Raw genomic sequence first — 72,089 nt, forward strand, 5'->3', positions numbered from 1 at the left:
TATTAATGTATAAGTATAGCTTCGATAAAAACATCCATGCCCACAACCCATGGTTTTCTATAGAATCTTGGTTGAAATAGATTTCGAGATGTTTGGGAGCATATAATTTGTTTTGAAGAAAGAACCATCAACTTCATCAATCTTGGAACACATTTGGGACCACTAGGAGGGACAAGTTTGATCACATTTTTTTTTCAAAGAATCTTGCTCCAAGAATTAGGTACTATTCATTCAGGTAGTTTTAGAATGTTCTAAGTTTTCAACTCAAATCAGGGTCTATCAGAGCAACTTGCATGGAGATTCAGGTGAGAAAACCTTTAGAACAATGCAAGACAATGAAAATAATGAGATTTTATGATGCAACTTTGAAGAAGCAGTTAATTTGTAGTTTTTTTTGGTAATTTTGTTGTTTTCTTTTATTACATGATTTAAAGAGGAAGAAAAATTTTTTGTTTTAAAAGATACACTATTGAGTTTTTTTACAGAATATGGTTAGAAATAGATTTGGAGTTGTTTGGAAGCATATAATTAGTATTGGAGAAAAATCCTCAATTTCAACATCTTGGATTACAAGAGGGACCATTGAGGAGGACAAGTTTGATCATGCTTTTTCTTCAAAGATCCCTGCGAGGTATTGTTCATTCACATAGTTTAACAGTGTTTGATGATAAGTAAATTTTTTTTTGAATTTATAGATTTCAATCGTTAGATTTTGCCCTCTCTCCTCTCAACTGCAACCACAACCGAAACTTTTAACCCACCCCACTCCATGACCCCCCCCCTCTCTCTCTCAGTTGAATGAAAAGCTCACAATATTCATGAAAATTGAAAAAAAGCTCGTGACAAAAATCTCACCAAAAAATCACACCCGATGAGCCCAAGATGTAAGTTGTGTGGCTCCCTTGCAAAGTCCGGCCATTGATTGTCTATGTGCTTCCAAGCTACACAATCTGTGGGAATCGTCAATGTGTCATCAGTGGATCGATGTGTAGCATGCCAACTCATCAACTCCGCTATGGATTTGCATTGGAACATGTGTTGTATTCTAGCAATGATGGAAAAGTGTCTCAAGACCTTTATCGGGATGTGCTCACCCTGTAAGTCATCTCTATATCATTGTTCCCCACACTCCGAAAAACTAGCCAAATCTCCATGCTCACGACGAAAGAGAATACAATCATTACGGCAAGCATGGATGGTATCGTAATACATACCCACCGTTGTTAGCATCTTCTTCGCTTCATCTCTTGATGCGGGCATGGTATTTGGTGCAGGCAACATCTTCTGGAGTAGCCTATCACAATTCAAACATACATAGGCTTCAAATAATGAGAAACTATGATGATTCTTAAAATAAACAATATCTAAATAATGAGATAAATTAATGGAGGAGCTAACCTCATTAAGGTTGAGACACTTGTATCCGACCACCCATACTTTGCTTGTAGATTCAAGGTTGAGAGACAAGCCCATAGTTTTGACATCCCATGTTAAAGCACATGGACTGAGCTCTCCTATGGATGTAATCTACTCTAATGACAACACTAATCTAAGGTGGATGAATCCTAAGAGTGATCATGATTTATAACTCAAGTCAACTAGGTTCCAAGATAGATTAGCTTGGACTCATAAAGAGAATCTTGAGATAGTGCAAAGTGCTTGATTGATATTACTTCAAATGAACCGCCCTTTTATAGGTGAGGGTACTTACATCCATATGCTTGCTCACATGTGGGCTAGATGTTGATGTCGATGCCGATGCCTTTAACTCTCTTTATTTTTCAAGAAGAGAGGATACACATTCCTCAAACTTTGGATCTGGCAAATTTTTCAAAGTAGTTGTCAGTGCACTGTACTCTACAGGCATGCTTTTAAGGAGAATTGCAAGTGCATCTTTTTCCCCTACTTTTTCATTTATGCTTTCTAGTTGGGTCATAATGCTTTTGATTTTGTTGACAAATTGTGCCATGGAGTCATTGAAGCCCATGTGCATACCATAGAATTCAATCTTAAGATGGATTTCTTGGTTTTTGGCTTTTGCACCAAACACTGTGTTCAACTCATCCCATGCATCCTTGGCATGATCCTTGGAGTCTATATGATGAATTATGTTTGGACGCAAGTGCAAACCAATGAGTGATAGTGCCACTTCATCTTTTTCCTTCTAGGCATCATTTTGTGCAGTGGGTATTTCTTCTTTTATAGTCTTCCAAAGCTTTTGATGCATCAAGAGATACCTCATTTGTGTAGACCATGTGTGGAATCCTTCCCCAGTGAACTTCTCAACAGTTGGGGTGCGTATTGCCATTGCAAAGGTCTTACCAGTTGAAGATACTTTCAAATCTGGTAGTGTCTAATTGCATACAAAAAATCTGAGTTGACAGGTTGTAGAGCTCAAAAAACCAATTATTTTTCCTTTTTGGAGCGTGTGCAAATTCTTCCTAGATTGCAAGTTACGCCTTGTCGAAGTTTTTGTGAAGAAGAGAAGGCCTTTGCTAATGTGGCACAGGGATTCACATGCACAATTCCATACTGTGCTTAGCAAGGGACTCTGTGCTTAGGTGACACTGTGGTGACCTTTTAACCTAGCTTGGTTAACCCAAGGTTACACAAATTTTTACCGTGGTTCAACTAACCCAAGGCAGTTGAATCTAACCATAGTTAAAGATGGCCACCTTATCTGCCACGTGGCTTTTTTTTTTTAAGGAACCTTGGAGAAGGAAGAAAGAAGAGCTTTAAGCCTTTTGTAATGATGGCGACGGAGGAATTCAGGAGCTGCGAGCTGCGCTGACGGAGTGAGTCACTGTAGAGAAGCCGGGTATGGGCTTGAGAAGCTTGGGAGCTGCGAGAGATGGAGGAGATAAAGAGCTATGAGCTATGGCGCAAAATGTGGGAGCAGCTCGTTGATGAAGCTAGAGTAGGAGCTGGAGCCGGCGGTCGGAGTTGGAGCTGTGCTCTATTCAGTGGAGTTGCATGCAGCCCGCTCGTCGCAGAGGTCCTTTGTAGGCGTGGACATTCGTGTGCAGCTGCTTAGGAGCTGTGTTGCTATTGGAGAAGCTGTCGATTGCCATGGTGCTACAGAGTCGGCTGGCTGCTTGGAGCGTTGATGAGTCCATTTATCGTGTAGGAGGTCTGCAGTGGAGCTTTGGCAATAAGCTTTGTGGAGGCCGTTGAAGGGCTAGCTCATAGAGTAGCTTGTTGTAGAGTAGCTTGCTGCCTTGTAGAGTAGATGGATTGGAGTGAATGGCTACACAAGAGCAGGTGCCTACAGTGGTTGAAGGCTAGGGAGCTGTGAACTACTGTTTGCTGAGTTGATGGAGCGTCATAGTGTGTTGTGTCATAGGACCTTACTGATAGCTAGTTGTAGATGTAGAGCTCTCCTTATTACTTGCTTGCAGGTTTCTCTTATCTCTTAGAAGTACCTATCTCTCTCTCTAAGAAGAAGAAGAACAACAACAACAACTCCTCACAGATCTATGTCACAAACTAGATCTCTGAAAGGAACTCTCTCTCTCTCTCTCTCTCTCTCAAGAATGACAAAAATATCTCAAAGCAATGAACGGAAGTTTTCTCAATGAATTCTCACGATTCGAAGTCTCTCCATATCTCTCTATTTCTCTCAATAGGAGAACTCACAATCAAAAAATCTACATATGATCTATGAGAGCTAGGACCTAAGCTCTGATACCATGTTAAAGCACATGGGCTGAGCTCTCCTATGGACCTAATCTACTCTAATGACAACACTAATCTAAGGTGGATGAATCCTAAGAGTGATCATGATCTATAACTCAAGTCAATTAGGTTCCAAGATAGATTAGCTTGGACTCATAAAGAGAATCTTGAGATAGTGCAAAGTGCTTGATTAATATTACTTCAAATGAACCTCCCTTTTATAGGTGAGGGTACTTACATCCATATGCTTGCTCACATGTGGGATATCTTCTCCATGCCATGTGGCAGCTTGTCCTTTACTCATAACTTTGCTCTACATGTGCTCATGGCACCACAACTCTCAACATCCCAGCACCCTCATACAACTGTGTTGATTGCAACTCTCACATATTGGCCTTAGACTCGGACATCACATGTACATGCCCTAAAAATTGAATCCATCATGTCCACGATACCCTCGTCATCATCTGGCACATCCGGGAGACTATCCTCTTGCTCAAAGTGTGAAGGTATATGTGCACCCTCCTCATCCTATCTCAAGGTTTTGTGTAAATCTCATGGAGGGGGTGGAGCACCATCGACTCTGATAACATGTCAAAGTGCGGATTGTACTAGCCTAATCTATCACTCAATGAGCATAAAGATCACGGAGGATCAAACCAACTACAAAAAACCATGGGGAGAGAGACAGAAAGTATAAAACACTAACAATGGACATTAGCAACTAAACCAAGCATTGGTAAGGAGAAATGATAACACAAAAAAAGCACACAAAAAAACACATGAAAGCACATGGAAGCACATAAAAGCACAAAAAAGCACAAAAAAAGCACAATAAAGCACATGAAACTTCATAAAGCACATACAAAGCACACATGCAAGCACATAAAAGCACACCTGAAAGTACATAAAAGCACACCTCAAAGCACATAAAAGCACAAAAGAACACACATAAAAGCACAACAAAACACATGCAAGCACATGAAAGAAAACCTGAAAGCACATAGAAGCACCAAAAAGCACACCTCAAAGCGCATAAAAGCGCAATAAAGCACGTGAAACTGCATAAAGCACATGTAAAGCCCAAAAAAACACATGCAAGCACATAAAAGCACACCTCAAAGCACATACAAAGCACAAAAGAGCACAACAAAACACATGCAAGCACACCTATGACCCTTAAATTATCCATAAAAACACATGCAAGCACAAAAAAACACATGCAAGCACATAAAAGCACATGCAAGCACAAAAAAAACACACAAAAAAGCACATGAAAGCACATAAAAGCACACCTCATTGCACATAAAAGCACACAAAAGCACAATAAAGCACATGAAATTGCATAAAGCACATACAATGCACAAAAAACACATGCAAGCACATAAAAGCACACCTAAAAGTACATAAAAGCACCAAAAAGCACATAAAAGAACACCTCAAAGCACATAAAAGCACAAAAAAGCACACATAAAAGCATAAAAAAACACATGCAAGCACATAAAAGCACACCTAAAAGCACATAAAAGCACCAAAAAGCACATAAAAGAATCTGTAGACAAAATCAATGTTGCCTTCGTCAATATGTCCCTTGAGGGGTCCCCTTTAGGGACAAGGGACATATTGACAAACATGTTTAGGTGGCCCTTGTCCTTAAAGGGGACCCCTCAAGGGCCACCTAAACATATGTCAATAGAGGTCGTACAAGACTCAAAGCACAACACAGCAATACATGAAAGCACATGCAAGCAAACAAAAGCAAAGAAAAACACACTGAAGAGCAAAATAAGCACAAGAGAAATACCTTTTTGTCTGCAACTATCTTCCGGATACCTTCTACATCTGGTTGGGAGTACAATGCTTCTACTTTTGACAGCAACTCATCGCAGGCAGCATTTCCTAAGCACTTTAGTTCAAGTAGGCGTGCTTGGATCTCCGATATGTTAGAGGCCTTGGAGGACAGCCCCTCAGCTTTGTGGAGTTCCGAAGATGATAGCTCAAAAGCTGTGTCTCATGGAGCAATTCCCTCCTACTTTCCATTTTTACCCGAGCCACTTCAACATTGGCAATCAGGTGAGCCAGTTCTTCCCTACCAATACCAGCATGCAGAAATCTAGGCCTACCAGTGGTGGCCATGCTGGAGATTTGATTCAGTGATGAAGGTGCAGGGTTGGATGTTGTCGATCTTGTCTCGCGGTCCTCCCATGCTAGACCCCTCCTCAGTCATATTTCCTTTTCCTCCCATCGAGTAATCTTCACCCCCAAATCATTGTGCTTCTCTGCGAGTTGCATAGCCTGCTCATCAAATTGGGCCCAATCGACTAATACAGGGCTATGATCATTTCAATGCAATGCGAATGCCTTTGCAAAAGATTGCCCGACCTCCTTGTTTTTTGAGGCATCTTGATAGACATGCCAGTGCAACTACATGAATTCCTATAAAAACTGCGGCTTCACTTCGCTGCACTTCACCTTCTTCGAAGGTGTTGGCTGTGGGCATTTAAAAAAGTTTCGCCACACCTCCTCACTCACATCAAAGTTCATACCTGATTGAATGGTTTGAGTGTCCAAGCCCTTAGAACTCAATCCATTGTGATAGCTGAACTCGTCTATTGTCCTACAGAAAGTAGGTTGCAAAGGTGGTTGGTAATCAGAAAGAGAGAGTGTCTTTCTGGACTTCGTTGCCTTTGGCATGTTTGCTGACTGAGAAGCAATCTACAACTTCGCTCTTACTATGCCACGGGGTGTGCATTTAGAAATACAATCCTCAGGAAGTAGAGAAGCCTTCCACCCTCCCTCCAACTGTCTGTCAAGGCTCTTTGATTGTATTTTGCCATTTCGGAATAGAGAAAACGAAGCAATGATGGAGAGAAACTCGAAACAGGAAGAAGCAACACACGTGGTATCATTAACTGTAACGATTCTCCTACAAACGTTGTGAGAGTGGTCACTTCATGCAGCATGATTATCCAAACTTTTTATTTAAAAATTGTTTAAAAATTCCATTGCTCCTTATGTGCTTTTTTCGATGGTATGAAAAGCACAAAAAGCATGTCACCTTCCCATGCTAAGACCCAAAGAAGAGAGGATGAAAGAGTAGAATGAAAAGAGAGGAGAAAAGAGAAGGAAAAAGAAGAGAAGGAAGAGATTGAAAGGGAGGGAAAAAAGAAAAGAAGAGAGAAAGCATATGCTTATGCTTATGCATGAGCATATGAGCATATGCTCATGCATAAGCATAAGCATATACTTTAGCATATGCTCATGAAAAAAGCGAGAAAAGAGGATGAAAGAGAGGGAAAAAGAAGAGAAGGAAGAGGGGAATAGAGAAGAAAAAAGAGAATGAAAGAGCATAGGCATATAAGCATAAGCTCATGCATAAGCATAAGCATATGAGCATATGCTTATGAGCTCATGCATAAGCATGAGCATATGAGCATATGCTCATGCATAAGCATAAGAATATGAGCATACGCAAAAGAGAGGAAAAGAGAGGGGAGGAAGAAGAGAAAATAAGAGAGGGAGGGAAAGAGGGAGGAAAAGAGGGAAAGAGGGGAAGAATAGGAAATAAGAGAAGAGAGGGTTCCTACACCCATCACTATAGCTAGCACTTAAGGCACTAGCTGCAGGCCAATGCAAATCATGAAAATAAAAATAGGAAAAGAGAGGAAGCACTTTCTTACTTGGAAAAGTCCCACTCGGTGTTTCGTGGACTGGCCCTACAAAAGAGAGGAAACATACCATTTTTCAGATAACTAATTAGTGAGAGGAGTTTGGAGAAGCAACTTTCCAAAGGGATTGGATTGAGGGGACAAGCATAAGCCTACAAACAAGGAGAAAGCATGAAAGGAAGGGAAAGAGGAGGGAGAGAGATACCAAAAGAAGAAGACGTGAGTCTTCTTTCTTTTACCAAATGTCATTTTTTGTCCTTCAACTCTGAAAATCAAGCATGAAGATTAGCACATGGGCTTAGCAATGCAAGGAAATACATGCTTCAACACTCACAAAATGAAATCTCACAAAAAATGAACCTACATTGCTTAAAGAGACACACCTTCTTGAAAAACCTCTTTTCACACGGGTAGAGAGGGAGAAGGTTGGAGAGGGAGCACAAGTGTTGGGAGACAGGTTGCATAGGCGTGGAGTGTGGGGAAGAGGTTGGACGAAAGTGAGGTCATCGAATATTGTAAAGAATAAGGGAGAGAGATAGGAGACTCAAGTTCAGCTTTCTTCACAACACACAAAAGAGAGAGGACACAAGGTTGGAGGGTGAAGCCTTTCTTCACTTTTGCACACAACAACAATACAATAGAAGAGGGAAATACCCTATATGTCAAAACCTAGAATACGTGGTTCATATGTGAACCCAAACCAAAAACATACGTGGTAGTCTAACTACACCACGAGTACAACTAACATAGGCGGTGACATAAATGATAGTCATCCAGGAGATATATCGGGGGTAGAGCTTGATATCTCAACACTCCCCCTCAAGCTCAAATCCATCTCACATACACCAAGCAAGCTCCTAAATCTGCGAAGCTTCTCGGTACCCAATGCCTTCGTAAAAATATCAGCCACCTGCTCCTCAGTGCTGACATAGACAAGATCAATCTCACTAGCTAGAACCTTCTCTCTCACAAAGTGATAATGCACCTCAATGTGCTTCGTTCTAGCATGATAAACTGGGTTATTAGCAAGCATGATGCTGCTAATGTTGTCACAATGAATGACAACTGCTGCATGAATTGACTGTCCCATATCTGCAAGTAGCTTCCGTAACCAAGCTACCTCACATGCAGCCATTGCTGCACCCCTGTACTCAGCCTCTGTGCTCGACAAGGCAACTGTTGGCTGCTTCTTGCTGCTCCAACTGATGGCACCACTCCCAAGGGAAAACATAAAACCACTAGTAGATCTCCTGTCTGAGACACTTCTACCAGCCCAATCAGCATCTGTGTATCCATGTACCTGTAATGTACACCCAGCTTCATAAAACAGGCCATAATGCAATGTGGACTTCACATACCGCAGTATGCGCCTAGCCGCATCCAAATGTGGCTTCCTCGGTGCCTGCATAAACTAACTTACCAGCCCCACAGCATAGCTCAAATCTGGTCTGGTTATAGTCATGTAAATCAAGCTACCTACTATGCGCCTGTACATAGTAATATCTTCAAGAAGCTCACCTGTCTCTGCATTGAGCTTCACATTCTGTTCCAATGGAACAGAAATAGGCTTACAGCCTGTCATCCCATATTTGGACAGCATGTCCAAACCGTATTGCCTTTGCAACAGCCATATCCCACTCGGGGATCTAATAACCTCAATGCCCAAGAAGTAACGCAGCTCTCCCAAATCCTTCATCTCAAATTTCTGCTTCAACAGTAGCTTCACTTCATTAATGTCTGCATCACTATCACCTGTAATAATCAAGTCATCAACATAGATGACTATAAGCACAATCCCTCTGTTTGTCCTTTTCACATAAAGTGAAAAATCTGAATTGGAAATCTGAAATCCAATAGTGACAAGATATTGCCCTATCTTGTCTGACCATGCCCTCGGCGCCTGTTTTAAGCCATACAAGGCTTTGCGCAACTTGCATACAAAATCGGGGTGTAAATTATCCTCATAACCTTCTGGCTGCATCATATAAACCTCTTCCTGCAAATCACCATGCAAGAAGGCATTTTTCACATCCATCTGATGCAAAGACCATCCCTTTGCAGCAGCCATAGCAATTACTGCTCTCACGGTTGCCATCCTTGCAACTGGGCTGAAAGTTTCCTCATAGTCAATTCCATATGTCTGTACAAAACCTTTGGCAACCAATCTTGCCTTGTACCTGCTAACAGACCCATCAGCATTGTGCTTTACTTTGTAAACCCACTTGCAGCCAATAGCCTTCTTATCATGAGGCAAAGGCATCAAATCCCAAGTGTGGTTTGCATCCAAGGTAGCCATCTCTTCATCCATAGCTGCTTCCCAATTTTTATGCCCTGCTGCATCCTCAAAACATGTGGGCTCTGGCTCCTCTAGAACCTTGACCATATAAGCATAGTGATGTGCTGTATACCCATCATATCTCAGCCTGTCAACTGGATACTTAGTACGAGTGGACCTCCGTACAACTGGATCAGTTGCAGGAGTCTTTAAATCATGCCTGCTTTTCCTTGCACTAGGTGCAACAACAGAAGGAATCCCAAGTTCCTCATCAAGGCTCATTTCAGAGCTGCTTGACTCTCCATCAACATGAGAGCTACCAGCAGACACATCAAACACTGGAGCATGGTCTACTTTTTCTTTTCCTTTATGTGATACCTGCACAACACTATCAGGACTGCCATGTGACGATTCACTAGATCTCAATCTCCCTGTCCATGCATTAGATCCACTAGTAGAGGACTCTCTGGGTCCACTCAAGGCTTGAGATTGCTGCTCTGGATTTATTGCAGCATTCCCATTTCCTGCATCTGCATCTCCTACCATAACAGTTGGTGCATACCAGCTGCTCATTTCATCAAAAACAACATCTTTGCTCACTTGCATTTTGCGGGTGGAAGGGTTATAACAGCGATACCCTTTCTGGTGCAGAGCATATCCAATAAAGATGCATTTTTCTGCCTTTGGATCCAGCTTTGTTCTCTTCTCATCAGGAACATGAACATAAGCTATGCAACCAAATACCTTCAAGTGAGAAATATCTGGTTTTTGGCCTGTATACATTTCTTCAGGCGTCATGCCATGGACAGCTGCAGTGGGGGTTCTGTTCATAATATAAACAGCAGTTGCTACTGCTTCAGCCCAAAAATAATCAGGCATGTTTTTCTCATTTAGGATCGCCCGTCCTACTTCTGCAATATGCCTGTTCTTCCTTTCTGCAACCCCATTCTGCTGAGGGGTAGACCTGCATGAGTACTTCCTTTGAATTCCCTGTTCTTTCAGATATTCACAAAATTCTTCTGAAAAGTACTCTCCCCCTCCATCAGATCTTAGCACTTTAATATGCACACCTTTCTCTTTTTCAACCATGGCCTTAAAAGCCTTGAAATGGCTGAACACTTCACTTTTGTGCTTCATAAAATAAATCCACACCTTCCTAGTGTAGTCATCAATAAACGTCACATAATAATGGCATCCACCAATAGAAGCAGTTTTGGTTGTCCAAACATCTGAATGGATCACTTCCAAATGTCTTCTGCTCACCTTAGCATTTTTGGGAAATGCATGTCTGGCCTGCTTACCCATTTGGCATGCTTCACATACCTTTTGCATTCCCTCAACTCTGAATTTAGGCAAACCTGCAACAATGTTTTTCGTTTGCATAGATTTCAGCCTTTGTATATTCACGTGCCCAATGTGCTTGTGCCATATCTCAATATCTGCAATGACACCTCTCCCATGCGCAAACATAGCAGCTTTCACCTCAGGCATATCAACATCCAAGGTGAACATTCTGCCATTTTTGTTGCCTTTCGCAACCAAGCGGCACTTATTTTTCAAGTCCTCAACAAAGCATCCATCAGGATTAAATCTAACCTGCAGACCTTGCTCAACCATCTGGCCAACTGAAACCAGGTTCTTAGTGATTTTTGGAACATGAAGTACATCTGCCAAGTACTTTGTTTTGCCATCTTGCATAGCCAATGGCACTTTACCAACCTGCGTAATTGGGTGCGCAGTATCATCACCTGTTTCAACATAACCTGGCTTATCCAAATTTCTAACATCATGAAACCACTCACCATGACTGGTCATGTGGTTAGAGGCACCTGAATCAACATACCAAACATCATTGCAAGCTGCAACATTCCCTGACATGGAGTTAACCATATGCTGCATCACAAAAAGGTGCTCATTTCTGTCGTCACCATGCCCACTTGATGATGCATAGTTGCTTTGCTGCAACTTCCCACTTTTGATGTCATTCTGCTTTTTATAGCATGTATTCTCCTTGTGTCCAGGCTTTCCACAATAATAGCATTCTGTGCTGCTATTTACTTGCTGGTTCCTTTGCCATGAACCACGGCCTCTTTGGCTCCCCCTGCCTCTAGAACTACCACGTCCTCCTCCATAGGACTGGTTTTCCTGTTGTTGCTGTTGGTTCTGATTTCCTGCACGGCCACCAAAACGGCCTCTTCCTCTACCCCTGCCTCTACCTGTATTCGAGTAGAAAGCAGTCTCTTGAGAAGTTGAGGTGGCTGAACCACCGTTCCTTTGCTCTTCACTCAGCAAGAGAGCAATAAGTTCCTGAAAATCAGGAAATGTTTCACGGACTCCAATGGATGTCCGAAACTGTGCATAATCTTTCCCAAGACCATTCAAGGTCACGGACACTAAGTCCTCATCATCAACAGGTGCTCCAATGGAGGCAAGAGAATCTGCAAGGCCTTTCACCTTCAAGGAATACTCATTTATATTCAGATTTTTCCTTTGCACATTGTGCAACTCCTGCTTTAGCTGCATCTTTCGTGCTTTGGTATTTGTGCTATACAGCTTCACCAATGTATCCCATGCCTCCTTAGGCATCTCTACGTCCTGTATATGCACAATCATAGAATCTGAAATGCTAACAGACAGCCAATACAGGCATTTTCTGGCTTTTTCATGCCATTCTTTAAAGGCCTTCAATTCAGCAGGAGTGGGGGCAGTACCCAAAACTGGTTCTGCAGTTTCACCACTGATGTACTCCCAAACTCCCTTTCCCATAAGGAAGTTTGTCATTCTGAACTTCCATGCTTGGAAGTTGTTCTTGTCAAGCTTCTCACTGACAATGGTAGACAGATTCTCAGACATTTTACAAATCACGAATTGCAACAGCAACCTGTAAACACAGCAAATGCCTCACAAGGGCAAATAGCAAAACTTCTGCAAACAGCCTCACAGGGGCAGATCCGCAACACTGACGAAAGTGGTATTTCACCACACAGTCACTTCCTAGTGACGATTTTGCATCAACAGGCAACAGGCATGAATCTGCAACTCCCAATATCTCTGCACACAGGCATACGATGCAATTTCTGTGGCACCTTTCCACCGACTAGCCGCGCGGTGGTCGCACAGCAAAAACAGGGCCTTTTTCTGAGTACCTGCGAAGAACTTCCGCCTTCAAAACGGGCCCCGAAACGGCCTCAAATTAGAAAAATATACTGCGCTCTCACCACACCGCGAAGGGCCTCTCAATCTGAAACAGTGCACTCCTGCACTTCTGGCTGTGCTACCTGCAGAGATTTGCTCCCAAACTCGAAATAGGAAAGCTACACTGGTCCTCTTACCAGGACACCACAAACTTGGCTTGCTTTCTTGAGCTCCTTACCACGAACAAGGCTCTGATACCATGTAAAGAATAAGGGAGAGAGATAGGAGACTCAAGTTCAGCTTTCTTCACAACACACAAAAGAGAGAGGACACAAGGTTGGAGGGTGAAGCCTTTCTTCACTTTTGCACACAACAACAATACAATAGAAGAGGGAAATACCCTATATGTCAAAACCTAGAATACGTGGTTCATATGTGAACCCAAACCAAAAACATACGTGGTAGTCTAACTACACCACGAGTACAACTAACATAGGCGGTGACATAAATGATAGTCATCCAGGAGATATATCGGGGGTAGAGCTTGATATCTCAACAAATATAAGGTTGGAGAAGAGATTTTTACTTTTCCCTTAATAGAGTTGTGAAAGATGGCATCGCGTGGGGTTTTGGGTTTTAGCCCCTAGCGTCTTTTATATTCTAAAAGCATCATTATATAGCGACAGAACATGACATAATGTCGCTGAAGCTCATCATTCCGAGCTATGGAGAAATAGATGTGTTGAGTTTTGTATTGAGGTTCTTTCTTGAGCATTCGACGAGAAAGAGACTTTGTGTTTCTTCTGTCTTTGTCTTTTGGGGTATTCTTCTCTTTACGAATCCATTCCATTACGAGAGGGATTTGGAGAGTTTTTTGTAAACCACAAGACGGAGAGAGTTTCCACCGAGACCCCTCACAAGTACTTGAAGCTTCCTAGGTCATGAGTAGGATTTGGGTTCTTTGTTGTAGCTCTCTGTAGTTGTAGTAGTCTTTAAACAAACACCTCCAAATTGTGTGTGTGTGTCTCCCTCCCTCCCTCCCTCTGTGTGTGTGTGTGTGTGTGTGTTTATTTTATTTATATTTTGTGTGTGTGTGTGTGTGTGTTTGTGTCCCAATCCTTGCCACGTGGCTGGTCAGGGATTAGGAGCCTTAAGGAATATAAGAGATAAGAGATGAAAAAGGTCACGAACCTGTGGCACAATTCTTTATCAAACTGCACCAGATCCTACTTCGTGCAGATTCCACCATGTCGGACGATATGAAATTGTTCTCTCTATGGCCCAGACTATACCTCCCAATGAACCAGAGACCAAGGGCCGAACGCATTTTATGAGGCTGTACAGATTGCCGAGCACATGGAATCTTGCGTTGCACATGAAAACTTCAAGGTAAATCAACCCTCGTCTTCTCTTGAAAGGTGCAAGACAAGCATTAACTCACTAGTCCCCATGGAAATCGACATACAAAATGTACAAAACTGCAATAGAAACAATCCAAGAAAACGTCTGCCAAACCGGGATGAGCAAGGTTGACCAAGGTGTTTCAATTGCATCAAATTTGGCCATAGGGCAAAATACTACTCATAAAATCCAACTACCAACGGTACAAAATGTTCAAGTTCACACAGCTGCAACACTGGGCGGAGCTCCTTGAAAACAACTAAGCGGTTGGCTTTGTGAGGTAAACCAACGCATGTGCAAGCCTCAATAGAACACAATCGATGCGCGCGCGCGTGTGTGTGTGTGTGTGTGTTTGTCCTATCGAGCAATCTATCCTACTATACTACCGGACTAGTTTCCAATGTCAAAGTAAACCAAATGCACACATATGCCATTGCCCTTCTCAAACACCTAGTGAGAGTAGTCTGTTAATATCCAACGTCTTAATACCGCATAAGTGAGAATAATACATATCATACCATTCCTTCTGACAACTTGTGTCAAAATGGGAGTCAATTTTCATAGTCACATTCATGTCAGTACATTGCAAAAAGTACACAACAACACTGATGACTAGTCTCCAATAGAAAGTCCAATTTTATTTATCAGTACTTGGAGATAATCCGCTGTAGAGTATGTTGGAATATGAAGGCAAAGTGAGTCTAAAATGAGTGTTGTCTAGGAATACACCAACATCCTGGAGCTCGGCTATGCCTGATAATGAGACCTATCAAAGCCAATACATATGGCTCCCACAGTAAATCCCCCCTTGGCTTCATAACGGGACACGTTAGAAAGCCACACAACAAAATAGGAAAACGAATACATCTTTTTAGGAGGACTATCCAAGGAAGAGGACCATTAGACTCAATGAAAACCAAACACTCAATACATATCATTTTAGGGGGACTACCCAGGGCAAAGGACCCCAAAATACATCAAGCTGTAGGAATAATAAAAATAGATCTCTTTGAGTAAGAGATGTCCTCCAAGCAGTTGGCGGCACATATGAGTGCCCATTCCTATGTGTCGATGAAGATGTCGATAAAGCACTATGTAGGAATGCCCCAATAAAGATGTCAGTGAAGTCCATCTCCCCTTTTTACTTCATATATATATCTATTCACAAAAAGAGAGAGAATGTGCATTTTGTTTCTAAGGAAATGAGTCCTACAATTTATATGAGAGGGGGGCAACCTTTCAATAGTGTGGCATGGATAGCTAGCTAGGAATGGTATAAAAACTCCCCATTCGACCCTCAATAGAGTTATCTTAGGGCCATATTGTCAAGGGCCATGGTTTGCGAATTTAACCCAATATTTGGACACATGGGCAAAAGCACTTTGTCGATTTGGGCCATTTGCATCCTCCTTGGAAGTAAGAGCTCTCAGATGCATCTGTTTGTTTCAACTCTTGCTAGGCTTAATTAAAGAGTCTCCAAACAACTCTAGTATAGCTCAGTAGGTCTTTTTTTTCAGTTTTCTATCTACGTGCCCTGAGATGTGCAAAAGATGGGTATCCTTAGCCCAGATTTGCATTCAAAACATTCATGAAGATATTCCTTTTCAAAAGAAAACCCTATTTCTCCTTGGACACCAGAGTTGGGAGTAGCTCCTTCACTCTCAAAGCTAAAGTGTTGGCTAGTATTTTGTATGATACATTTAAAATAGAAATAGGTCTCTAACCTGCTACCACTAATTTATTCACTTTCTTTGGGATGAGAGAGATCAGACCAATGTTTACTACTCCCCACACAACAGAATGTTCTAACCATATCAACATAAACACTCTCGACGCAATCCTAGTCATTAACCCTTGGGTTACAGAGACTTGCCTAGTTCCAATAGTTTAATAGCCTTCCTTAATTACTCCTTTGATAGAGTAGCCTTGTTGAATTGTTAGTGTGTGATGCCAAGTATGTATGACTACCTACCAATGTCATAATCAACGACAAGATGAGGGTGAGCGAAATGTTGCCCTTTACACCAAATGTACATACTCCTTTGTCATCTCTGACAACCTCCTAGAAGTCACTTAATCCTACTCGCTTTCTCAAGCTGGGTACACACCACCTCATGCCCACCCATGCGAGAGAAAAGGATGGGCACTTTCGATGAAAAGAAACTACAAATTCGCAAGAGCAAGACGTGATCTTATAATACAGACTTAGGTTTATGCCCCCGTTTACGAATATTGATGCACGCGGTGACTGCGTCAACTTACGCCCCTTGTCTCGCCTGGGCACACTAAGGAGCTGTTTCCACATGCTCCGGTGTGGTGGTGGCCACCGGCGTCGTAAGTGAGACGGACACCTGGGTACGCACTCAGTGTGCGTGGAAACAGCTCCTAAGGTAGTGCTTGGCCACAATCGTTGTTTTTGCAGTGATGGCCATCGCTTGGAGGGGCACTTGTAAGCTTCTTCCCACTCTCGCAGCTCCTCCTCGCTTTGGGCGTTCAATGCCACTCTCCTGTCGGTGTTGTTCTTCTTCCAACAGCGCTCCCCGGAAGATAATCGAGCCTCCCAACGTTGCCCAGCTTGCCGAAAAAGCTCGCATCACCCTTACCCCTAAGGAGGCAAGCCATCGCTCTCCTTACCATTTAAGCCCCTCTTTAACATCAAGTACATGCTCATGGAAAGACATGTTGAAAACTTTTCCTTTGAGCCAGAATAAAATACACGAAAGCAGAGGCGTTTACCATGCCTTGACATAAATTGCCAGCTTTGCTGGCCTCTCAATTGAAGGGTGCACAAATTTTTGCTGGAGAACGCAAACGTCATGTCTTCCTTTTCACGGCGTGGCCTTTGAAAGGGATTGTTCTTTCATAGGGACCCTTTATCTTCGACAACCCGTTACAAAACTGCCAGAGAACGTATACGTCTTTTATCTTACTCATACGCAGAAATACGGCTTTTGTAACAGCTTTTTCCTACTAAATTTCTTCGTATCCGTGAGTAGATTCAATCTAGTCAAATTGTGATGGTTTCATCAAACTGAGTATCTTTAGAGCGTCGATAGATACTAGCACAATAAAGAAACCTCTAGTCTCGGAGTCATAGTTAATTTCCCATCCTAAATCCACCCTAAACTTGAAGGGCATGTACTTGAAGGGCATGTGACACTTCCTTTTTGTTGATTTTATTGTTCCATTGTTGCTGAAATTTCCTCTTTCATCGATTTGACCTGAGTAGTAATCAATTCCTGTACCTTGGTCACAACCTGTGGTGCAGGCATTGCTATATTGCATTGCTGTAGAACCTCTTGAAGTATTCCCTCATTGCCCTTGCTTTTCATTTCTGAAATTGCCTTCTCTAGAGATGCAATGCGGAGCTTTGCATCTCCGAGTTCTTGCTGTAGGAAATAAGCTCATGTGGATCAATTGGAGTCGTGGCAAAAAGCTTAGTCTTGGGGAACTCCATCTGGTGGTCTATGCTAAGGGATCCCCCTCGCTAAGGCTAACCCCTAGGCTGGGCCAAGGGTTCAGCCCAACCTAGGGTGGGTTTTGCCTTTGCTAGTAGACATGTTAGGGTTCGGCCTAGTAGAAGGGCTAGGGTTCGGCGATGGTGGCGACTAAGGTTAGGTGGTTGCTAGGGTTTGTCGATGGGAAACTCCTCCTCGACCTGTTGGACGACGAACTGCCTAGAGCAACTGGTCGACGGTGATGAGCAGCTGGTGGCTAGGCTTGTGGTGAGGGTCGAGTGACGAATGACGGGCGACGGCTGGTGGCTTGGCCTGAGGGCTGAACGATGACGACGACTGGCTTGAGGGGCTTGACAAGCGATGGGGCTTGAGGGGTGACACGAGAGAGAGAGAAAGAAAGAAAGAAAGAAATTTTAGTAAAGGTCCACGGAAGGCCATACATGGCCTATGGGACACAAAATCATCCGAAAGGAAAATACATCATCAACGATGCGCGAACTAGGTGGCCTCATCGTAAAAATGGCTACAAAAATCCTAGATACAAAATGAAATGAAATAGAGTACCAAAAATGCCTAGATACAAAATGTAAAATATGAAATATGAGGAACATCGTCTTCCCTAAGGGGTCTGTGATCCAAAGAAATGATGGAAGTCATGGCCATCGACCATGCCTCCTGCCATGAGTATGAAGATCTGGGCAAGTGTCAAGTGGGCTGCTGGCGGTGCCAAGTCCCCATGGAGCAATCTCCTCCAAAAATCTGCCATCATCCTCCGTCGTCTAGAAATAAAGCGACGGGTACGGCCTCTGTGTAAGATCATCCTGCGGTGCTGCCGGATCATGTCATATGTACATCCTCGGGGTGGAACCATCGGTGCTCTCTGGCAAGATGGGCTATCTCTGTGCTCATGGTCCTGCGCCTCGTCCTGCTTCTCATGAATAACCAGGTCTCTGGCAGGGATGCGACGGTGCTCTCTGAGGAATCTCTCTGTATCTGGTGATCTCCCTGATGAACAACGCTAAGCAATACTGATCCTCATACTCCATAATCCGAGAGAGAGGTCCAAATCCGTGCCCAAATAAACAGTGAAATCTGCCACGGATCTCATAATATAAAGGGCATCTGCAAACAAAGTGCTCCTCAGTCTCCACCTCCCCCATAGTGCAACAAGGGCATATCCTAGTCTCTCGCCTGGGTTTATGTCCGGTAGCTGTACGACGCATCCTGCCGGCCTCAACGTCTAATCTGTGGGAAGATACCCTGAGCTGGCCCAAGGCAATCCTGAGTGAGTGCGACATATGAACGCCGATATATCCTTGGGATATGATGAAGCCATCCTCTGAAATCCTGAGAAAATGGTCACGATATGTGGCCATCTTCGTAGGAAGCTCCGTGGGATGAACCCAAGTGCGAAACGTGTGTAGCTGCAACAAATCTGCCCTGATAACCTAACTGAGCTCATGTCGAGTGAGAGGGAGGCGAGGGGCATCTATGCTGTATCGAAATGGTGGCAGCCTATCCATATCCAAGCCCAACGAGGTGAGCCATGTGAAGAGTGTGTGGTACCAACAAAAAGTATGACCTCTCTCCGCTAACATCTGCGAGGATGTCAGTGCTAGCCACGGTAATCGTGCTCTGCCTGCTGCTGAGTCTCCGAGCGCCTAATCCTATGCAAGTATGTAATTGACTGAAATGCTGCATCTAGCGCTAGGGGTGTAGCTCCAAACTCTGCGAACATAATCTGATGCGGTACCGTGGGCTTCGCTCTGATCAATCTGGAGAACATAATCTGATGCGGTACCATGAGAGAGAGAGAGAGAGAGAGAGAGAGAGAGAGAGATGTATTACTGCCTTTGGGAGGCCTCCTGGGCTATGAGACAAAGTACAATCATAGAGTAACTCATACAAGCTATTGTGGGATGAAGCAAAGGGCGTTGAAATACGTTATCTGAGAGAGAGAGAGAGAGAGAGAGAGAGAGTCTCCCTTGAAGTGCAGGTGAGAGTGTTGAATCCCACCAAGTCAGCCACCATGTGGGAGCACATCAACAAGCTTAGGCACTTCAGTTGGAGGCTCTCTAGGCAGGAAAGGAGATCTTATGCAAGGATGTGGCCATCACACTATTCTCTCATCTTTCAGCCTAGTATTTTCTGGCTTATTGTCTACTCTCTCTCCCTCCCCTTTGCTCACTCTCCGTCGCTCAGCGCTCAGCCCTTCGTCGCTGATCTCCGTCAGCCCTCCATTCCTGCATTTGGTTGCTTCGTTCGTCAGCCCCTCCGCTCCTTCATTTGTTATCCCTTCGTCAGCCCGTCAGCCCCTTACAGTTCACCAGCTTGTTAGCCTGTTAATAGCCCACCAGCCCGTTAATGGCGTAAGGCCCGTCAGCAGCAGTGCGAGTTTCGTAAAAACTTGTCAGCAGCACCAGCAACCTCTCCTTCGTCACCTAACCCCGTGTCACATAAACCTGTGCACTTGGGTGCAGTGTGACACACTGGCTACATCGACAAAATGCAAAGAGTTCCTATGATAGGATATTCTGTCGTATGCCGTGACCCCATTGTGAGCCCTTGTCCAGGGACAGTCACGCACGGGCTACATAGGTTAGTCTCTCAGCCTTAGGTCAAGTCAGATAGTTAGTCCTTGTTCACTAGTACCCACTGGAGAACAGTACGGTAGTGTTTCCGTCTTAGGGTTCTAGGTAGGTCTAGGTGTCAGCCCAGAAAAGCCCCCTCAGGGCTGAGCCAATGAACTCCCATCAAGTGAGAATGGCCTGGGGAAAGGGCTGCCTTTATAGGCTGCCCTGTGCCCCTCCCTCCCTAGGCTGCCATTTATGGAGCAAAGGGCCAACCAGCCAGCCCAAACCAACCGACTAGAAGTGAGCCAGTTTGGGGCTGGTTGGCTCACCCCACAGCCCCATATATAAAGGGGGGCCTGCAGCCCTCATTCCTCATTCAGTTCCAGCCTCATCTGCTCCTCCAGGTGCAGCTCCCCTCCAACCCTTTGTGCAGCCCCTATGCACTCCAGAACAGACCCTGACAGCAGCAGACTTCAGCAGTCCAGATCAGCCTGCCTGGAAGGTGTACATGCAGCACTACAGTCGGGGGATTCGGAGTAGCAAATGGAGTAAGGTTTGGGTCCTGTTTCATCAGCTCGTTAAGTTCTCTTTTGCAATTTGCACAGCTCACTTCTCAGCTTTATCTCTTAGTCATATCTCAGCTCTCTCTCAGCTTCTATTACTCTCAACTTTCACTCTCTCACTCTTGCAGTAACCCTGCATTCCACTGGACAGAACAAGCCTCTTCCTTGCCTTGCAGACGTGCCCTACATTGTTAGTGTGGACTTATAAGGTCTCAGTTTCGGTTGGAGTTGCCTGTCAAGTCGTTGGGTCTGCAATACGTGTGCACAGTGTACCCTTCAAAAGTGCGTTTCCGTGCTCTCTCGAAGAGTGTTAGTTGTATCTTTCAGTTCTCCAAGTATTGAAGCAAATTCTCCCTTGATTGGGGGAGGGGGCCCTCAGTGGGTACAAGGACCCAATCGGTTGTCGTCTCTATTCTCTCTCTACCCTCATCTCCTTTCTCTCTCTATGGTGCATAAGTATAATTCCTTGCTAAAGGTTTAAAGAAGGTCTCGCTGTGATTACATGATGAGATAATGGTTTCATGTTACACTCCGATTTGGGCTGAAACCCCTAGCCCAGTTGGGGGGTTAGCTCAGCAAGGGGTTGCAAGAGACATGGCCAGTAAAGCTTGGCCCAACCTCTCTTCCCGCACGTCTTTCTCAAAAACCCCATCAACTCCAACAGATCCTTCCAGTAGGGTGAAACCTGCCACAGTTGCAGCTTGAACACCCTCTCCTTATGCACATATATATGAGAGAGGTCTTTTTGGCTGCCCCATTATTGGATATCATGCACATATTGTTTCTTACAAGATCAGGTGAGAGAGCTGAGGACACAACTGGCAGATTGTAGTGGGAGATAGACTATCCTCACTCTCTCTCCTGCTCAATACTAACTGCAACTGCAAGATGATGCACTCAATACAGAAAGTGTTGCTGTGGATATGAGTGAGAGAATCAGAGGGAGAGAATGTAGTGGACCTCCAAAGAGGGAAATAGATACAATTGAATAATGAATGCCCAAAGGGTTGAACAACTGTATGAAGGGGCTGAAACCCTCACTGCAAAAATGGAAGACTAGACTACCTAGAGGAGGTGAATCCTCACTAGATCCTTGAAGAGGCTGAGGCTACCTTGCTGGTCTGCTGCGGGGAGGCCTGGGCTCTGCTGCTCTGAAGGCTTAAAGGCCTGAGGAGTGGATGAAGAATGAGGGCCAAAGGCTGCCCTTTTATAGGCTGATAGGTCAGCCTGGCCGAATTGGTCAACACCGATCGTTGACCAGGTCGGTCAAAAAGGCAATGTTGGCAAAAAGGTCAACGCGTTGACTGTTGACCAATAAGTCAACTTTGTGTTTTTGACCTGCGATGACGTGGCATTGATTATGTGCTGATTGCTGGCTGCGTAGGTCTTCTTGCATGGCTGTACGGATGCTTGTGTGACCATTGACCTGGCTGCCTGCATTGGCATCAACTAGCATGGCCACGGGTGTGTGGATGCTCGTGATATTCCCCTCTGATGAAACTCGAATTAGGGTATGAAAGGGGCTTCCTGTCGTGCTGCTGAGTGCCTGTGTACCCACCCTGAGATCTTCAGAGTGGTTGAAGCTACCTGCATGTTGCTCTCTATCTGCTGCCCTGGAAATGCACGATTCAAGGTCATTGGTTCCATTGGCGTAAGAGGCAACTCTTTTGAGCTGCTGTGGTGTAGATGATGTCCTTGGAACTTCCCGAGTCTGCCAGGATGTGAGAATGGGAGAGAGAGAGCAAATGAGAGCAAGAAGCAGGAGAGAGTGAGAGCTGAAAGCTTAGTTGCAAATAGATGAGAGTAAGAGGGATACAACTGAAGGAGTGAGATAAGGTTTTGTCCTAGTGACAAAACCTTAGTAGTTACTAACCATAGTTAGTGGACTAACTGCGGTTAGGGGGGAAAACCTCTTAAAGAGGGAAAAGTGCCCCTAACTAGCTTATTAAATTACATTGGTCACTGCTGAATTATATCTATAATTCTAACACCCCCTTGCAGTGCCAATGTCATGTACAAGGATGATTTATCACCAAACGGATATAAGTTCAGGGCACTGCGAAATGCCTCAGACTTTTCACGTGGAAGTGCTTTGGTGAAAATATCTGCAACATTTGTCATGTGTGGACACAAAGATCATACTGATCTCTCCTGCATGCAACTTCTCTCTGACGTAGTGATAGTGAACCTCAGTGTGCTTCGTGCGAGCATGAAACACTGGATTCTTTGCCACTGCAATGGCACTCTGACTATCAGTGAGAATTGGAGAAGGACCCTCCAATGACAGATGAAGATCAGCAAATAGACGGCGCAGCCAGACACATTCAACTGTTGCTGTGAAAGCTGCCCTATACTCAGCTTCACATGATGAGGTAGCCAGTGTAGATTGTTTCTTGCTCAGCCAGGAAATGTAAGCTTTACCCAAAAAGAAACAATTGCCACTAGTGGACTGCCTAGTGTCATAATCACTAGCCCAATCTGAATCACTGTAGGCATGCATCTGCAAGTCACCCCCCCTGGGAAATAACAAGCCAAAAGACTTTGTGCCCTGCAAATAACGGAAGATGTGCTTAACTGCCTGCCAATGCATAGTTTTTGGGCTGTGCATATACCTGCTCACCTGAGATACTGCAAACTGAATATCAGGTCTAGTGTTACAGAGATAAATGAGGCATCCAACAGCCTGACTGTAAAACGTGGCATCAACTGATTCTCCTGCATCATGCATTGTGAGTTTCAGCCCCAGCTCCATGGGAGTGGCTATGGGCTTACAATCATGCATGTTAAATCTGTCCAAGAGTTTCTGCACATACTTGGACTGAGACATAATAGTGCCACGTCTCTCTTGAGAGAACTGGATCCCCAAATAAAAGTGAAGCAGGCCCAAATCTGACATGTCAAAGTTGGTCTGCAAATCAACTTTGAAATCTGCAATATTATCTTCATTGGACCCTGTGAACAGTAAGTCATCGACATAAAGAATGATGACTAAAATTTCCCCCCCATCCTTCTTGATGTAGAGGGTGCTCTCAGTAGGACTATTGTGCAGCCCCTTGCTGGTCAAAAAGGCATGAATCTTGGCATACCATGCACGGGGGGCCTATTTCAGCCCACACAAAGATTTATTCAGCTTGCATACCTGAAGTGCATTTCCTGAAATTTCAAAGCCTGGGGGTTGTTTGACATAAACCTCTTCCAACAAGTCTCCATTTAGGAAGGCTGTTTTAATGTCCAACTGATGAACATTCCACTCAAAATGTGCAGCCATTGCATTAACAGATCGGATGGTGGTCATCCGGGATGTAGGAGCAAAGGTCTCCTCATAATCTATGCCCTTTTTCTGAGCATAGCCTTTGGCAACCAGCCTTGCCTTGTATGTGTCAATGGAGCCATCTGGCTTCCGTTTCACCTTGAAAACCCATCATGTACCAATGGCATGTTTACCTGGTGGCAAGTCTACGACATCCCAAGTCTGATTTTTTTGAATATACTGCAATTCATCGTGTATGGCATTCATCCAATGGACATTGTCCTTTGCTTCTTCGAATGTTGCAGGCTCCTCCTCATCGAGAAGAGTACCTGCATATGCTGATTCCACTGAATTAGCACCTTCCATGTGCCTTACTGCACTGCGAGTCCTACCAGGTAATGGAGCATCAATCTTACTCTCCCTGAGAGTCTGTAACAGCCAGTTTGGGACTGTTTTTGCTGCATGTATGTCTGCAATTTCTTGCTGAACCAAATGTTCCACTGCCTGTGGAGGTGGCAAGATATCCTGTGGCTGAACTGGAGCATCGGGAGGTGGGTGTTTGCATCATAAATATCAGCAGGGGAATCCAAGGCAATGGGTAGCAACCCCTCAAAAACATTCTCTGAAGAAGAAGGCATATGAAATTCAGCCTGAGTGTGAGCTGAATTTTCTGCAAATATCACATCTCTACTGACAATGATCTTGTGTGTAGCAAGATTGTAGAGATGGTACCCCTTGCTTTCTGCACTGTACCCAACAAATATGCACTTAATTGCCTTATCTGACAACATATGCCGAAATTCAACTGGCACATGAGCATATGCAAGGCATCCAAAGACACGGAAATGATCCACTGAAGGCTTTCTCCCATTTCAGACTTCATAGGGAGTTTTTGTTTTCAAAGCTTTAGTGGGAGACCGATTTAAGATGTAGTTGGCACACATTAGACCTTCAAGCCAGAATTTGTGAGGCATGTGTTTGCTTTTCAGCATACATCTGTCCATCTCCATAAGAGTTCTATTTTTCCTCTCAGCTTTGCCATTTTGCTGAGGGGTCAGCCTCACTGTGAGCTGATGCACATTACCCTTGCCTTTCAGAAAAGCATCAAAATCTGCAGACAAGTATTCCCCACCTCTATCTGTGCGCAATGTCTGTATCTTGAGTCCAGATTCATTTTCAACCATGGCTGAAAAGTGTTTAAACACCATGAACACTTCTGATTTGCGCTTCAGGCCAAAGACCCAAGTGAAATTGGAGTAATCATCAATAAAAGTAACAAAGTAGAGATGACCACCCAATGATGGAGTCCTCATGGGACCATAGACATTCCTGTGTATAAGCTGTAATTTTCGGACAGTTTTAACTGAACCATCCTTTTTGAAGGGGAATCTGTGCATCTTGCCTAAAATGCACCCTTCACAGGCATGTGGAGGAGGTATCTCAAGAGGTAGCAATGCATCAACCATAGAGTGCTTCTGAAGTGTCATCAAGCTGTTGTAATGCATGTGGCCATATCTGGCATGCCATAACTCTGCATTCTGCATGGCAGCAGTAGGAGTAGAAATTGCAAGAGCATGGGCTGCTCTTTTCTCAAAAAGGTCAAGCTGAAAAAGCCCACGCAGCAGAGTACCAGATAATCTCAAGGCATAATCATTTTCTCTGTCTCGGACAGCACATTTGTCATCCTCAAAGATGACCTGAAATCCAGCCCTGTTAAGAGTGGACACTGAAAGGAGATTCTTGGTGATACCAGGCACATACAAGACATCTGAAAGTCTGAAAATTGAGCCATCAATGGCGGTAAGCTCAACTTCTCCTGTACCACGTACTGAATATGACGAGTTGTTGGCACAAGTGACTTTCTTACCAACGGGAGGTGGATGCAAGGAAGTGAAGAGACACTTCCTAGAAGTGATATGCTTGGAGGCACCGCTGTCAAAATACCAAGTATTCAGTGTTTCATTGACACTGAAAGCTGATGCATCCGTGGAAGGGTCATAACTGCAAGTCAAAAAGGCATATGTATCATCATTACAAGTGGCTATACTATCCCGAGCATTTGGAGCACCCAGCCTAGAATCTGAAATGCAAGATAAAAAGGCATAATCCTATCCAACAAAGTTGGCTACAGCATCCCCACTGTCAGATGCATGAGGAGCTGAATCTGAAACAGCCATACCGGAGCTGTTTTTCTTCTCTTTTGCAAGCCTTTTCCTACATTCTGCAATGTGATGGCGTGGCTTTTTGCAGTAATGACAAAAACCCTTCTTCTTGGGCTTACTTGCATCATTCTTAGCCTTTTGTGAAGGCTGTCCTGACCCACTGGAAGGCTGATTTACTGATGTCTTTGCCTGTCCCTTTCCTTTTGACTTGAACTTTGAGAGCATAGCTTGTTCACCTGCATGTGAAGCCAAATTTTTCGTGGTCTGCTCTTCCTGAAGCATAAGTCCTATCAACTCATGAAAAGTGAGAGGATTTGCAGCCCCCCTCAATGATAAGCTCAGCGAGGTATGAAAGCTGAGATAAGTCTCAGGAAGAGAATTCAAAGTGGTGGTAATCATCTCTGAATCAGGAATAATCTCATCAATGTTCAATAATTGCTATCTGAGATCCTGTAGCTTTGTGAGGTGGACTGACATGGAGTCACCCTCTTCCATATGTGTATTACTTAACTCTCTTTTCAAGAAAGATACCCTTGCATCATTCCGGGCTGCATACATGCTTTCTAAGATATCCCACGCTGCCTTTGAGGTCTTACACGACCGGAGATGCGGAATGATAAATCTTTTCACTGAAAGAGAGATGCATGACAAAGCTAAGGCATCCCATGAATCCCATCTCTTTTGTTCTGGAGTGGTGGCTACAGCTGCACCAACAACCTGTCCTGCAACTGCACCCTGTGCACGACCTCTTCCACCTCCTTGCTGGGGAGGGGTATTAGGTGCCATACCTGCTGGTCGGATCTCATCCTTATTCACATAATCCCATAAATTGCGAGAAATCAGAATATTGCGTACCATAAAACTCCATAGGGAGTAGTTGGTACCATCCAACTTGTCTTCTTGTGAAAGACCACCGAACGGGAAATCATTCGGATTTTGCTGGGCCATATCTGAGAAAGAGATTTTAGCAGATACAAAACTGAATTCCCTTACTGGGAATGAAATGCAAAACTCCCAAAAAACACAGCTAAGCACTGGCTGTAAATGCAACTCAGATTTCTGCACTTGCCCTGTTAGAAATCTGTCCAAGCATCAAAAACTCTCCAGAATCTGCCAAAAGTGCTGCAAAACACTTCAAGAAAGGAGTGTGAACTGAAAACTGTCAAATTGCTCTCCCAACACCAAAGCCCCAATTTGTGGCTTGAAATTGCAACTAGAAAGGGGCAAATTTACTAAAAGCCCCAAATCTGCAATTTTTGAACAAAAGCCCCAAATTTCAGATTAGATCTGCAAAAGCCCCAAATTTTGAGTTGAAATTGAGCCAAATTTCACCCAAATAGCTAATCTCCTGCAAAAGCCACAATTTCTTGGCCAATCTTTGCAATTTGCTTGCAATGTGTGCCAAAAAATGGACAAAAGCCCCAAATCTAACAAAATGCCCAATTCACAGGTTGTGCTCAAATCTGTCCAAAGATTGCTCTGCCAAACAATGGCTTCTTGCAAAGTCTACCTGCCAAACGACCAACTTCAAGAGTGCCTGTAGGAAAGGTCAAATGCAACTGTACGACCTGTACAATGGCGACGATGTATGGAATACGTAACGAGGGCTGTACGGCCGTACGTTGATGCAAGCGCTGATACGGCGATGGAGCTGTACCGGCGCACGTGTGAGCTGAGCACAGCTGTATGGAACGGGTACGCACGTAGAGGCTGTACGGATGGGATGTAACAGCAGGAGCACCAACTGTACGAGCACGAGGAGCTTGGGCTGGAGGCAAGAGCTCAACGAGGCTCTGATACCAAATGGCAAATGAGAGCAAGAAGCAGGAGAGAGTGAGAGCTGAAAGCTTAGTTGCAAATAGATGAGAGTAAGAGAGATACAACTGAAGGAGTGAGATAAGGTTTTGTCCTAGTGACAAAACCCTAGTAGTCACTAACCATAGTTAGTGGACTGACTGCGGTTAGGGGGAAAAACCTCTTAAAGAGGGAAAAGTGCCCCTAACTAGCTTATTAAATTACATTGGTCACTGCTGAATTATATCTATAATTCTAACACAAGATAAGGACCTTCTGACCACCGACCTGTCCATAAAACTGAAACATATTGGGAAATTGACAAGGCTCCCCCTTTTGCTGAGCTTCAAGCTCCTAGATGACTACGGAGGTTGTCCCTGTAGTCTGCAGTGCATCAAGCTCCTCAATGACTATTGAGGTTGTTGAAGCTGTTGTTGAACCACTTGATGCGGCTCCTGCTATTAGAAGCTTCTGGTAATGCGGGCAATCTTTCTTATTATGGCCCGGCACATGACAATGGAAGCATCGGTTTTCCTTGGCATAGAGTGCTCGTGTCGCTGTATCCAAGTACCTGCCATAGCCGTTGTTGTCCTTTGCCATCCAGCTCTTCTTCTGCTGTCCATTGCCACCGTCAGCTGGCGTGGAATCCTGGGACTTCTTATTGTTGACCTGCTTGGATCCTTGACCCTTGTGCATGAGCTCAAAATTCTGAGCAAGCTCATATGCACACTCATAATCCCGTGGCTTGAAACTTCTGACATACCACTGGATGTCTGTACGCAGCCCATGGAGAAATTTGCTCAACTTTTGACTATCCTCCACCTGCAACTGTATAAACACTTGAGTGTATGTATTGGCATAATGATTCACCGTCTTAGTGTCTCCCTGGTGTAGCTCATAGAACTGACTTTGGAGCCTGTCTAGGTACTGCATTGGCAGGAACCGTAATCAAAGATCTTTCGAGAATTCTATCCACTTGTAGAAAGGTGGCTCCTCATCTGCATCATAGTGGTCCTTTTGCCACTTGAGCCACCAGGTGACCGCCTTGCCTGTGAGGTGCATGGATGCTAGGATGCATCGCTCATTGTCCTTCGTAGGCATCACTAAAAAATAGCTTTCAAACTGATTGAGCCACGAAGTCAACACTAAGGGTTCCTGCTTACCATCGTACCGTGTGAAGTTGAGCTTCCTCAGAAAGGAAGGCTTGGTTGGAGGTGGAAGTCTCTCCTTTTCTGCCCCCTCTGGTCGGAGTAGAGAAATGAGAAGTTGCCGATCCCGTTCTTCCTTCTCTTCTCGAGCAGTACGTTCTCGGAGCTCCTTGGCCTCCTAAGCCTCGCAGTCCCGAAGCTCCTTGGCTTCCCAAGCCTCTCGATCGTGTTCGTCTTTTGCTTCCCGAATGAGAGAGAATTAGAGGGAGAGAATGTAGTGGACCTCTGAAGAGGAAAATAGATACACCTGAATAATGAATGCCCAAAGGGCCGAATACAATTGTATGTAGGAACAAAATACAAAAAAAATATATATAGGAAGGAACAAAATACCCAAAAAAAAAAAGGATAACCCTTTGTCTCAGGAAAGAATATGAAGCTCTGATACCAATGTAGCGGGAGATAGACTATCCTCACTCTCTCTCTTGCTCAATACTAACTTCAACTGCAAGATGATGCACTCAATACACAAAGTGATGATGTGGATATGAGAGAGAATCAGAGGGAGGAGAATGTAGTAGACCTCCGAAGAGGAAAATAGAAACAACTGAAGAATGAATGCCCAAAGGGCTGAATACAACTGTATGAAGGGGCTGAAACCCTCACTGCAAAACTGGAAGACTAGACTACCTAGAGGAGGGGAATTCTCACTAGATCCTTGAAGAGGCTGAGGCTATCCTGCTAGTATGCTGCGGGGAGGCTTGGGCTATGCTGCTCTGAAGGCTTGAAGGCTTGAGGAGTGGATGAAGAATGAGGGCCAAAGGCTGCCCCTGCCCTTTTATAGGTTGGTAGGTTAGCCTGGCTGACTTGGTCAACGCCGACCGTTGACCTTGGTCGGATGGTCAACGCCGACCGAGAGATAGACTATCCTCACTCTCTCTTTTGCTCAATACTAACTGCAACTGCAAGATGGTGCACTCAATACACAAAGTGATGCTGTGGATATGAGTGAGAGAATCAGAGGGAGAGAATGTAGTGGACCTCCGAAGAGGAAAATAGATACAACTGAATAATGAATGCCCAAAGGGTTGAATACAACTGTACGAAGGGGTTGAAACCCTCACTGCAAAATTGGAAGACTAGACTACCTAGAGGAGGTGAATCCTCACTAGATCCTTAAAGAGGCTGAGGCTACCGTGTTGGTCTGTTGCGGGGTGGGCTTTGCTGCTCTGAAGGCTTGAAGGCCTGAGGAGTGGATGAAGAATGAGGGCCAAAGGCTGCCCTTTTATAGGCTGATAGGTCAGCCTGGCCGAATTGGTCAACGTCGGCTATTGACCAAGCCAGTCAAAAACGCAAAGTTGACAAAAAAGTCAACGCGCTGACTTTTGACCAAACAGTCAACTCTGTGTTTTTTGACCTACGATAATGTGGCGTTGACTGTCTGTTGAGCTTGTGCTGATTGCTGACTGCATAGTCTTCCTGCATGGCTGTATGGAGGCTTGCGTGACCGTTGACTTGGCTGCCTGCGCTGGCACCAGCTAGCATGGCCACGGGCGTGTGGATGCCCTTGACATAGATGCTTAGAATCCAAGTCCTTGAAGGACCTGGTAAGCAGGAGGTAATTAACGAGGCTAAAAAGTCTTGCAAGGATTCCCTAGCAACCCCCCAGTTAGTCTCCACAGTCAAGGATTTGGTTCAAACTGAAATGCAGACAATGAAGCAAGAGGTAATTGTGGAGTTCGAAGTAAAGGTGAATAAAGCTGATATCCAAGAAGAGATTTACGGAACATGAAATTAGACTGGAGAGTGCATTAAAGCAGCAATGCCTAACATTGATTGGACAGCAGATGAGAACGACAAGCCTGATAACTTTGAGGATGATGGTGAGGCTTCAACAGTCCGAAATAGTCATTGTAAATGCCATGCTGTTATTACATTTAACTCCGAGATTTAAGACTCAAGATCCTACGGCAATCCTACCAAGAAGGATGGAAAGTGGGCAGTGTACCACAGAGGAATAGCACTCATTAAGGAACTCAAAACCAAAAGACTCAGTCTTAAATGATGTATGGCCAGTTATATATAGGTTAGGATAGAATTTAGATACTTTAAATAATTGGAGTTGCTTTATGCACTCCTTGGGAGTTGCTATATGCCCTCCCTAAGCTGTTGTATTGCATGGTTTTTTATTGTCCCATAGACCTTTGGTCTTCCATGGATGTTAATAGGCTTTCTTTTCTTTCTTTTCTTTCTTTCTTTCTTTCTTTCTTCCTTATCACCTATGGAAGGTTGAACACTCACACGTGGGAAGAACTTGTGCCATTAGTGCTTGATCAGGAGTAACGTTTTCAGAGTCCTCCCCAAGGACTTAGGAGGAGATGTGGAGCCCCTCAGAACCAAGGACGAGCAAAGGTAAAGGGAAGTAGAACTCTTCTTCCTCCTCAGAGAAGAAGTTTGATGCAATGAAGGAAGCATTGAAGGCGGAGAGGCCCAACCCTGAAGGAGCTCCCAAATATCCCCCTTTTAAGTCATACTTCGATGAAAAGGGCATGAAGAACCAGTGTACAATGCCATACACACCTCAGCAAAATGGTGTTGCTAAGAGGAAAAATAGATCTCTGATGAAGATGGCTAGATCTGTGATCAAGGGTAAACAACTTCCGGGGAACACACATATTTTGACTAGATGCTTGACCAAAGCCTTGAAAACCATGACATCTTTTGAGGCTTGGCATGACAAGAAACCCAAGGTTGATTACTTAAGGGTGTTTGGCTGGGTATCATATGCACCTTTGCCTCAGCATATGAGAGGCAAACTGGATGATAAGGCAATCAGTCCCCCGAAGGCTTATGCAAACTTTCAAGACAATAAGCCGTAAGATTCTCTCCCCGGTAGGACAACGGCAGTTTCAAAAGGTTGGAAGCAGAAAGCTTGAGGATGCTGAAGACAATGAGCATTGAATGACAGCCAAGAAGGTAGAGTTAGATTCAATCCATAAAGACAACATATCGGATTTAGTGGATCTACCCATTGACAAAAAGACTCTTGGGACTAAGTTGGTGTACAAATTTAAGAGGAAATCTGATGGTATGATTGACAAGTTCAAGACAAAGGCTGTTCTCAGGGGATAGACTATGATGAAACCTTTGCCCCAACTTTGAGCATGACTACTAACAGGAGTGCTGTTTCATTTGTTGCTCATCGTGGCTGCCATTGGCTGGAAACCGCATCAGTTGGACGCTAAAACAACCTTTTTGACTGGGGACTTGCATGAGGAAGTCTATGTGAGTCAACCATTGGTTTCGAGATTCTTGGCCAGGAAAATGAAGTATGGAAGCTGCATAGGGCACTTTATGGGCTCAAACAAGCCACTTTATGGGCTTGGTATGGGAAAATTCATACTTTTTTGACGAGCCAAGGTCTAATCAACAATCCAACGAAACGTAAGGATAGAGGGGATTTTGTTGATAGTCATCCTTTGTGTGGATGACATGCTGCTTACAGACATAAATGAAGAGAGAATTGCAGAATTCAAGAAAGAGCTTGAAACTGATTTGGGAGTGTTGCACCATTATTTGGGAATTCAGTTTATGCAGTCACAAGAGGGCATTACCATTAAGCAGTCCAAGTATATACAAGCACTATTATACAAGTTCAACATGGAGAAACAAGGGCTTAAAGTCTCTAATTATGATGATGCTGAACCATTTGATACCACTCTGTACAGTCCCGTTGTTGGTTGCTTGATTTATCTATGCAACTCACATCCTCATATTAGGTTTGGGGTGTCACAGGTGAGTAGATATATGGACAGCCCGAAGAACACTCTCTCGTATTTAGTGAAACACATTTTTCAAATGTTTGCAAGGCATCCAACATCTCCGATATTTTGTATTTGCTTCCAAGCATTTTTTCTTAATTTTTCAACCACAATTTTATATGTAGCATATTTGTCTTCACTTCCTAGTACAAGAATTTGTGTTTACCATAGTTCACCTTGCTTTTGAGCATCTGGATGGTGAAAATCACCATTGAGCACATTAAGTGGTGCTTTCAAGAAGATATGTCAAGAGTGGAAATTGTTTCGTTCTTGGTTGAGCACGAAACCCACCGTGGCCACCACTTCTTGTGAAGCCAAATACAGAGCGGCCTTCACAACTACAACAAGTGTGTATGGCTCAGGAGATTAATGGCAGATACTCATCGTGATTTGCAAGTCCTATTCTCACTAACAGCTAGAGTGCTATTGCAGGAGCACGGAATCGTGTGTTTCATGCTCACATGCAACACATTGTTATGTCACAGAGCAAGTGAATGAAGGAAAGATCAACTTGATCTATTGTCCTACACACAAAAACGTGGCAGTTTTTTGTACCTAGACACTGCCCAGAGAAAAGTTTGAAGCTTTCTGTAAAGCTTTAGGCTTACTGCCTTTTAGTGATTGATCCATTTCTCTGTACATCTTCACACTACCAATATAGGGGCGATTTTACATTATGAGTAGTGCGGTGTGTACTGTTAGAGAATAGAACAGAGGGTATGCGCAGCAGAAGCTAATCTCAAGGTAGAGTTAGGGGTCCAGGAACTCACGCAGTGGTGTATTTTAATCTCAAAAACTTATTCCTTGATGTGTACTTACGGTAGATGTCCAGATGATAATTAGACAATGCTCACAAGAGAGATGTAGAATCAGCAAGATATATTTCTATCCAATGTGGACACAAGACAAAAAGCTATGTTTAGTGTGCCACTCTCTATCAGCAGAGTGCTGACTAGATGTTGACCCTTGAACACACAAAAGGCTGTTCTCCTACCTCCATGGCACGTCCAAAATACTTGGCATGCGTGCTCTCCTAGAGCTTGAGTTTGGCCTTGTAATCATGCCTCACAATCACACCTTCACACTGATCCTCCTGGACAGCCTCTTGTAAGGCGCAATGGAGTTTTGGGCCTTAGCCTTTTGCCTTTGGATATAGGGGATTTGGGACTTGAAGGGGGCTCTTCCATTGCTGCTCCGAAGTGCAGCCAATGGTAGCACAAGCTCCCTCCATGATCCCATCTTCTTTGCTGCTCTTGTGGACAGCCAATGGTGAAGACCTCTGTGCTCTTTGATCCCTGCAGTCAGCCACCTCCCTTTGCTCCAGCAGACACTACTAGATAAGACCTTTGAAGCAGGCTGCCTTCTCTATAAACTGCACAACAATTGGATGAAGAGTGAGCCCAGAAGGGCTCCCTTTTATAGGCTGGTCTTCCAGCCCCAAACCCATCCACCAAACTGGCCAGTTCCTCAGTCTGTTGGACCCACCCTGTGTAACATGCAACAGTTATTTGATCGTGTAATCACAGCAAGACCTTTAAACCTTTAGCGAGGAATTAAGGTTATGCACCATAGAGAGAAAAAGGAGATGAGGGTAGAGAGAGAATAGAGACAACCGATTGGGTCCTTGTACTCACCGAGGGCCCCCTTTCCCAATCATGGGAGAATTTGCTTTAATACTTGGAGAACTGAAAGATACAAAATAACACTCTTTGAGAGAGCACGGGAACGTGCTTCTGAAGAGTACACTGTGCACACGTATTGCAGACCCAATGACCTGAGAGGCAACTCCAACCAATACCGAGACCTTGATGCTGTCCACACTGACAGTGTAGGGCAATTCTGCAAGGCAAGGAAGAGGCTTATGCTGTCCACCGGTATGCAGGGTTACTGCGTGAGTGAGAGAGTGAAAGCTAGGAGTAATAGAATCTAAGAGAGAGCTGAGATATGACTGAGATATAGAGCTGAGAAGTGAGCTGTGCAAACTGCAAAAGAGAACTTCAAAGAGCTGATGAAACAGTACCCAAACCATACTCCGTTTTCTGGTCCGAATCCCCAACTGTTGTGCTGTGTATACACCTTCCAAAAAGGCTGAACTGAGGGCCAAAAGATGAGGCTAATCAGGGACAGATCTGGAAGGAGCTGCACACAAGGGGCTGGAAGGGAGCTATTGGAGTGCTGAAGGCTGGGGGAGCTGAGTGAGAAATGAGGGATGTAGGCCTCCTATTTATAGGGGGCTGAGCCAACCAGCCAAACTGGCTGATTTTCTAGTCGGCTTGTTTGGGCTGGTTGGTTGGCCCTTGGCCCCATAAAAGGCAGCCTAGGGAGGGGCGCAGGGCAGCCCTTCCCCAGCCCATTCTCCCTCATTGTCTCAGACTTGAGGGGGCCTAGAAGGAGCTGAGTGAGAAATGAGGGATGTAGGCTACCTATTTATAGGGGGCTGAGCCAACCAGCCAAACTGGCCAATTTTCTAGTCGGCTTGTTTGGGCTGGTTGGTTGGCCCTTGGCCCCATAAAAGGCAGCCTAGCGCAGGGCAGCCCTTCCCCAGCCCATTCTCCCTCATTGTCTCAGACCTGAGGGGCCCCAGAAGGGCTCCTACTCTAGGCTGAGACCTAGACCTACCTAGAATCCTAGAGGAAACACTATCCTATTGTTCTCCAGTGGGTACAAGTGAACAAGGACTGATCTTCTGACTTGACCTAAGGCTCAAAGATTGACCTACGTAGCTTGTATCTGATTGTCCTTTGACAAGGGCTCACAAAGGGGTCACAAAATCTTCTATTAGGGAATTATAATGCACCTGTCGGCATAGCAAATGTGTCACCTTGCACCCAAGTGCAGGGGTGCATGTGACAACTTGCCAGTCTGCTGTTTGCAGACCCGCCTGGCCACGGCGGCCTGCAAGTGCCCAGGCTGTTCCTGATCTGTCTGGGGTTTTTTTCCAGCACTTTCCTGGTCCATATCTCCTCTCCAGCCAATCGTCTATGAGCTCCAGCTTCCCTGTCTGTTTGCTGGCTCTGCTCCATCCCTCCAGCATCAGATCCAGCTCCTATAGGGTCCATACAACAGACACTGGTTTTTCCCGTGCAGTTCTATCATGCTACAACTGCTCCAAACCTCCTTGTGTGCTGACAGATACGTCCTGGGTTTGTTCCAGGCCATGAAAGTGTCCGTATCTGACACGTCCCAGCACTCCTGAAACCTCTGATCTGCAAGCAAACACAAGAACACACACACAACGTGAGAAACCGAGCAGGCTGCTCACCACCCAACCATGACATCTACGGGATATGATCCCGAATTAGGAGATGTCCCCTCCGAGCCACGAGCTGAGCTATTGGCACAAACTCCCAACCAGATCCAAACCAGCCTGGTGTCCCATACCACCAGGTGGCGCTGTGAAGCCTGGGATCTGCTACTGGGCCTTGGGCTACGCTATGATGCAGGCGCGCGTCCGCGACTCAATCCAGGATCAAGACCTAGCACCTGGGAACGAAACTTGCTCCCATCGGCTCACTGAGAAGTGAACCCCTCGGCCCCTTTTATAGACTCGGGCCCCAAGCGCCAAAAGTAGCGAAGACCTCTAATTGGTTCGTACCCTTGCCACTCAACCCGAGAATCAAGCCTGCCTAGCTCTAAGCCTCCCCAGGCTACTTGAGCTAGTCTTGTGTACCCAATACACGTCAAATACCAATCCGTGCACATGACATACTTCCCCTCCTCTAAGAACTCACTCCAGAGTTCGGTAAAAAATCCGGAAATGTTCTCTGGAGGTTCTGTAATGTCTCCCATGTTGCATCCTCCTCAACACGATCCTTCCACTTGATCTTGTATTCCGTGATAGTTCTATTTTGAATCTGTCTTTCACGAAATTCAAGAATACACTCAGGTTCGTGTGGAATAAAAGTCAAATCTGTAACTTCTATTATCTCTTGAGGAGAAACAAGTTGATCATCCGCACCCAAGACTTCTTTCAGTCTACTGACATGAAAGACTAGATGTACTTTAACATCAGGAGGCAATTCTAGTCGATATGCAACTGGTCCAATTCTTTTAATGACCTTGAACGGACCACAGTATTTGGGGGATAATTTCGGAACCAAACCAGTACTTAGGCTCTTGGATTCCTTGGGAATTCGCAAATATACCATCCAGAGAACTCTCTAGGTGAACGATGTCTATTAGCATAAAATCTGTCCCGACCTTGGGCACTTCTAATAGACTCCTTGGCAAACTGCAACATTTCCTGCATGTCTTGCAAGAAGTTCTTTGCAGCATCATTTTGAATCCCTTTTAACCCAACCATAACTGGTGACTTAGGTTGAACCCTGTACATAAGCATAAAAGGACTGTAACCAGTACTGGAATGCTTTGCACTGTTGTAAGCAAATTCTATCATAGGTAGATAATCTTCCCATGAAGACTGCCTCTTAGATACATATGCCCGAAGCATATCTTCAACCAATTGGTTGACCTTCTTTGTACTGCCATCGGATTGTGCATGATCTGAGGAACTCATACTTAGAGTAGTTTCTAACTTCTCAAAAACAAGTGTCCAAAAGTTACTTGTAAACTTTGAGTCCCTGTCACTGACTATGTCAGATGGCAAACCATACAGCTTAAACAAGTGGTCCACAAACTCGTGAGCCAGCTGAACAGCTGAAATAGTTGTTCTAGTAGGTAAGAATCTAGCCATTTTTGTCAGACGGTCGACTATGACCCAAATGGAGTCATGACCCTTGCGCGTTCGAGGCAAACCAGTTATGAAATCCATGGAAATACTTTCCCATTTATTACCCGAAATCTGTAATGGCTGTAATAAACCCGCGCTTCTAAGGCGTTCTGTCTTAGTAACCTGACAAACCCGCAACCTACTATATAGTTTTCAATAAATGCTCGCATCTTAGGCCAATAAAAGGTATGCTTCACAAGAGACAGAGTCCGATGTATACCCGGATGTCCAGCACTAGGAGCATCATGACACTCCTAGAGAATCTTGGATCTAAGTTCCAGAACATCTGGCACACAAATCTTTCCATTCCGGAACAGCAAGCCGTTCCTAATCATCCACTGACCTCCCGCCACCTGTACCATAGGTGGCACAATCCCTGAGTCCTGGTCAACCATGGAGCTCCCATCCTGGACTCTCTGCCAATAAGAACTGAAATGACTATCAGTTGCGTAAAGCCCTCTCAAGGATTGAAATAGGTCTGAGGATATTTCCGTAAATGACATAGCATTTACAAATTTGACTCGACTTAAGGCATCCGCCACACTATTCAACGAACCCTTTCGATAACGTATTTCAAAATCAAAATCTTGCATTAATTCTGCCCATCTAGCTTTTCGTCCCCTCAATTCAGACCCATCACACACATACTTAATTGACTGATGATCAGTCAATACAAGAAACTTCGAACCATACAAGTAGTGTCTCCAAACCTTAAGGGCATACACTACAGCATAGAGTTCCTTTTCTAGTGTGGGCCAATGATATTGGGTATCGTCTAGCTTCTTACTCTCGAAAGCTACAGGTCTGCCCTCTTGGAATAGAGCTGCCCCAATCGCAAAATCACTCGCATCGGCCTCTAAAACATAAGGCCGGGTAGGATCGGGTAATGCAAGAACGGGTGCTTCCTTGATAGAAAACTTCAAGGTTTCAAAAACCTTGTTCAATGCATCATTCTAGAGATTGGCTGGGTAGACTTGCGTCCACGACCTTTCAATATGTTTGTCAGGGGTGCCGTGATATGTGAATAATCAAGCACAAACTTCCGTAGAAATACCGTAAATCCTAGGAAAGAATGAAGTTGTTTCACAGTCTGAGGGATAGGCCATTCTAAAACCTTCTGGATACGATCCAGATCAATGCTAATACCTTCAGAGGAAATCTTGTGTCCTAAGTAAATGATCTCCTTCATAAAGAAGTCACATTTACTCATCTTGGCATAGAGCTTATGCTGTCTTAGAATAACTAAGACAATCCGGAGGTGTCCTATGTGATCCTTTAGCGTTCGGCTATATACCAAGATGTCATCTAAGAACACTACAACGAATTTGCCCAGAAAATCTCGGAACAAATCGTTCATCATTTGTTGGAAGGTGGCAGGAGCATTGGTCAAACCAAAAGGTAATACAAGAAACTCGTAGTGGCCATACCTAGTTCGGAATGCGGTTCTATCTATGTGTTTAGCATAGATACGGATTTGGTGATAACCCGACGCAAATCAATCTTAGTGAAATACTTCGCTTCGGCCAAACGGTCTATTAGATCATCGGAACGAGGTAGAGGGTATCGATTCTTAATTGTCACTTTATTCAATCGTTTATAAAGGACAGGTGCTCCCCAAGGTGATTTCCTTGGGCGAATATAGCCCATATTCAGGTAATCCTATAGCTGTGAAGCTAGCTCATCCTCCTCAAGCTGGCTCATCCTATAAGGTGGTACACTAATAGGTTGAGCCCAGGTACTAAGTCTATGTGATGATCTACTGCCCGTTCTGGAGGTAAACCTTCTGGCAGTTGAGCAGGGAATACATCCTTGAAACCGTCTAACAACATTCTCAATTCACGGTGTTCAAACACACTTAAATCATTCTTGTTATTTACAGAGACAACAAATGAAGAAAGCGGAATCAAAACACAGTGATAGACATCATAATGAGAAGTGTTTAATATATTCCGAAGTTGCATCGCAGATACAATAGGTCCCTGAGAAGAGGGAATATCACACTGAATACAAAATTGGGTGTCCTTATCCACAAAAGAAAGGGTATGTTCCTTCCATCCAATCCGAATATCGTGGATTTTAAACCACTCTATTCCGATTAACAAGTCTACATGCTCCAAGTGCATAACATAGCACGTAAGAGCCCCTGTGTATTCTTGAATCCGGATAGGAAGCGCTTCAATCTTGCGATCCCAAAACTGCTTTCTAGCTGGAAGTTGCACCTCATAGGTGTGATTGCTAGGTATTGTGGACAGCCCCATCTTCTGCACAAATTTGTAATTAACAAAGTTATGAGAGCTGCCCGGGTCAAAGAGAATGTGAACTCTTTGGTCCCTAACTTCTCCATAAACTCGGAAAAGATCATGGGAACCAAATAACGAAGTATTAAAAGTACAATTACAAGAAAGTGCGCAGGTAATGACATTTACAGAAATACCTGTCATCGAAACTTGGTTCGCTCCCTTGGCTTTGGTACTCGGACCTGCCTGGAGCTTTGGTCCCAGTGCGTGCTTTTGATTCTTGCGCTTTGGACACTCATTCTTGGTGTGGTCCCGCTCCTCGCAGTAGAAGCAACATCCTTCCTTCTTAAGCTTCAAGGTACGAAGGAAACGGGCTCGACCATTCTTCGCCTGAGTCAAGTGTTTCTTGGAGGCGTTGTCTATAGACTTCATCTCCCCGGTACCAGTGGTAGACTGGAAGAACTTCCGTTTGTTCTTCCCGCTCGTGTCGGAAACTGTGGTTGCCTTTGCACTGGCCATGGTATCATCATAAATACGCGCGTAATTCATGGCCTCTTGCAACGTGGTACATTTGTTGTTCTTGATGTGCAACTTATACGAATCAGGCAAACCATCCACAAAGAAACCTAACAAGGTCATTGGATCCATCTTTGTAGCTCTGGTCTGCAAATCCCGACACCTTTGAAGATAAACCTCAAAAGTCAAGTTCAGCTTGGACATATCGAGGGCTTTAAGCTTGCCTACGATATCATAGTCGTCCTCCTTCAGAAACTCCTTCGTGAAGACCCCTTCAAAATCTATCCATGTTACAGGCTTAGGTTGGAGTTCCTTTCACCATAGCAAAGCCTTGCCTGACATGAAGCCGGCTGCAAGCTGTATTTTCTTGTCATCTGGGTACGGGTGGAACTGGAAGTGTACTTGCCACTTGTGCAACCAAGTGTCAACAACCTCCTTGGTTCGAGACTTCTGATCTCCGGGAAAAGGATCTGGAGTTATGTTCGGACCTAACACTGAAGCCATGGCATCCACATGCGTGAGTGCCTGAACAGTGCTAGTCAGAAGTGTGAGGGTAGTCTGAATCCCTTGGAGTTGCTGCGTCAACCCCGTTTGATTCGCATTAACCTGCTCAAACTTTCCATCAAGAGCAGTGGTGAATTCACTGAAGGCTTTTTGTAATCAGATCGTTGTAGAGACCCTAGTCTTCCTCCGCAGGGTAGTCCAAATCATGATCTCCCATGGCAAACTCAGGATTTATAGAATCAGCCATTTCTGAAATCTGATCTGAAAAGAGTAGCGAACTGAGAGAAGTGACTGGGGGAATCGAAGCTGGAAGGAGAGTGGAGTAGAGAAAAAAACCGTCCCAAGAGGGGTGACGAAAGAAGAGAAGCTGGCCGAGAAGAAGGGGTACAAAGCTGGCGATCAGCTTGTGTAGGTGAACCCAGAGACTCCCTTTGCTGGTCCTGCTGCTGGCTGTACCGTACGGTAATCTGCTGCGAACCGTACCTAGGTGACGAAAATCTGGTAGAGGTGTGGAGAGGTCTTCTTGCGCACTCTTGCCTAAGCTGTGGCTGAGCTTGGGATTTCGTCAGGCTATAAAGGAGACGGTGTAGCTATTCTAGGAAGCTATGCTTTCTAGAAAAGCCCACCCTCCCAAACTTGGAGGGTTGATGCTATTTTTAGCATGCACACCCTCCCAAACGTGGAGGGTCGATGCTTTTTTCGCCCCACCCTCCCAACTTGGAGGGTGGTGCTTTTTTGCACATCAGCCTCCCCAAGCAGCCTGGCCACACCCTGCACTCTTGAAACCTATGATCTGCAAGCAAACACAAGAACACACACACAACGTGAGAAACTGAGCAGGCTGCTCACCACCCAACCATGACATCTACGGGATATGATCCCGAATCCGGAGATGTCCCCTCCGAGCCACGAGCTGAGCTACTGGCACGAACTCCCAACCAGATCCAAACCAGCCTGGTGTCCCATACCACCAGGTGGCGCTGTGAAGCCTGGGATCTGCTACTGGGCCTTGGGCTACGCTATGATGCAGGCGCGCGTCCGTGACTCAATCCAGGATCATACCTAGCACCTGGGAACGAAACTTGCTCCCATCGGCTCACTGAGAACTGAACCCCTGGGCCCCTTTTATAGACTCGAGCCCCAAGCGCCAAAAATAGTGAAGACCTCTAACTGGTTCGTACCCTTGCCACTCAACCCGAGAATCAAGCCTGCCTAGCTCTAAGCCTCCCCAGGCTACCTGAGCTAGTCTTGTGTACCCAGTACACGTCAGATACCAATCCGTGCACATGACAGTATTGTTGTTGAACCACCTTCAGACCTTGCCATGTGACATCGTAGCTGCTTCTGGTAGGATTCCAAGCTCTGCCATGACCTGACCAGTGGCAAAGAGATTCAGAATCGACCCTAGATGGCTGCCATGTGGACGAGTCACCATGTAGCACCTTGGCCATCATGTGGTTGATAGACTGCTGTCTGCCTACAGTGTGGAGATGTGGCTGGTTTGCCACTTGTCAGCTGTTTGCATGTTGACTGCTCGTGGCCCACTTCTGGCTCGTTTGTTGCTTGGCATTGTGCTTGGCCTGCTAGGGTCTACATAATTGCATTCTTCAAAATTCACACACTTTCTCAATCCTTTCATTATGAGCCTTGCATTCATCTTAAATTTAAATGATTATCAAGCAATATATAAGCGTTTTGCAATCATAGTAAGTTTTGGTGGGAAATAGTTTCCTAATACCTAAATCCCTCAGCACAGGGTGACTCATTGAGAACTCATGTATCTACTCTCACCGCTATTTGCTTTGTTGCCCTTAAATGAGAATGCATACTAAAACATTTTTTGTTGGAACTAGCAATAGGGATTTGATGCTATGGGCATTTATATTGGATTTGTTTAGCAACTACAAAATCTGCTAGAAGTTAATTCTGAAACATTTTCAAATAATTGGAAGGTTTTTTCATTTGGTATTTTTTTAAAATTGAAATGTCTTTAATATTAACATTGATAAGAAAGTCTGATATTGTTCCATTATTCTAGGAATTGTATGGTTTCTTGTTTCAATTTGTTATTCCTTTTTCTTCTGCATCTCTCAATTAATCTTTTTTATGCATTTACACTAATATCACTCCTGTTTTTTTCCCTACTCTGAAGATCGAGGATTTTCACCCAAAACTGGAGCAGCTTATTGATTGGTAAGACATCTTATTGGGTGCTTGTGTGCACTATGTATGTAGTTTTTGCTTTTAGAGACAATTTTGTTTGAGATCATACTGACCTTGCCCAGCACTTCTTAAGTTCTGTTTTTAAATTCACATAGGGTTGTTTATTTGTTAAACATCCATAGGTGTCTTGCAAGCTTCATTGAATGCATGAAAAGAAATGAAAAGTGACTCAATCTATGTGCAAGGGAAGGCTCTTGTGAGTAAGTACCACGATTTTGTCACATGAAGTGATATAACTAAATACTAAAAAGGTAAAAGGCTATGAAATGAGAGCAAGAAGAGGTCAAATGATTGAATTCGCATATTGCCGATGACCTTTTGCTCTTTGTTAATCAAAATCTTTGGTATGGCTTACCTTGAAAGACAAATTACCAGAACGATGCTACCTTGTTGAGAAATTTGAGTATTTAAAGGTGTTTTTAGTCAGATAGCACGAACCAACAATTCCCAGGGAGATGGCGGGCCAGGGTTCGGAGCCAGAGGCACGACAGATCTGCTAGTGTGTTGATGCACATATGAGGCTTTGGGGATATTCCCTCCATATTCACCAGACGAAGGACATTGCTGACAAGGGTGACAGTGGAGAGCCACAACTAGGAGACCATAGCGAACCATGCAGATTGACGGATGTTAGCGCTTTGTCATGGTTTTCATGCCACCGCAGCTCCATTCACCGTCACAGCCTATCTCTGCCAAGATCCTCTTATCAATTCTTAGCCGCCTGGTGGACTTGGTTCCTCCGACAGCATACAGAGGACCACTAGATTGATACCACATTGCAGATTTTCCCTCCTTTCCATGAGTTGAGATATTCAGCATTTGTGTTTGTGTTTGTATTTGTCTTGGGTGTAGATGACCACTTAGTGGCTTCACCCCTATTCAGCTCATTGTATTTGGTTTTTATAGTCTCATAGACCTTTTGTTCTTTCGAAGAGTTTAATAATCTCTCTCTCTCTCTCTCTCTCTCTCTCCACACACACACACACACGTGCACACACAAAAAACATGTGTGTGTGTGTGTATGATTAGATTGATAGACAAATTGATGTATCTACACACACACACACACACACGCTTGCACGTGCGCACACAGACACAAACACACATGTATGGACACATCTATATGTCTATTAATCAAATCATATAGACATACATGTTTTGTGTATAAGCATGCACATGCATATGTGCACGAGCGCGTGTTTGTGGAGAGAGAAGATCAAAAATAGGGAAAGACATCCACTAAAGAGTGCTCATAGAATCGAATGGTACGAGCATGATACAACGACCAGAGAGCCCAATAGCGATCTTCTTTATATCGGTCACTCTAGGATGCTCATCCCCTTGTAGACCCTCCTCTGGCCCAGTTAGAAGTCTTTTATTATTGCTTCGAGTTTTGAGAAGTAGCTGTTCCACTTTGGATGGCGACGAATGTTTTTCTTCTACTTAACCCAAAAAAAAAAAGTGTGTGGAGAGAGAAAGAAATACGGTGAAGCCACTAAGCTATCATCCATACCCAAGACAAATACAAACACAGACACGAATACTAAATATCTCAATTTAGGAGGGGGGTAAATATCTGCAGTCTGGTATCATTGTGGCGGTCCTCTGTTTGTTGTCTGAGGAACCAAGTCCACCAGGTGGGTGAGAATGGATGAGTGGATCTTGGTAGAGAGAGGCTCCGTGCATGCATTTTTGTATACCTATACACACATAATGTATACATGTGTGTGTGCGCGCGCGTGTGCGCAAGCGCGCGCGTTTGTACCTCTTCGACAACAGGTTTTTTTGTAGCGAGTGCTGCCAAGTGTTCTTCCCTCTGGGAAGCTCTTGGCCCGCAGACATATTGCTTCAGGTGTTTGGCTCCACGGAAATCTGTGTCTCATTTTCTTTGGCAGTGTCCACATACATTTCTTTTGCTTCTTTTTAGACAATTGTAGGAAAGTCTCCATCCTCCCCAAGTCATCTCGTGCTTGCTGATTTTCAGAGCCATGTCTACAAAATGAGGAAGGCTTTTCCAATTTGCACTCATACATTGCCTCAAATAGGCTCATTCCGATGGAGAGATGCTTGGTGTTGTTGTGGCAAAACTCGTTAAGTGCAAGCCATTTATCCCTCGAGCTCTAGGTGTCATTGCAAAAATGCCTCAAGTTTCTTCTACCCATTTGTTCATCTTTTCAGACTGACCATTGCTAGGAGTGAGTAAAGTACCCGCTCCTAGAAATGACCCATAAGTTTGCATCTCTATCACTAACAATTTTTTGAGGAAATCCATGATGCTTAAGTAGGTGATCAATGCACTTCTAGACAATGTGTGATGCTGAATATTGGGCCTTGGTATGTATGAAATGGGCTTCTTTTGTCAGCCTGTCCACCATTACATAGATGCTGTCCCATCCTTTATCTGTACAAGGCAGCCGCGTGATGAATCCATGGCTATGTGTGTCCATTTACCCTTTGGAATGGGTAATGGATGCAATGAATCAGCTGGTAGTTCGCTGTCCACTTTAATTTACTGACATGGCAAACGTTCAGCAACACCTTTCACTACAATCTGTCTATGGACCTTTCCAAAAGTGCCTTATGTCATATGTCTTCATGACGCTTATATGACTTGCCATAGGGTAAGAATGCATTTCCCTTAACACCAGCTAGTCTAGAACCAAACAGAATTTGTTTCAGAACTACAACAAACCATTATGCAATTGAAGTTCAAGATGATCCTGATATGAGGGCTTGTTGGAATAGGACTAGTCACCTCCCCACTTGTGACCCCCATATGGGGAGTGCATCGGGGGGTTGGACCATATAGTAGTAATAGACATGGGGCTGCCACATGGGGCAGCACATGAGCTGTCATATGGGCAGCAGAGAGAAAGGACAGGTACCTGGCATAGGAGACCCACCATGGAGGGCAGATCTGAATCCAGATGCTGTCCACACGTGGAGAGAACAGAAATGCACAGGTTAGCAAATGTTATGGGACCCTAGGGGCATGGAAATGAGGCAGGCCTATCTAGGCTAGTGGCAGCCAGCCACGTGGCTAGGCAGGGCCAGCAAAAACCTTGCAAATGAGCCCCCAGAGGGGTATTTAAAGGCTGCAATGCGTGGGTCGGTTGGGAGCCTGTTTGGGTCAGTTTTGGGGTAGGCCATTTTAGGGAGGGCTTCTGCCCTATAAAAGGGAGGCCCCTTGGCCTCATTTCACCATCACTAATCCAAGAGCAGGAAGGAGCAGCAGGAGGACCATCCTTGGGCCTATATATAGGAGGTGATGGTGACCTACAGAGGGCTGCAGACTTAGCTCAAGAAGCTGCCCACCTAGGCTGCGTTTTCGGACAGCAAGGTGGAAGAGATCCTTTGGACGGAGAGTTTGCATAAGCTTAGTAGAGCGCGATCTAGAGATGCCAGGCATATAGTAGGAGAACCTTTTTGGTATGTCCAGTTTGTGGTCTGACGGAAATATATAAGAGTTGCTTCTATGTTGTCTTTGAGCACAGTCTATTTGCCAGTCTGCACATGCATGAATGGATCTGGAGTACACACATAGTTCTAGTGAAACACTTCCGTGTGTAATCCCTGGGCCCATCTATCAGTCTTCCATTGCGGGATACCCTTTTTAGGGATTTCATTCTAAAAAATGGTTCCTGTCTTTGATTTCTGCATGTACTCTTTTGCCATGTATCCAATCCTAGTAAATTATAGAAACTGTAGGTAGTGTGCAAGCCCACGACCTAGACAAGGCATTTGCAACCACATTTTCTTTCCCCTTTTTATACTGAATGTCAAACTTATAGGACTGCACCGATGGCAACCATCTCTTTTGCTTGGCTGATAGGTTGGGCTGCGTAAGGAAAATAATAGTGTTCTATGATTAGTTTTGACTTTGATTTTGCTCCCATACAGGTAGGTAGTGATGCTGCTTTTTGAAGTCATGTTAGATGGCCAACATTTCCAGATCATAAACATGGTAGGTGAGCTCTTTGGCATCCAGTTTTTTGCTTTCAATATATATCACAACATCCTCCTACCTTTGCCACTAACATTTGCCTCCACAAGCACTGGCTGTGAGAAATCAGGGCATACCAACATAGGGGCATTTGTGATTGCAAATTTTAGGTCTTCAAGACTCATTTGCGCTTCTTTTGACCACAAAAGGCATCCTTCTTCAAGAGGTCCTTTAATTCTTTTTAATGCTATATAGAATGGTCCTTTAAGATGAGCATGGGCTTTTTAAAGGGAGATTTGGTTGATTGAAATGTTCGAAACATTTACAACCCATGTAAAACTAATTTAATGTTTTTATGCCATCGATAGTGGGTAGTTAACTCTTTGACACAATGCTATTTTCAGGTGTGGGCAGCTTCAAGAAGTGGACTTGGACAATGTCTCACCTTTTATTCGATTAGGTAGATATCAGATACCTTCTTCACTTGGTTGTGTGTGATGGTCTACCCCCTGGTCATGTCCTTCCCTTTGTGATTATGCGATAGTGTTGAGTGAAAAATTGTTAAAAATGGCTGCTATTAGGCTTTCACATTTTCTCCAGTTGTCGTTAGCTACTTATTATGGCATATCTTTTTGCAATTCTGATATGTAGATTTTTGTAGTTGCTTGGGTCCTACTCTTATGATGATGAAATGGTTGTGGATCATAGACAATTTTGGAAGCTATGCACTCTTTTTTATATTGTGGACTCGTTGGCATTGGCATTGCTCACAGATGTTGGATGTCAAAGCACACCTCGTTCAGATGTTCCTTCAAAATTCGAGGACAGGTTTTATCTTTTCATGTGCAAGATATTAATTCAATTTAACCATATTATATAGTGTCATGAATATGAGTGCATTAAATATTTTCAAGAGATTACTAAGGCTTTATCATGCTGGCGAGATTTCCACTCCCTTATTTTCTACCTTTTTGAACTATAGAACATGTTATCATGGTTTTCCGTAAGCAATTTAACTTCAAAAAATAATATGACCTATAAAGATGGCTGATTATTCCAAGGCCATTATATGGATAGTGCTTTGTCCAAGTACTGGCTTTTTTTTAGCAATTCTTCAATGCTATGCTTTTGGACCCAAAGATCATTTGGGCAACTATAATGCATTTGGTCCCTAAGACTACAAGACCAACGTAGATTGATGCCCACATGCTCTCCTATTCATCCCTTGATCCCATTCTCTCCCAAGTCCGAAGTTCCTATAGGCTAACATCATGACAAGAGGTGGAAGCACAAGACATGATGTATGGTAGGACACTATTTTCCTAAAAAGATTTGGCTGATTTGGGACAAAGACAGAATGCAGCTTTTATACAGAGACATTGAGAGAATCAACCTTTTGAGTTTTGAGGACAATTTTCATGGGAGGGAGATTATTGTATGAAGAATTGTCATGCCATTCCAAAGGGGATGTTCTTGGCATGCGGAGGTACCGCGTCCAATGTGCAAAACGTTTAGGTAGCGGGGGTGCGTGGGGTTTAGGTGTGTCACACCATGAGAGGCTCGAGCGTACTCAATCTCCATTGCAGAAACATGAGAGTACGTCATTGAGCCTTCACCTCCCCAGCCCCCTGGTTCATCCAATGGTGACAAGCGGTGGAAGCACAAGGTGTGATGCATGGTAGGACCCTGTTCTCATAAATAGATATGGCACATCTGGCACAAAGAAGCCGGTATGCATCGTTTGTACAGAGAAGTTTATAGGATCAAGTCCTCGATTTTGAGTAGAATTTTTATGGATGGAGGCTGTGGTACGAAGAGTTGTCATGTCATTCCCAAGGGGATGCTCTTGGCACATGGAGGTACTCCGTCCAATGTGCAAAGATTCGATCCCTTCTCCATCCTATAGTCATAGATAAGGTTGTTCAAGCGTGTTGATGGAGCAGCAAAAAGAGGGCATAAGGGGCATCCATCGCAGATACATAAGAGTACATCTATTGAGCCTCCACCTTCTTGTCCCCCTAGTTCATCGCATGTATCCACTCCATTCATATGCGTTGGGCTTTCCACTACGATGGTATCCATGGCCTCATGCCAAGAGGGCACATGGGCCCATCACATCTACATCAGGAAACCCACCTGTGGTAAGGAGCTTGCTTTTGACCATCTTGTATAGTGTAGATCCATTCTTCCACAATAGCTTAGGTAGTTTGTTACTAGGCATCTCTTTCATGTTTGTGACATATCGGTATAGTCTTTTCAAGGCAGAGAACTCCAACATAAGGATGGAGTAAGGAGTTGTGGTCTTGATTCCCATATTTCTCCTCAAGAAAGTATTCTGGAATTCGATTTTCTTGATGTTATTCCAAGTGTGCTCCCTCCCCATACCTGCACTCCATAGAGTATGATCTTTGTGAACACTGTGCTGAATAGATAATATCTAAAGTGCCATCTTCAGATGCTCCCTTGATTGCATCTGTCTTCAAAGCATTGTAAGTTGGTCTAGCCAACATGAATTGTTCGTTTAGAAGTATTTGAAGTGTTCACTATATCAATGCTTTGCCCAAGGTATGCAATGTGTGGCAGCTCTTTAGGTTGCAATTATTTAGCTACTATATAGTCTTTGTCTTTACTACATCAAGAGAGAGTCCACTGTTGTCACAAAACTAATCTAGAATATGCATCAACCTCTAAAGGTCCTCTTGGCTCTATGCAAATAACACTAGGTCATCCATTTACAGAAGCAACATGAGAGTGTATTGCTGCCCAAGGTGAGATCTATCAGTGCCTTCTTCTTGTGAAATTCATAACCGTTGTTTCCAGCTTATGTATGTAGAGACCAAACAAAGTGGGTGAGAGTGGGCAGCCTTGTTTTACCTCCATGTTATTTGCATTAGCCCTTCATGTGGCATGAGTTGACATCTAACCTTCTCATAAAGGTGAGTTACTACTGCTCTACAATTCTTAGGCACCTTGGTATTCTCCGTCCATGCTGATAAACTTTTGCATGGGATAATATCAAAAGCCTTTTTAAAATCCGCATGAAAACAGGCTGAAATGGTGGTGTAGGTAGAAATGCAGGGTCACGTGACAATCGAGAGCTGCTAACTGGTCGCTGAAGTCACACAGCAGGTTGCAGGTGTGCTGGAGCAATGGGGGACTGAGTTGAGCTCTATATTGTCAGTTCCTGACCTCAAACAAATGGCTAAACCATACAACCAAAAGCCACTCCCACCTTGATTTCATCGCGCATCGGGTCGGCGCGTAGCGTTTGGAGGAACTTGGGCTGAGCAATGAGGAGGGGGGGATGCAAGTAGGAGCAAGATATCCTTCTCTGATACATTGTTGCATGCTAGGAGCAATGGAAGGAAGATGGAATGCAAGGTGGAGACAACAAGCTGGCGAAACTGAAGTGTACTTGCAAATGGATAATGAGAAAGTACAAATGGTGGCCTATATAGGGACCAAAACTCAACTTAGGGCTAAGGACTAATTGTCGTAAGTGAACTAGGACCAGATGTCCAATAGATCTAAGTGTCCTATTAGTCCTCACTAGTCCTAACTAGCCTACAAGGCTATACCAGGTTGAAGTGGCAACACTAGGTGCACTTTTCCCTTTTGTAAGGTTTTTCTCCCCTAATCTCAAATTAGAGGTTGAGTTTGTGGGTAAGCTAGTCACCACACATGTTTTTGACATTATTTAGGCTAGGGTTTTGTCTCTATGACTACCCTAGTATTGTGCTTCATTCTTGTTGCTGCAATCTCATTTGAGCTTCCTTCAGCTTCGTGTTCCCTTGAATTCATACTTCCCTTTCCAAGAGAATCAAATGACAACATGAGGACAACTGCAAATGTTTGATTTTGACCATACTTTTTTAAGGTCAATAGCCTGCGAAATTTATGTAACTGAAATAACCTGCAAGTGAAACCCGAGGCACAAGGGAAAAAGTGCCAGAACAGGGCAAGGCAGGCCAACTTCTTTACAGAAAAGCTTGCACAGCAAGTGCAACAAATGCAACAAGTCTAGACTGAAGCAAACGTCCACTGAAAGAAAAGGTGACTGCACAACTCCTTCCAGAGGGCACCAGACTGTAGAAAACACTGCTGAACTGCCCTGACCAGTCTGAACAGCAAATAGAGCTGAACTGGACCTGAAAGCTGAGGCAGAAGCTCACGAGTTGAGAAAACTAGTGTCAAAACAGTACGAAATGTTCTTCTGAAGGAAGTTGCTCCACCAAAATGCAGAGAAATGCCTCAAAAAAGATTTGAACAGCTTCAAAATTCACAGAGCTGAGAAATGCTCAAAGACAGGAGTCACCTGAAATGCTCCTTCAGAAAGCTGATTGGCAAGCTGTTGGAGCTCCAACAGTGCAATAATTGAGCTCAGAAATGCTGCATCAGTTATTGTGCAATAGAAATCAGCTCAAAACAACTGAAAACAGCTCATGAAGAATTTGCACAGCAGGGTAACAGCTGTAGGCAGCTCCAGATAGTCATACAGCAGGGCAGAGACTCTAGACGGCTCCAAAAATGATTCAGAAGCAATCGGATTTGCAGAATAGCTGTTGCAGGTGGTGGCGCAGAGGAAGTCACTTGGGACTGTAGCTCCCTCTTTCATGTGACAAGACTGCTCCCAAATAGGCTAGAATGCACAGGGCAAGGCTGGAACTCAGCTCTGATATCACTGATGTCTCTGTGTGGAAGCAATGGAGCAAAAATTGAAGGAAAGGTGTAGAATGTTGTAGCAGCAGCACACAGGTGCACGCGAAGTACAACTGAAGTAATGAAACATCACTTTGAAGGCTAACCATAAACCCTAGCCTCGCCAACCTTTGGGGCAAAGTTAAGTTATAAGAGTTGACTTTATCCAAATGAACTAGCACTCTGGCACAATAACCTATTAGTACTCAAATGGTGACAAGATGATCAATACTGCTATGTAGGGTTTGAAAAATTGTCCTCTTTCCCGCAGTCTTGGCCCATTTGCTAAGTTTGTGTTCTACAATGGCGCTGAAGAGCTTTGCCATGGCAGAGCCAACCATTATAGTCCTGTAGTTTGCAAGCTGGTTTCTATCCCATCTTTAAAGATGGGCCCCCACCAATTTTCTTGCTGGTCCCGAGAAAACCCATCCAGCATGCCTTGATTGAATAAATCACATATCCATTCTAGTGCTACATTTTCGAACTATTTCAGTAATTCAGAACAAATATTTAATGTGTTTGCAGTCTTCCCCATTGGCTAGCCTCTTCACCCGCTCCATTATGTCTTCCGGACACAATAATTTTTATCGTGTGTGTCCAAGTTCCCTACTGACTGACATTTGTTTGGTTGCCTTGTGTGTGAGTCTTGCCATAATTGAGCATATCCGAGGCCGAGAAATCCCCCATGATATCCTTTCGTTACCCTTGTGCTTGCCTCCAAAACCTCCGTGGATGAGTAGGACGTATGTGAGCTTGTTCATGTTCTTGCACTATCTGCCCACTTAGATACTACCGAATATGGGTGCACTTGTGAAATGGAATTTTCCTAGGTTTATGCATTCACATCACATTAACAATACTCTAGCCAGTGCAGTTGAAAGAGAGATTCAGCGGGTGTACTTTCTACCTACACAATTGTAGCAAGAATTCAATGTAGGATTGGTTCTCTTGCTTAGTTCAACATTAAGGAGGAAAAACTTAATGCATAGGTTGTTTTGAATGCAGAGAGGCTATGCTGGCTGCCGTACCTGAGATAGAAGGTTCCTAAGGTACCGAAGATTTTGAACGAGAATATGGAGTGATGTATCAAGTTAAAGAGAGTTGTGATTGTGCAGACAAATACTTTAAAGACATGAATGGATTGCCGAGGGTAAAATGCTATACTTACCCTCATGCAAATGTAATTGTTTTTATATTGATTGTTCTGATCTATGAAGAGCTTAAGTGTAAAATGAACATGCTTTAGGCATCTTGTATGGAAGGGTTTTGCGAGCATGCTTTAGGGCATGAGTTGAGCCTCCAACCATCTTGTATGGAAGGGTTTTGCTTCAATCTGTGAAAAGGTTTAGCCACTTTATTTGATTTCTTCACCTTCTTTACAATAAAGGAACATTATAGGTCTTTTCAAAGATGAGAATCCCCCCCCCAAACACCACGACCCACACAAACACACTCTTTTTTGTGTGGTGAACACACACATGCGCGCACACACACACACACACACACACACACACACACGCCACACACACGCACGCACGCACGCGCGTGCGTGCACCCACACATTCTCTCCTCTCTCTCTCTCTCTCTCTCTCTCTCTCTCTCTCTCTTTGCGATTTTCTCCGACACATTCACACTTATGTGCAACAACAAATTCACCCCCCTCATGAATTTTTAAAATTCCCCCTGCACTTTAAATGCCCCCCCTCCTCCCCCCCCCCTTTAAAAAAAAAAAACTCACATACACACTTCAACTATTGGCAATAATTCCTTATGTGAATGGGCTTTATTTTCCATATGCAAGAATCCATACTTAGGGTGTACACTGAAAGTCTCAAGCTTGATTGTTGCCCCACCTTCTTTGAAGTCCTTTAGTTTGCCCTTAGGCACTAGATTATCATACACTCGTGGTTGCAAGAATGGGGGCTGCATCATTCTAGGTACATTAGTTCCAGTTCCCATACTGGGATTACCCATGCCAGGTCCTGTACCAGACATTTGCAGGGGCCCCAAGGAACCAACAAGCATACCAGTTATCCCTATCTACATTTCGGGCTAAATCCCATGTTGGCATACATTACATTTTCATTCCCGGGCTACATCATGCCTCCCTCCCACCATAGGTTGCTATATCAGCTGCATGCCCGACTAAAATGGAACATTATGAGGGCCTGGCATACCCATTCCTCCCATGGGCTGTCCCACCGTGGCCTAGAAAACAGATCCACTGCTAAAATAACCTGGTTGCATCATAGGTTGAGGGTAGGACTACTGTCCTTGATGCACAAACGGAAAATTATTCCCTTGCGAGGGATTTTGCTATAAATTTGCGGGCTGTTGTGGGCATTTCCCATCCCAGATGCATGCAAAGGCATCTCTGGTGGTTGTCCACAGTGAAAGATACATGCCTGTGAGTCTTCTTTTTCTTTGCTTCCTGCTTGCTTTCGGGAGGTGTTTGCAGAATTTTTGCAAGGTTTTGTGTGCGAAAATTCAAAGCTTCCATGATACCTTTGCCACTCACGCTTTATGGAGAGCTTTGGCCTCTGAATCATGTGACTCATCAGACGACGACTCATCCTGAGGGGTTGCATGCATAAACTCAAGGGGACCATGTTGTCCCGCATCAGGTGCATCATCACCACTGGCATAAGGCTCTTCCTCGTGGCCATCTGACAACTCTGCTTCCTCCTGCGTGGAGAGTCTCTGACCGCTCACGGTGTGCCACCGTGGCTGTAATACGGATGCAATAACCACTTCTCTTTATTCAAAGCTACTAGGGCCTACCTTCTGTAGAAAGAGAGTGTGATCCCGACAATGGAACCACTGTAACCGGCCTTCGGAACCCCAAAGGGTGGTAAACCACAACTAGCTCTGATTACACTGTCAAATACAACCACTTAGAATCTATTTAAACACACCACATCAGATAGCATAAAAAGAAAGTACACGTGAGGCTAGAATGCCCGTGCTCAATGATCACACGACACTGATTGGCCCCAAACACTTAGTGCCCCTTGTGGTATTTCTTTATTCTTCTATTGTGAAATGTAATGGCAAAATTACAAAACCAGGGCATACCCTAAACTATTCCCAGTGTGGCTATCATTGTTCTACACACGCTAGGCACACACTGTGCATCAGACTGGCAAACCGTGCATCCCAACTGCTAGAGCAAGGCATAGGCATCCTCTGACCTCAACAACCTTATGTAAACCTGGGTGATTGCAAAAAACCCAGGGAATCCTGTAGAGAATTTCAAATAAGGAATTAGAAATATATCCAACAGAGACAAGGAAAGAGAAACGGGGCCGAAATTCGAGGATTGTGCTTCCACAACATGAGATGCAACCAAAAACATGTGCTCCACACTAGAACAGGTTCCCGTGGTATCCAGAACCCTGCCAAAGACCTCAAAACAGCAATTCGTAGCAAGAAACCCTAATTCATAGCTACGAAAGTCTGCCTCGGGCTGCATGCAAGTGCAAAACATCTATAACAAGCTTCGTACAGGCTGTATGGCATGTTTGTACAGTCCGTACATAGTTCTCACAGCCTAGAGAGATTTTGGACAATCTGTATGGACTCACTATCAGTCCGTACAGCCTAAAAAATCTGCCATACAAGAGCAAATTAGCAATAGAAAGACCTCCAATGATTTGCAGATGCTACTTCCTGGCTTGGACTGCGTGCAATAGGGCTAGAGAGCAAGGAAACAGAGAAAACCAACAACACAACAGCAATTAACAACCCATGGCCAAACTGGTTACAAACTTAGTCAGAGGATTAAAAGGTTGCCTCTAGACAGTACCAATGTTTGTCATTGGTTAGTGGGGTTAGAGCCTTTAAAAGTTGCCCCTAGGAAACCAACGTTTCCTTGGTACATGGGGTTAGGGGAATTAATATGCCATGTGTTAGGCATGCAGCCCATCAGCTCCAATTTTAGCATCTCCCTCCTATTAGGACAGTTGGCATCCAATTTTGGAGCTTGTCCTAGAATTCACCATCTCCTTCTTCTCCTCGCGAGACCTTCTCCAGGTTGCTAGTTGCTATTTCGTTGTGCTAGTTTTCTCTATTTTCTTGCTCTCTAGCCTTGTTGCACGCAGTCCAAGCCGGAGAGCAGCATCTACAAATCGCTAGAGGTCTTCCTAGCGCCGATCTGTTGCAATATGATAGATTTTTCAGGATGTACGGACTAATTGGCAATCCATACAGATTGTCCGAAATCTCTCTAAGCTGCGGGCACTGTGTACGAATTGTACGAATAGGCCGTACAGCCTATACGAAGCTTGTTACAGGCGTTTTGCACTTGCACGTAGCCCAAGGTAGATTTTTGTTGTTGCTGTGAATTAGGGTTTCTTGTTGTTCTGCGAATTGCTATTTTTAGGTCTTTAGCGAGGTTCTGGATACCACGAGAACCTGTTCTAGTGTGGAGCAGGTGTTGTAGGTTGTAGCCCATGCTGTGGGTGTGCAATCCCAGAATTCCAGCCTTGTTTCTCTTTCCTTGTCTCTGTGGGCCAGTGAACAGTGATAGCCAGTGGGAATAGTTCAAGGTGCACCCTGGTTTTGTGATTTTGCCATTACTTTTCACTAAAGAAGAATAAATAAATACCGCAAGGGGGACCAAGTGTTTGGGTCCAATCAGTGTCGCCGTGTGATCATTGAGCACGGCCATTCTAGCCTCACTTGTACTTTCTTTTTATGCTATTTGATGTGGTATGTTTAAATGGATGCTAAGTGGTTGTATTTGATGGTGTAATCAGAGCTAGTTGTGGTTTATCGCCCTTTCGGGTTTCAAAGGCTGGTTACAATGGTTCTGTTGCCAGGACCACACTCTCTTTCTATAGAAGGTAGGCCTTGGTAGCTTTGGGTTAAGAGAAGTGGCAGGGAAAATGGTTTGGCTATATTGAGGTTTTCTGGGAGATATTTGGTCCTTTTCTCCTTTTGGTATGGCAAGAGAGTGTCTTGGCTCAATATTTGCCTTGCCATGGTAATGGAGGAATAAACTCATTTCCAAAAATGGCAATAAAAAACTAGATTATGCTCAATTATAGCTACAAGGTGTTTCCTAAGGCTTTTTCTTTAAGGATACAATGAAGAATGGATGCTTGGATTCTTTAAGAGAAAAAAGGGTTCATAAAAGGAGGGCATTTACTTGAGGCCGTTGTCAACATAGGGAAGGGTGTGAGTATGCCATGGACATAGGGCAGGACGTATGTTTCCTAAAAGTGGATTTTCACAAGGTAGATGGAAGCCTTGAATGAGATTTCTTGGTTCAATCTTTACAAGATATGGGACTAGGCTCAATTTAGGTTTTAATGTCAATCCCCTTCTCACAAATGGTAAATGGTGAGATGACTCAGCCGTTTACTCTCAAAAGGTCTATTAGACAAGGGTTTCCTCTCTCTCCCTTGCCTTTTTCCATAGTTGCTGATTCCTTGGCATCGCTACTGCATAAACAAGTAGAAGTTAGCACTGTCAAGAGTATAGAATCACCCAAAGGAAAGCAATTGGTGAGCCAGTAGTTTGTTAATGGCCCAAATTTCACACCTAGGAACACTACTCAGGATGCTAGTGGGGTTATTGAGTGTCTAACTACCTTTTGCAAGTACTTAGGCTCAATTATTAATCACACAAAAATAGGGTATGCCACTCTTAATGGAGGTGGCCAAGTTCTCTTAGAACAATTCCTAAAGGAGCTATTTTCAGGCTGCTTGGTATCCCAATAGGATTTAATATCTCCATGAAGGATAGATGGGCATGGCTCCTTGAGAGTTTTAGAAAGAACATGAAAAATGGAGAGGATACCACGCTCACCTAGCTTGTATGAGAATGGTACTAAACCACTACATTTATCCTAGAGCCATATTTTACCTTTCTAGCTACAATGGCTCTAAAACAATGCTAGACAAGCTTAGAAGGACCTCAAACATAATATGGTAATTTTCAACAAGACATAAGGATAAAGGAGGTCTAGGAGTTGTGGACATTGAGAATGCTAGAAACAAGTTAGCTATATCTTGGATTATTAAGGCTACTCTCAATCGGGTATGGATTGGGCTTAGTTGCTTCTGAAAAAATTCTTGTATGTAAGACCCTCAAGGGCTCCAAAATGGAAAAAATACCCAATGTCGTTAGCCTTTGCAAACACCAACGTTGCTATACAAAAGTACTCCACTATGGATGTCCTTATGGAGAGCCTTTCATTATTTGAAAAGTCAAATTGTCTTTACTAGCAAAGGGGCTTTCATGAACATGGACTCCATATGGATCTCTACAACATTTTAAAAATATTCTCTCAATGACATAGTTATAGACAAGACTAGGTTGCTTTCCCCCCCCTCCCCAAAAAAGAGACTTCTATTAAGTAAGAAAGAAACCCGCTAGAGCAAGCTCTGTGCGGAAATACACCATGCTAAGCATGTAATAAAAAACACCTCAGAGGAATGAGGTAGAAAGAAACCAAGGCTGAGGCTAAAAATGCCATCTCAACCCTATAGAAGTCTTAGCAAAGAAGGGAGAGTCTCTCCAATCTCTGAGAAAAGTAACTCTCCTGGAGGAGGCTACTCGAGATGATCCCTGCATGGTCGCCCAAATGGCCATCAGAGTGTATATCGTATTTGTCCAAGTACTGGCCAAGATCTGAGAAGGGTGAACCTGAGAACCCTACAAAGCCTTCGTGCATCTGGCTCTCCAAATGTGCCATGCTGCAATGCTAGCATTTCCCATGGAGAGTCGACCGAGGAGTGAGCAGCCCTGAAAAGAGTGGCCGGAACATCCTCGAGAGCACGAATCCGCAAGGTGTCGTCGGATGTGAAGAGCCCAAGAGGAATCAAGTCTCTGAAAAAATACCTGGGGCCCTGAAAGAGTAAGCCAAGCCACTGATCCCCAGGTCATATAGAAAGGTAGGCGAACAAAAGTGCTAAAAAGTCTTGCAATCCCCTTCCATATGATTCTTGCTTGTATGCAATCCCAAAGGCAGTGCTGTATTGTCTCCAAAGTAGAAAGGCAGCGAGGGCAAGAAGGGTCCCTCCAATGGTTTATTGCTATCCCACCATGAATAGAAAGCCAAAAGAAGAGAGTGATTTTTCTATTCCGCTGGGATTTCCAGAGTCTCTGCCAAAAAAATTTCTGCAAGTTAGCAGGAATCTTAAAGTTCTCCCAATGATGAGCTCTGGTGGGCCTCCAATCCCTACAGCTGGAATTTCCTGGCATTATTGACCGTGTAACGAAAGAAGGGGATGCCCTTCTCTCAGTGCCCTTCATCTATCCATTCCCATTCCCCAGGGTCCCACTGCAAAAACTTAATTGGGACACCTCCATAGAGCCACAGCCTCCATGAGCCAAGGGTGAGGAGAAGCAGGTCAGGATCCAAGTACCACTATGAAAGAGAGCCATGCTCCATGAAGCCCACTATCCTGACTGTCTGAAACAGTACCTCCAACAAGATATCGTCTGTGGATTTGGATAGCCTGCCCCCCGAAGAAACATCAAATACTAAGGCATCCTCATGTGGGTCAAGAAAAGCAATCACCTGTAAAGGAACTCCCAATCTAGAAAATGCCCCCATCTAGGTGGAGCAAGTAATAGGCATGTCATCTGTGTCCACCCAATCCAAGGGCAAGGCTGCATCAATCTGTTGGACTCTCCCTACACTCCCTCTGAGATTAAGAACCATCTGGGCCTGTTGGTCTGTAGGAAGCTTCCTGAAGGCTTTCCATGCTCCCACTGTAGATGCAGGGCCCCTCTCCCATCTTGGCCACTGCATGTAAGGAGAAGCTCCAAGTGGTCTGCCAAGCTCATCCAAAATCCTGTCATTCCACATGATAGGCTGCCTTTCAATCTCTTCATGGGTGGATGGGGGAATCCTGCGAAGAGTACTCCTGAAGCTGGCCCATGCTTTCAGGATAGCAACCATAAGAGGAGAAGAGGGAGACCTGAGGTGGGCTGTGGTAAAAACCCATCTAGTACTGTGTGTCTAATCCTCTCCTGAAGTGGGTGTGCAAACTAGGTTGCTTTTTCAGAAGGGTGATGGGGATAGTTGTGGTTCAAAGAGGATATGAGATGGAAGTTTGTTGGAAATAGAAAGGGAATTTAGGATCTCTAATCAAGATGCTCATTTAGTTGTGGTATTAGCTCTTCAGACTAGCAACACTCATTGGAGAGGGGGTTCCACTTTGATCTATAACAAAGAATTTAGTTTGGTATTAGCTCTTCAGACTAGCAACACTGATTGGAGAGGGGGTTCCACTTTAATCTATAAAAAAGAGTTTAGTTTGGTGGGACCCTCACATTTGTTTCCCATACCTACTCCCACCAATGACAATGACAAAATATTTAGAGTCCTAGTTTGCTAGGTAGAATGTAGTTAACAGTAGGCTCAATTGCAAGACTAGATTTAATAGAATATGTAATAAGGCCATCCTAGAAACAAATGTATGCTTTCATTCTCCACAAGATTGTTTGGGATGACACCAAAGGAGGGTCCATTAGGAAGGGGGATGGAAAGTGCAGAACACGCCTAGGACACAGGAGGACATTTTTCATCTTTTTGTTGCTTGCCCAAATGCTAGGAAATTATGGAAGATAGTGCAAATAGACGTTGGGGAATAAGCCAATTGGAAGACCATACTCTTAGGGGATTGAATTCAGGTGAAGAAGAGCACAACTCTCATGCATTGTGGGTTATTTGAGATTTTCAAGAACAACCTTCAATTTAACTATGTCCTAGTGAATGCTGACGATTTGTTTGTATCCTAGTTTACTCAAGAATGAAGAAGAAATGAATAAAGAGATCTAGAATTTCAATGAGCATGGGCAGCTTTAGAAGGGAAGCCATGGCACATCCCAAATTGCAAGCAAGTCAAGACAAACCTGTTTAACTATTATGAATTGATATATTTTGAATATATCTCAGATACAAGACATGTGTAATGCTTAATTTTTCTCAATGCTTTGTCATCATCCCTTTTGAGAGGCAGCTATGGATTGGAACTATAGTATAATATATTTTTTGAAATAATATAGAACTACAACTTTTTTCCTCTAAAAGTAGACATCTTACATTGTGTCTCAAAATAATTTTACAACTCTTTACTTAATAAATCATTTGTCCTCAATGGAATGCCAATGCTAGTTCCAAACTTCCCATCTATTTTGAGAGATGAATTTTTATTTCATGAATCCTTTGTGTGGGTTACTTTCTTAGCCTTCCAAAGAGCATGTTCAACCCTTCAAGTTCCCCCATTTTTCAACAGTTAAACATGCCTAAACTCTCTAGGATTAGGCTAGCAAGAAGCTGGATCTACTTTTTGTGCATCTAGTAGAGAGTTTAATTCATACTACAATAGCGTGGTTTGGCCCTTACATGTTTTGTTTATAAAAAGAAAGGTCACTTCCCACAAAACTACCATAATAGAGCCCATAACAAAAGCGTTTCTACATTTTCCCACCATCAAGTGAAGTCACAGAGTTCCAAGTGGAGGATTGTTGATAATAGAGCAAAGCATTAGATTTTTTAGGTCTTTGTGAAAATTTTTGTATGATTATTTAGGATTTATTGGCTGAAGCTTTTGCAATGACATGCTTTAATGGTAGTGTGAAAGGAAGGTACCATTGCCTCTTAGCACTGGTATGGTTTTCCTTGGCAACAATACGATTATCAAATTACTAAAAGGAGGAGGTAAGGATGCCTTCTAGTAATTGGTTTCATGTGAAGCTATTTGTTGCCAATCACATAATAACTATCTCCAAGGCATGAGACAATGAACTTCATGCCTTGATATGTGACATGTACAATTTTTCTTTACATTTGGTTTTGTTGCCTATATTATTTCTCTCTCTCTCCATCTCTCTCCTCTCTCTCTCTCTCTCCTCTTCTCTCTCTCTCCCTCTCTCTCTCTCTCTCTCTCTCTCTCTCTCTCTTAGCCTCTCTACCTCCCTTCCTCTATCCTCTTGGCTGCTAGGATTTGTCATTCTTTCCCTCTCTATGTCTCTCTCTCTCTCTCTGAATTCTCTCTCTTAATCTCTCTCAACCTTCCTCCATCCCTCCCTCCCTTGGCGGCCACGGCCGCGAGAAGTCTCTCTCTCTCTCTCTCTACCTTCCTCTCTTGGTGGCCACGGCTACTAGAAGTTTCATTCTCTCTCCCTCTCTCTTTATCTCTCTCTCCCTAAGTCTCTCTCTATCTCTTCTCTCTCTCTCTCTCTCTCTCTCTCTCTCTCTCTCCCTCTCGCTCTTTCTCTCTCCCTAAGTCTCCCTCCTCTCTTCTCTCTCTCTCTCTCTCCCTCTCCCTCCCTACTCTCTCCCTCCCTCTAGCACAGAAGTTTCATTCCTCCCTCTCTCTCCCTCCCTCTCTCTCTCTCTCTCACTTCCTCTCCCTCTCTCTCTTTCTCTCTCCCTAAGTCTCCCTCTTCTCTTCTCTCTCTCTCTCTCTCTCCCTCTCCCTCCCTCTCTTTCTTTCCCTCCCTACTCTTTTAGTAGAGAAGTTTCATTCCCTCTCTCTCCCTCTCTCTCTTTCTCTCTCTCTCTCTCTCTCTCTCTCTCCCTCTCTCTCTTTCTCTCTCCCTAAGTCTCCCTCTTCTCTTCTCTCTCTCTCTCTCTCTCTCTCTATCCCTCTCCCTCCCCCTCTTTCTTTCCCTCCCTACTCTTCTCTTTCATTGCCGCGAGGAGACTCTCTTCTTTCTCTCCCTCTCTCAGCTCTCTCTTTCTTTCCCTCCCTACTCTTCTCTCTCATTTAAGGAGCCCCTCTTCTCTCTCTTAATCTCTTGTCTCTCTCCCTCTCTCTCTTTCTCTCGCTCCCTACTTTTCTCTCTCATTTCTTATTCTCTCTCTCCCTCTCTCTCTTTCTCTCCCTCCCTACTCTTCTCTCTCATTTCTCATTCTCTCTCTCCCTTTGGCGGCCACGTCTCAGCTCTCTCTTTCTTTCCCTCCCTACTCTTCTCTCTCATTTAAGGAGCCCCTCTTCTCTCTCTTAATCTCTTGTCTCTCTCCCTCCCTACTCTTCTCTCTCATTTCTCATTCTCTCTCTCTCTCCCTTTGGCGGCCACGGCCCCAAAGAGCCCCTCTTCTCTCTCTTAATTTCTCTCTTTCCCTCTCTCCTCTCGCCACGTTTCATTCTGATAAACATCTCTCTCTCTCTCCCCCTCTCTCTCCCTCTCTCTCTTTCTTTCTCTCTCCCTCTCTCTCTTTCCCTCTCTCTCTCTCTCTTTCTCTCCCTCTCCCTCTCTCTCTTTCTCTCTCTCTCCCTCTCTCTCCCTACTCTCTCCCTCCCTCAAGTAGCCACGACTGCCAGGAGACCCTCTTCTCTCTCTTAATCTCTCTCCCCCTCTCTCCTCTCTCTTTCTTTCCCTCCCTACTCTTCTCTCTCATTTAAGGAGCCCCTCTTCTGTCTGTGAATCTCTCCCTCTCTCCCTCTCTCCTCTCTCTCTTTCTCTCCCTCCCTACTCCTCTCATTTCTCATTCTCTCTCTCTCTTTGGTGGCCACGGCTGCCAAGAGCCCCTCTTCTCTCTCTTAATTTCTCTCTTTCCCTCTCTCCTCTCTCCTCTCTCTTTCTCTCCCTCCCTATTCTCTCTTATTTCTCAAATTTACAAACTCAAATATAAATAAGAAACTAATTAAAATAGAACTCAAAAACTCAAATAAGAAACTAAGTTAAAAAGAATTGTAATGCCTTCTAAAAGACCCCCCTCCTCAAAAACTTTAACAATAAACTAATTGAAAAAGAATTGTAAGTAAAGAAAAAGAATTACAAGATGAATTTTAAGAAATAGAACTCAAAAACTTTAACAAGAAACTAATTGAAAAAGAATTGTAAGTAAAGAAAAAGAATTACAAGACGAATGAAAAAGAATGCAAGTACCTGGAAAAAGTGAAAAAAGTAAGGCTCTGCTTATCCTTTCTCTTCAGCTCTTGGTTGCTTCAATGAAATGAGGAGAGAGTGAGAATGAATGAATGGAAAGAAGAGTATATATAAGAAAAACTAGCCCACTCCTCCTATGCATAAATTTGAATTTTCAAAAAAGAGAGGGAAATTTGAATTCATTATAAATTTGAATTCAAATTTGTGTTCAACATTCTTCTTGATACTTTCTTCTCTTAAGTCCCTTTCATTCTTCTCGTAAGTCAAATCTTATTTGTTGCTCTTGCTCGTGATAGTAAGTCAAATCTTATTTGTCGCTCTTGCTTGTGATAGTAATCTTATTTGAGCAAGAATCTTATTTGTCACTCTTGCTCATGATAGTAAGTCAAATCTTATTTGAGCAAGAATCTTATTTGTTGCTCTTGCTCGTGATAGTTCTACTCTTAGTTGTAACGATTCAAATTTGTGTTCAACATTCTTCTTGATACTTTCTTCTAGTAAGTCCCTTTCATTCTTTTCCTAAGTCAAATCTTATTTGTCGCTCTTGTAAGAATTCGACCTGTCTCCCTCTACTCCCTCCACTCCCTTGTTTCTCTCTCCCTCACACTCTCTCTCTCTCCCATACCTTCCCCCCTCACTCTCTCTCTCTTTCTCTCTCCCTCCCCTCACTCTCTCTCTCTCTTTCTCTCTCCCTCCCCTCACTCTCTCTCTCACTCCTCTCCCTCCTCTCCCCTCTCTCTCCTTCTCCTCCCTCCTCTCCTCTCCCTCTCTTTTTCTCCCTCTCTCTCCCCTCTCTCTCCTTTCGCTCCCCTCCCCCCCTCCCTCCCTCCCTCGACCCCGCACTCCCCCCCTCCCCTCTCCTCTCTCCGTTGCTAGAACCCCTCTCCCCCTCTCCCCTCTCCCTCCCTCGACCCCTCCCCCCTCCCCTCCGCTCCTGCTCCCTCCCTCCCCTCCCCCCCTCCCCTTCGCTCCTGCTCCCCCCCCCGGTCACTCCCCCCCCACCCCCTCCCTTCCCCTCCCCTCGGCTCCCGCTCCCCCCCTCCTGCCCCTCCCCCTCCCTTCCCCTCCCCCCTGCTCCCGCTCCCCCCCCCCCTCCCTCCGCTCCGCTCCTCTAGGGGACTCCCCCACCCCCTCCCTTCCCCTCCCCCCTCTCAACCCTCTCCCCCCTCCCTCCCTCCCTCCCTCCCCCACCTAGCTCCCCTCCCCCCCCTCTCCCCCTCTCCCTCCCTCGACCCCTCCCATCCCTCCCCTCCGGCCTGCTCCCCCCCTCCCCTTCGCTCCCCTCCCCCCCCACCTCCTCCGCTCCCGCTCCCGCTCCCCCCCACTCCCTTCGCTCCGGTCTCGCTCCCCCCCCCTCCCTCCCCTTTGCTCCCCCCCCTTCCCTCCCTCAAACCCTCGACCCCTCCCTCCCCTGCCCCCTTCCCCCCCTACCCCCCCCCCCTTGCCCCCTTCCCCTCCTCCAAGGGGGGTCTGGCGGCCGCGGCCGCCAACCCCCCCTTCCCCCCCTCCAGGGGGTCTGGCAGCGGTCGCCTTCCCCCCCTTCCCCCCCAGCCCCCAGCCCCCCTTCCCCCCCCTTCCGCCCCCCTTCCCCCCCTCCAAGGGGGGTCTGGCAGTCGCGGCTGCCAGCCCCTCCCTTCCCACCCAACCCCCCTTCCCCCCTCCAAGGGGGGTCTTGCGGCTGCAGCTGCCAGCCCCCCCTTCCCCCCCTCCAGGGGGGTCTGGCGGGCGTGGCTGCCAGCCCCCCCCTTCCCACCCCGCCCCCCTTTCCCCCCTCCAAGGGGGGTCTGGTGGCCGCGGCCACTAGCCCCCTCCCTTCCCCCCCGCCCCCCTTCCCCCCCTCCAAGGGGGTCTGGCGGCCACGGTCGCCAGCCCCCCCTTCCCCACCCTACCCCCTTCCCCCCTTCCCTTGGGGGGTCTGGCAGCCACGGTCGCCAGCCACCCCCCCTCTTCCCACCCTGCCCCCCTTCCCCCCCTCCGCCTCGCCCTTCCCCCCTTCCCCCCCTCTAGGGGGCTCTGGCGGCTGCAGCTGCCAGCCCCCCCTTCCCCCCTGCCCCCTTCCCACCCCGCCCTCCTTCCCCCCCTTCAAGGGGGGTCTGGCGGCTGCGGTCGCCAGCCCCCCCCTTCCCCCCCCTCTAGGGGGGTCTGGTGGCCGCGGCCACTAGCCCCCCCCTTCCCCCCCTGCCCCCTTCCCACCCTACCCCCCTTCCCCCCCTCCAAGGGGGGTCTGGTGGCCGTGGCCGCTAGCCCCCCCCCTTCCCCCCCCGCCCCCCTTCCCCCCCTTCCCACCCCACCCCCCTTCCCCCTCCAAGGGGAGTCTGGCGGCCGCGGCCGCCAGCCCCCCCTTCCCCCCCTGCCTCCCTTCCCTCCCTCTTCCCACCCCGCCTGCCTTCCCCCCCTCCAGGGGGGTCTGGCAGCCGTGCTGCCAGCCCCCCCCTCCATGGGGGTCTGGCGGCCCCCTCGCCCCCCCTTCCGCCCCCTCCCCCCCTCCCTCCCTGCCTCCCCTACCAGACCTGCCCCCCCCTTTCCCTCCCCCACCTAGCCCCCGCCCCTCGCTCCCCCCCCCCTCCCTACCCGGCTCCCCTCCCCCCTCCTCCCCCCCTCGACCCTGCCCCCGTCTCTTCCTCCCCTCCCCCTCCCTCCCCTCTCCCTACCCGGCTCCGCCCGCTCCCCCCTCCTCCCCCCCTCGACCCCGCCCCGTCTCTTCCTCCCCTCCCCCTCCCTCCCTTGTCGCTCCTCCATTCTCTCCTTCTCCTCCCCTCTTGGTAGGAACCTTTCTCTCTCTAGTTCCTCTCTCTTCAAATTTAAAAAAAAAAATCTAGATAAAGAATTAATTAAAAAAATTTGCAAGTACCTGGAAAAAGTTTGTAAGTTTGCTCTTTCTTGCTTTCTTGCTCTTCCTTCCTTGCTTTCTTGATCGTCCTTGTTTTCTTGCTTCAATGAATGAAATGAGGGGAGAATGAATGAAGAAGGAAGACTATATATAAGAAAAATTAGGTTTTCCTCCTCCTCTCCTATTGGCTTTCCATTCCTCCCCTCTCTCCTATTGTCTTTTCATTTATCCCCTCTCCCATTGGCTCCCATTACTCCCCCTCTCCCATTGGACCCCCATCCCTCATCCCAATCTTCCATTAGCCCTCCCCCCATCCATTTCTTCTTTCTCCCCTATTGCCACCACTCCCATCCCACATTTCCACCATGTCTCATACTCCTCCCATTTCCCAAAATCCCATATTTCCCGATCTCACCCTCCTCTTTTTCATCCCCTATTAACTCCCCTTACTCATTTCACTCCCTTATTATCCTACTCCCCTATTACCTTCCTCTCTCCCATTCCATTCTTCCCTCCCCACTCTCACTTCCACTTCCCATTACTCAATTGCCATTTGAAAACTATTAATATATTATTATACTATTTTTTATACTTATTATCATACACCCCTATTACTTTCCTCTCCCATTCCACTCCTCCCTCCTCACTCCCACTTTCACTTCCCATTACTCACTTGCTATACACGTTTGCAAACTATTAATATATTATTATATGATTTTTTATACTGTTTGCAAACTTACATGTGGGCGAAATCACAGGTGTCAAAGCGATCCTATTGTGGTCATACAACAACTGTGATTTTATTCAAGGGCGTATTTATCCTCATCAACAAGCTTATTTACTCAAGGTATGAAGTGCATAATTTGTGCACTAGGTGTTTACTTTGTTGTATCAAAATTGTTTGCCACACACACACACATATACACATACTGAGAATTTTCTAATATTATCGCATCTACATTTCTCCGATGGGCACAAAACTTTGTACATGCCTCAACCTAGGTCGTATTGACTTGCATAGAAAGTGGTGCACCCATCCCATAAGTACTTGTTCGGATAACACACCTCCAAATGTATTTTATGATGATTGTGCATAACACTAGGAACAAAATGGTGTATAATGTGAGATCGACTATGCAAAGCATATCCAATGCACACAAGACTTTGCACATTCCTCAACCTAGGCAGTATTGACTTGTGTGCAAAGTGGCATCCCCATCTGATAAGTACTTTTTGAAAAATACACCTACGATCGTGTTTTTTGATGGTTGTACATGACACCAAGGCCAAAAACGGTATTTAATATGCAATCTACCATGTAAAGCATATCCGATGGGCACAATACTTTGCACATGCCTCAAAAGCAGTGGTATGGTATTCCATGCAAAGTGGAACGCCCATTCAATAAGTACTTGGTATGATAATATACCTATTAAGAGCGTGTTCTTTGACGGATGTGCATATCACTAAGGGGAAAATGGCATATAATGTGTGATCCCCCATGCAAAGCATAACCGATAGACACAATACTGTGCATGCACATCAACCTAGTTGAAATTGACTTTCTTGCAAAGTGGCTCCCCCATCTGACAAGTACTTTTTAGAATATCACACCTAGGACCATGTTTTTTATTGGTTGTTGTCCATGACACTAAGGCAAAAACGCTGATTTATGCTCAATCGACAATGCAATGCATATGCGATCATCATAATACTTTGCACACATCTCAACCTAGGTATTATTGACTTACATGCAAAGTGGTGTGCCCATCCCATAAGTACTTAGTCGAATAACACATCTAGGATCACGTTTTTTGACGGTTGTGCATGACACTAAGGCCAAAATAGTGTTTAATGCTTGTTTGACAATGCAAAGCATATCTGATGGGCACAATAATTTGCATGAGTCTCAACAATTGTGGCATTGCATTGCATGCAAAGTGGTACACCCATCTGATAAGCAGTTGGTCGGATAACACACCTAAAAGCATGATTTTTTATGGTTGTGCATGACATTGAGGCACAAACGGAGTTTAATACATGATATATCATGCAAAGTACATCCGATGGGCACAATACTTTGCACCCACCTCAACCTAGATGTTATTGAGTTGCATGAAAAGTGGCGTGTCGGTTAGATAAGTACTTGATCCGATACCACACCTAGGACCATGTTTTTTTACAAATGTGCTTGACACTAAGGCAAAAACGGTGTTTTATGCTTGATCAATAATGCAAAGCATATCCGATGGGCACAATACTTTGCACACACCTTCAACTAGGTGGAATTGACTTACATGCAAGGTGGCACGCCCATCCCATAAGTGCTTGATCGGATAATATACCTAGCAGCGTGTTTTTTAATGGATGTGCATGACACGAGCAAAAATAGTATTTAATGCTCGATCGACCATGCAAAGGATATCTGATGGGCACAACACTTTTCCTACACTACAACCTAGGTGGTATTGAAATGTTCTCAAAGAGGCATACCCATCCGATAAGTACTCAAGGTCAGATAATACACCTAAGGGCATGTTTTTTTGCGGATGTACATGACACTAGAGCAAAAATAGTATTTAATGCTTGATCGACCATGCAAAGGATATCCGATGGGCACAACACTTTTTGTATGCCTCAACCTAGGTGGTATTGAAATGTTCTCAAATAGGCACACCCATCCGATAAGTACTTGGTCAGGTAACACACCTAAGGGCGTGTTTTTTTGCGAACGTGCATATCACTAGAGAAAAAATGATATATAATGTGTGATCGACCATGCAAATCATATACGATGGTGACAATACTCTGCATGCACCTCAACATAGTTGAAATGGACTTGCGTGAAAAGTGGAGCCCCCATCCGATAAGTACTTGTTTGAATAACACACCTAGGACCGTGTTTTTTCATGGTTGTGCATGACACTAAGGCAAAAACGGTGTTTTATGCTTGATCGACAATGCAAAGCATATCCGATGGGCACAATACTTTGCACACACCTTCAACTAGGTGGAATTGACTTACATGCAAAGTGGCACGCCCATCCCATAAGTGCTTGATCGGATAACATACCTAGCAGCATGTTTTTTTACGGATGTGCATGACACTAGAGCAAAAATAGTATTTAATGCTCGATCGACCATGAAAAGGATATCCGATGGGCACAACACTTTTCTTATGCCTCAACCTAGGTGGTATTGAAATGTTCTTAATGAGACACACCCATCCGATAAGTACTTGGTTAGATAACACACCTAAGGGTGTGTTTTTTTGCAGATGTCCATATGACTAGGAAAAAAATGGTGTATAATGCGTGATCGACCATGCAAAGCATATCCGATGGTGACAATACTTTGCACGCACCTCAACGTAGTTGAAATGGACTTGCATGCAAAGTGGATCCCCCATCCGATAAGTATTATTTGAATAACACACCTACGGCCGTGTTTCTATATGGTTGTGCATGACACAAAGGCAAAAACAGTGTTTTATGCTTGATCGACAATGCAAAGCATATCCGATGGGCACAATACTTTGCACACACCTTCAACTAGGTGGAATTAACTTACATGAAAAGTGGCATTCCCATCGCATAAGTACTTGATCAGATAACACACCTAACAGCGTGTTTTTTTACGGATGTGCATGACACTAAGGCAAAAATGGTATTTAATGCTCGATCGACCATGTAAAGCATATCCGATGGGCACAATACTTTTCCTACAATTTAACCTAGGTGGTATTGAAATGTTCTCAAAGAGGCACACCCATCTGATAAGTACTTGGTTAGATAATATACCTAAGGGCATGTTTTTTTACGGATGTGCATATCACTACGGGCAAAACGTTGTATAATGCGTAATCGACCATGCAGAGCATATCCGATGGTGATAATACTTTGCACGCATCTCAACCTAGTTAAAACGGACTTGCATGCAAATTGGAGGCCCCATCGGATAAGTACTTGTTTGATTAACACACTTAGGACCGTGTTTTTTCATGGTTATGCACGACACTAAGATAAAAACGGTGTTTTATGCTTGATCGACAATGCAAAGCATATCCGATGGGCACAATACTTTGCACACACCTTCAACTAGGTGGAATTGACTTACATGCAAAGTGGCACACCCATCCCATGAGGGCTTGATCGGATAACATACTTAGCAGCGTGTTTTTTTTTACGGATGTGCATGACACTAGAGCAAAAATAGTATTTAATGCTCGATCGACCATGCAAAGAATATCCGATGGGCACAATACTTTTCCTACACTACAACCTAGGTGGTATTGAAATGTTCTCAAAGAGACACACCCATCCGATAAGTACTTGGTCAGATAACACACTTAAGGGCGTGTTTTTTTGCGAATGTGCATACCACTAGGGAAAAAACGGTGTATAATGCGTGATCAACCATGCAAATCATACTCGATGGTGACAATACTTTGCATGCACCTCAACATAGTTGAAACAGACTTGTGTGCAAAGTGGAGCCCCCATCCGATAAGTACTTGTTTGAATAACACACCTACGGCCGTGTTTTTATATGGTTGTGCATGACACTAAGGCAAAACCGGTGTTTTATGCTTGATCGACAATGCAAAGCATATCCGATGGGCACAATACCTTGCACACACCTTCAACTAGGTGGAATTGACTTACATGCAAAGTGGCATTCCCATCGCATAAGTACTTGATCGGATAACACCTCACATCTAAAGACCAATCACATCGACTAATATCATCAAAGACTATTCCCAAACAATCGTAATCAGGTCGGAAACGAGGACATAACACATTTTCTAAACTCAGCTATATTAAATAACACAGCTCAGTGTCGGTTCTAATGCATACATGTCTCTGATACATGCCTGTAGACTTGTTAATATGGCGCTTTCCCGAAGCAAACGCCATAACTTCAGAGTAAGTCACACAAGCGTGATTGCTAATCAAGTAGATAAGGTTTCCTCTACCTACGCATGAAAACCGTTCTAAATCGTCATTTTGCTCCAGAATTTGTTGTTGGAAAAGAAAATCCGGCATGATTGCAACCTCTTTCCAGGCTCGCGAATCCTCGTTCAGCTCCCAAAGCTGGAATCTACTGAGCTGACTAACCAACGGTTTGACGCGGCAGTGGCCCTCCACAGCCCCTAGCAGAAGAATCTTACCATAGCATTCCACTACACGAGGCATTTGCACATCCTCAGGCAAAAAAGTAGGATGTTCGCTCCAACTCCTAGCCGACATATTGAAGACCATTAGCTTCCGTGGGAAGCTCGTCACGACAAAATTTTTTTCCCCGCATTGCTTTCAAAAAAGAGCAGCTCCTGATGCTTGCTACCAACCTTCCAGGCCTGTTCAACGGAATCGTATACATAAGTTAATTGTCTGCAGTGATCAATGCTACCAACAACGAGTAGCTGAAAGCTGCTCCTGTCTTGTTTACACTTCATGTTTGTCAATAGGATATTTGTCGTGCGCTGGCCCTCCGGTCCGCATGCAACTTTCCTTGACGCTCTTGTCACTGGATTGCACATAACGAAACTGTCACCATTGCTTAGACAGAGGATACCTCCAGCAGCTGCGACGAAGGAATAATCTTCTTTGAGAAGCTCTAGAGTAGGAACATGC

At 44.7% G+C, this 72,089-nt stretch overlaps 2 protein-coding genes across 3 annotated transcripts in view; one reads left to right on the forward strand and one right to left on the reverse strand.

Annotated features, from left to right (window-relative positions):
• Window positions 1-16,441: 16,441 nt before the first annotated feature.
• Window positions 16,442-53,128, forward strand: LOC147897925 (glutamyl-tRNA(Gln) amidotransferase subunit C, chloroplastic/mitochondrial-like). 2 transcript variants are annotated; one of them, XM_087380974.1, is made up of 5 exons: window positions 16,442-16,767; window positions 43,062-43,102; window positions 47,480-47,535; window positions 47,784-47,903; window positions 52,779-53,128. In XM_087380974.1, exons 1-5 carry the CDS (start codon window positions 16,579-16,581, stop codon window positions 52,808-52,810), a joined length of 438 nt encoding a protein of 145 aa, XP_087237100.1. In that variant the 5' UTR covers window positions 16,442-16,578; the 3' UTR covers window positions 52,811-53,128. The 2 variants fall into 2 exon arrangements, with proteins under 2 accessions (XP_087237100.1, XP_087237101.1); XM_087380975.1 differs by having other exon boundaries at window positions 47,849-47,903.
• Window positions 53,129-71,737: 18,609 nt separating this feature from the next.
• The window catches only part of LOC147897926 (F-box/kelch-repeat protein At3g61590-like), a 594-nt gene continuing 242 nt past the window's right edge, over window positions 71,738-72,089 (reverse strand). Inside the window, exon 1 of the mRNA XM_087380149.1 lies at window positions 71,738-72,089. This exon is cut by the window's right edge and continues 242 nt beyond it. Within this exon, the coding sequence (XP_087236275.1) occupies window positions 71,738-72,089 (352 nt within the window).

The sequence above is a fragment of the Dipteris shenzhenensis genome, chromosome 10 (genome assembly GCF_047967505.1).
Source record: "Dipteris shenzhenensis isolate YYH24624 ecotype China chromosome 10, Dip_SZ_1.0, whole genome shotgun sequence".
Taxonomy (NCBI): domain Eukaryota; kingdom Viridiplantae; phylum Streptophyta; class Polypodiopsida; order Gleicheniales; family Dipteridaceae; genus Dipteris; species Dipteris shenzhenensis.

Bases quoted from the DNA above. Each gene is read 5' to 3' on its own strand.
- LOC147897925 (XM_087380974.1), top strand. From the start codon at position 16,579: ATGGCCATCGCTTGGAGGGGCACTTGTAAGCTTCTTCCCACTCTCGCA. The intron at 16,768-43,061 runs GCAAGCCATCGC...CCTACTCTGAAG, and splicing joins TCACCCTTACCCCTAAGGAG to ATCGAGGATTTTCACCCAAA. The intron at 47,904-52,778 runs GTTTTATCTTTT...TTTTGAATGCAG, and splicing joins CCTTCAAAATTCGAGGACAG to AGAGGCTATGCTGGCTGCCG.